Source organism: Nerophis lumbriciformis, linkage group LG05 (assembly GCF_033978685.3).
Source record: "Nerophis lumbriciformis linkage group LG05, RoL_Nlum_v2.1, whole genome shotgun sequence".
Classification (NCBI taxonomy): domain Eukaryota; kingdom Metazoa; phylum Chordata; class Actinopteri; order Syngnathiformes; family Syngnathidae; genus Nerophis; species Nerophis lumbriciformis.
The window spans coordinates 55,198,835-55,260,332 of NC_084552.2; the positions used below are offsets into that span (position 1 = coordinate 55,198,835).

Below are 61,498 nucleotides of genomic sequence, written 5' to 3' on the forward strand. Positions count from 1 at the left end.
CTGCAAACCAGTCAGCTGTTGCCGTATCCGTAATACGCCGATAGTTTACATTATTCACCCATTATGTTTGTATTTACACGATGAGTCGGGTGTGTTTTGACCTCTGCCGAACCCCTGAGGCCGACTCACCGAACCCCTAGGGTTCGATCGAACCCAGGTTAAGAACCACTGATCTAAAGTGTGTTTAGAGCAGTGGTTCTTAACCTTGTTGGAGGTACCGAACCCCACCAGTTTCATATGCACATTCACCGAACCCTTCTTTAGTGAAAAAAATGAATAATTTTTTTTCAAATTCAAGACAAAGTTGTATGTTTTTGGTAACACTTTAGTATGAGGAACATATTCTAAGTAACAAAGACTTAATTTAGAGTTATTTGGTTAGGGTTAGTGTTAGAGGGTTAGGGCCAGGGTTAGGGTTGTAATAAGGCCATGCCAAATAAGGCATTAATAAGTACTTAATAATGACTAGTTAAGAGCTAATATGTTACTAATTTGCATCTTAATAAGCAACTAATTAATGGTGAATATGTTCCCCATACTAAAGTGTTACCATGTTTTTTTTACTGGTGCACAAAATGAACCGCGCATGACCTTCACCTTGTTCACAGAACAAAACCAACACAGTGCATAAACTCACAACAAAATACACACCTGCAAACCAGTCAGCTGTTGCCGTATCCGTAATACGCCGATAGTTTACATTATTCACCCATTATGTTTGTATTTACACGATGAGTCGGGTGTGTTTTGACCTCCGCCGAACCCCTGAGGCCGACTCACCGAACCCCTAGGGTTCGATCGAACCGAGGTTAAGAACCACTGTTCTAAAGTGTGTTTAGAGCAGTGGTTCTTAACCTTGTTGGAGGTACCGAACCCCACCAGTTTCATATGCACATTCACCGAACCCTTCTTTAGTGAAAAAAAAATAATATTTTTTTTTCAAATTCAAGACAAAGTTGTATGTTTTTGGTAACACTTTAGTATGAGGAACATATTCTAAGTAACAAAGACTTAATTTATAGTTATTTGGTTAGGGTTAGTGTTAGAGGGTAAGGGCCAGGGTTAGAGGGTTAGGGTTATAATAAGGCCATGCCGAATAAGGCATTAATAAGTACTTAATAATGACTAGTTAAGAGCCAATATGTTACTAATTTGCATGTTAATAAGCAACTAATTAATGGTGAATATGTTCCCCATACTAAAGTGTTACCATGTTTTTTTTACTGGTGCACAAAATGAACCGCGCATGACCTTCACCTTGTTCACAGAACAAAACCAACACAGTGCATAAACTCACAACAAAATACACACCTGCAAACCAGTCAGCTGTTGCCGTATCCGTAATACGCCGATAGTTTACATTATTCACCCATTATGTTTGTATTTACACGATGAGTCGGGTGTGTTTTGACCTCCGCCGAACCCCTGAGGCCGACTCACCGAACCCCTAGGGTTCGATCGAACCGAGGTTAAGAACCACTGTTCTAAAGTGTGTTTAGAGCAGTGGTTCTTAACCTTGTTGGAGGTACCGAACCCCACCAGTTTCATATGCACATTCACCGAACCCTTCTTTAGTGAAAAAAATAAATAATTTTTTTTCAAATTCAAGACAAAGTTGTATGTTTTTGGTAACACTTTAGTATGAGGAACATATTCTAAGTAACAAAGACTTAATTTATAGTTATTTGGTTAGGGTTAGTGTTAGAGGGTTAGGGCCAGGGTTAGGGTTGTAATAAGGCCATGCCAAATAAGGCATTAATAAGTATTTAATAATGACTAGTTAAGAGCTAATATGTTACTAATTTGCATCTTAATAAGCAACTAATTAATGGTGAATATGTTCCCCATACTAAAGTGTTACCATGTTTTTTTTACTGGTGCACAAAATGAACCGCGCATGAACTTCACCTTGTTCACAGAACAAAACCAACACAGTGCATAAACTCACAACAAAATACACACCTGCAAACCAGTCAGCTGTTGCCGTATCCGTAATACGCCGATAGTTTACATTATTCACCCATTATGTTTGTATTTACACGATGAGTCGGGTGTGTTTTGACCTCCGCCGAACCCCTGAGGCCGACTCACCGAACCCCTAGGGTTCGATCGAACCGAGGTTAAGAACCACTGTTCTAAAGTGTGTTTAGAGCAGTGGTTCTTAACCTTGTTGGAGGTACCGAACCCCACCAGTTTCATATGCACATTCACCGAACCCTTCTTTAGTGAAAAAAATAAATAATTTTTTTTCAAATTCAAGACAAAGTTGTATGTTTTTGGTAACACTTTAGTATGAGGAACATATTCTAAGTAACAAAGACTTAATTTATAGTTATTTGGTTAGGGTTAGTGTTAGAGGGTTAGGGCCAGGGTTAGGGTTGTAATAAGGCCATGTCAAATAAGGCATTAATAAGTACTTAATAATGACTAGTTAAGAGCTAATATGTTACTAATTTGCATCTTAATAAGCAACTAATTAATGGTGAATATGTTCCCCATACTAAAGTGTTACCATGTTTTTTTTACTGGTGCACAAAATGAACCGCGCATGAACTTCACCTTGTTCACAGAACAAAACCAACACAGTGCATAAACTCACAACAAAATACACACCTGCAAACCAGTCAGCTGTTGCCGTATCCGTAATACGCTGATAGTTTACATTATTCACCCATTATGTTTGTATTTACACGATGAGTCGGGTGTGTTTTGACCTCCGCCGAACCCCTGAGGCCGACTCACCGAACCCCTGGGGTTCCATCGAACCCAGGTTAAGAACCCCTGATCTAAAGTGTGTTTAGAGCAGTGGTTCTTAACCTTGTTGGAGGTACCGAACCCCACCAGTTTCATATGCACATTCACCGAACCCTTCTTTAGTGAAAAAAAATAAATAATTTTTTTTCAAATTCAAGACAAAGTTGTATGTTTTTGGTAACACTTTAGTATGAGGAACATATTCTAAGTAACAAAGACTTAATTTATAGTTATTTGGTTAGGGTTAGTGTTAGAGGGTTAGGGCCAGGGTTAGGGTTGTAATAAGGCCATGCCAAATAAGGCATTAATAAGTACTTAATAATGACTAGTTAAGAGCTAATATGTTACTAATTTGCATCTTAATAAGCAACTAATTAATGGTGAATATGTTCCCCATACTAAAGTGTTACCATGTTTTTTTACTGGTGCACAGAATGAACCGCGCATGAACTTCACCTTGTTCAAAGAACAAAACCAACACAGTGCATAAACTCACAACAAAATACACACCTGCAAACCAGTCAGCTGTTGCCGTATCCGTAATACGCCGATAGTTTACATTATTCACCCATTATGTTTGTATTTACACGATGAGTCGGGTGTGTTTTGACCTCCGCCGAACCCCTGAGGCCGACTCACCGAACCCCTAGGGTTCGATCGAACCCAGGTTAAGAACCACTGATCTAAAGTGTGTTTAGAGCAGTGGTTCTTAACCTTGTTGGAGGTACCGAACCCCACCAGTTTCATATGCACATTCACCGAACCCTTCTTTAGTGAAAAAAAAATAATATTTTTTTTTCAAATTCAAGACAAAGTTGTATGTTTTTGGTAATACTTTAGTATGAGGAACATATTCTAAGTAACAAAGACTTAATTTATAGTTATTTGGTTAGGGTCAGGGTTAGAGGGTTAGGGTTATAATAAGGCCATGCCGAATAAGGCATTAATAAGTACTTAATAATGACTAGTTAAGAGCTAATATGTTACTAATTTGCATCTTAATAAGCAACTAATTAATGGTGAATATGTTCCCCATACTAAAGTGTTACCATGTTTTTTTTACTGGTGCACAAAATGAACCGCGCATGAACTTCACCTTGTTCACAGAACAAAACCAACACAGTGCATAAACTCACAACAAAATACACACCTGCAAACCAGTCAGCTGTTGCCGTATCCGTAATACGCCGATAGTTTACATTATTCACCCATTATGTTTGTATTTACACGATGAGTCGGGTGTGTTTTGACCTCCGCCGAACCCCTGAGGCCGACTCACCGAACCCCTAGGGTTCCATCGAACCCAGGTTAAGAACCACTGTTCTAAAGTGTGTTTAGAGCAGTGGTTCTTAACCTTGTTGGAGGTACCGAACCCCACCAGTTTCATATGCACATTCACCGAACCCTTCTTTAGTGAAAAAAATAAATAATTTTTTTTCAAATTCAAGACAAAGTTGTATGTTTTTGGTAACACTTTAGTATGAGGGACATATTCTAAGTAACAAAGACTTAATTTATAGTTATTTGGTTAGGGTTAGTGTTAGAGGGTTAGGGCCAGGGTTAGGGTTGTAATAAGGCCATGCCAAATAAGGCATTAATAAGTACTTAATAATGACTAGTTAAGAGCTAATATGTTACTAATTTGCATCTTAATAAGCAACTAATTAATGGTGAATATGTTCCCCATACTAAAGTGTTACCATGTTTTTTTTACTGGTGCACAAAATGAACCGCGCATGACCTTCACCTTGTTCACAGAACAAAACCAACACAGTGCATAAACTCACAACAAAATACACACCTGCAAACCAGTCAGCTGTTGCCGTATCCGTAATACGCCAATAGTTTACATTATTCACCCATTATGTTTGTATTTACACGATGAGTCGGGTGTGTTTTGACCTCCGCCAAACCCCTGAGGCCGACTCACAGAACCCCTAGGGTTCCATCGAACCCAGGTTAAGAACCACTGATCTAAAGTGTGTTTAGAGCAGTGGTTCTTAACCTTGTTGGAGGTACCGAACCCCACCAGTTTCATATGCACATTCACCGAACCCTTCTTTAGTGAAAAAAATAAATAATTTTTTTTCAAATTCAAGACAAAGTTGTATGTTTTTGGTAACACTTTAGTATGAGGAACATATTCTAAGTAACAAAGACTTAATTTATAGTTATTTGGTTAGGGTTAGTGTTAGAGGGTTAGGGTCAGGGTTAGAGGGTTAGGGTTATAATAAGGCCATGCCGAATAAGGCATTAATATGTACTTAATAATGACTAGTTAAGAGCCAATATGTTACTAATTTGCATGTTAATAAGCAACTAATTAATGGTGAATATGTTCCCCATACTAAAGTGTTACCATGTTTTTTTTACTGGTGCACAAAATAAACCGCGCATGAACTTCACCTTGTTCACAGAACAAAACCAACACAGTGCATAAACTCACAACAAAATACACACCTGCAAACCAGTCAGCTGTTGCCGTATCCGTAATACGCCGATAGTTTATATTATTCACCCATTATGTTTGTATTTACACGATGAGTCGGGTGTGTTTTGACCTCTGCCGAACCCCTGAGGCCGACTCACCGAACCCCTAGGGTTCCATCGAACCCAGGTTAAGAAACACTGTTCTAAAGTGTGTTTAGAGCAGTGGTTCTTAACCTTGTTGGAGGTACCGAACCCCACCAGTTTCATATGCACATTCACCGAACCCTTCTTTAGTGAAAAAAATAAATAATTTTTTTTCAAATTCAAGACAAAGTTGTATGTTTTTAGTAACACTTTAGTATGAGGAACTATTCTAAGTAACAAAAACTTAATTTATAGTTATTTGGTTAGGGTTAGTGTTAGAGGGTTAGGGCCAGGGTTAGGGTTGTAATAAGGCCATGCCAAATAAGGCATTAATAAGTACTTAATAATGACTAGTTAAGAGCTAATATGTTACTAATTTGCATCTTAATAAGCAACTAATTGCCACCCCAGCCCGTCACCTCTCACTGCTGGCAACGCCAGAGTGGAAGAGAGTCCAGCCCCTCTCGAGAGAACTGGTTCCAGAGCCCTTGCTGTGCGTCGAGGTGAGTCCGACTATATCCAACCGGAACTTCTCTACCTCGCGCACTAGCTCAGGCTCCTTCCCCCCCAGCGAGGTGACGTTCCACGTCCCAAGAGCTAGCTTCTGTAGCCGAGGATCGGACCGCCAAGTGCCCTGCCTTCGGCTACCGCCCAGCTCACATTGCACCCGACCTCTATGGCCCCTGCTATGGGTGGTGAGCCCATTGGAGGGGGGACCCACGTTGCCTCTTCGGGCTGTGCCCGGCCGGGCCCCATGGGGACAGGATATGTTCCCCATACTAAAGTGTTACCATGTTTTTTTTACTGGTGCACAAAATGAACCGCGCATGAACTTCACCTTGTTCACAGAACAAAACCAACACAGTGCATAAACTCACAACAAAATACACACCTGCAAACCAGTCAGCTGTTGCCGTATCCGTAATACGCCGATAGTTTACATTATTCACCCATTATGTTTGTATTTACACGATGAGTCGGGTGTGTTTTGACCTCCGCCGAACCCCTGAGGCCGACTCACCGAACCCCTAGGGTTCCATCGAACCCAGGTTAAGAACCACTGATCTAAAGTGTGTTTAGAGGGTTAAATTCCTCAGAAGCCAGTCCAGACAAGAATGTGTGTGTGTGTGTTGAAGGAGAACACCAATTATGACTGTTCATTGAAGACACTATGACAAGCGGAATAAAATATATATTTATTGTACTAATCCAATGGCTTCTTATGACGTCATCACGTCACCTTCCCCTCCCTCCCCCTGAGACCACCGTGGGCGCGAGGATGGTTACAGGAGGGGGAGGGGGTCGAGCGACGCACACACAAGTGAGGGGGGGAGAGATAGTGAGGAGGGGGCGGGGGGCTCGCGTGCCGACGTGAAGTAGAAGGGGGGAGAGAGAGGGAGGAAGACGACGCTACTAGCTATAAGCTAAAGCTAACTAGCTATGTTGTTGCTGCTGCTGGGTGTCTACTAGAGGGCCGCCCTGGACTCCCTATCCGCCCTGAGGTGCATTATGCCCGGCTGGAAGAAGAACATCCCGGCCTGTCTGCAACCGGACCAGGAAGGAGGTAACAACCGGACCTACCGAACCGCGAGCGTTCCCTACGTGTGGGTGTGTGTGCTCCGTACATGTGTGCGTGTGCGTGCGCGTGTGTACCGGCACAAACTGTGGCGCGCGCGCAGCGTTCCTCCGAGCCGCCGGTGCAGCTTGACGCGCACACGCGGGAAAGTTGAGGGCGAGCGCGCGTGTGCGAGCGCGTGCTGGCCTCGAGCTTAACTAACGTGACGTGAGGTGACGGCGCGTCACGTTAGCATAGTCAGCAGGTTAGCTAGCAGGCCGACCCCTCGCTGCCCTCCTGGCCGCGCTAGGAGCACCTCCCGGCGGCCCCCAGGACGCCAACGAGCCGGGCTCCAAGGACCGGCGTTTGGATGAAATGTGAGCGTGTGGCGCGGTGTGTGTGCCGTTACATGTGAGTTCAAACGTCACCATCCTTCAATGTAATATTAACGTCACTGCACATTACAATGACGCTTTACGTGCTGTCAGCAACACTATTAATATTGATGTCATTATCTACTCGAGAGGAAAGCAATTATGATAATTTATCTCAGGTGAGAGTCACTCATAATCATATTGAGGACTTTGATGACCACATTATCATCTTATGCTATACATTATATACATAATACATACAGGTAAAAGCCAGTAAATTAGAATATTTTGAAAAACTTGATTTATTTCAGTAATTGCATTCAAAAGGTGTAACTTGTACATTCTATTTATTCATTGCACACAGACTGATGCATTCAAATGTTTATTTCATTTAATTTTGATGATTTGAAGTGGCAACAAATGAAAATCCAAAATTCCGTGTGTCACAAAATTAGAATATTACTTAAGGCTAATACAAAAAAGGGATTTTTAGAAATGTTGGCCAACTGAAAAGTATGAAAATGAAAAATATGAGCATGTACAATACTCAATACTTGGTTGGAGCTCCTTTTGCCTCAATTACTGCGTTAATGCGGCGTGGCATGGAGTCGATGAGTTTCTGGCACTGCTCAGGTGTTATGAGAGCCCAGGTTGCTCTGATAGTGGCCTTCAACTCTTCTGCGTTTTTGGGTCTGGCATTCTGCATCTTCCTTTTCACAATACCCCACAGATTTTCTATGGGGCTAAGGTCAGGGGAGTTGGCGGGCCAATTTAGAACAGAAATACCATGGTCCGTAAACCAGGCACGGGTAGATTTTGCGCTGTGTGCAGGCGCAAAGTCCTGTTGGAACTTGAAATCTCCATCTCCATAGAGCAGGTCAGCAGCAGGAAGCATGAAGTGCTCTAAAACTTGCTGGTAGACGGCTGCGTTGACCCTGGATCTCAGGAAACAGAGTGGACCGACACCAGCAGATGACATGGCACCCCAAACCATCACTGATGGTGGAAACTTTACACTAGACTTCAGGCAACGTGGATCCTGTGCCTCTCCTGTCTTCCTCCAGACTCTGGGACCTCGATTTCCAAAGGAAATGCAAAATTTGCATGGTTGGGTGATGGTTTGGGGTGCCATGTCATCTGCTGGTGTCGGTCCACTCTGTTTCCTGAGATCCAGGGTCAACGCAGCCGTCTACCAGCAAGTTTTAGAGCACTTCATGCTTCCTGCTGCTGACCTGCTCTATGGAGATGGAGATTTCAAGTTCCAACAGGACTTGGCGCCTGCACACAGCGCAAAATCTACCCGTGCCTGGTTTACGGACCATGGTATTTCTGTTCTAAATTGGCCCGCCAACTCCCCTGACCTTAGCCCCATAGAAAATCTGTGGGGTATTGTGAAAAGGAAGATGCAGAATGCCAGACCCAAAAACGCAGAAGAGTTGAAGGCCACTATCAGAGCAACCTGGGCTCTCATAACACCTGAGCAGTGCCAGAAACTCATCGACTCCATGCCACGCCGCATTAACGCAGTAATTGAGGCAAAAGGAGCTCCAACCAAGTATTGAGTATTGTACATGCTCATATTTTTCATTTTCATACTTTTCAGTTGGCCAACATTTCTAAAAATCCCTTTTTTGTATTAGCCTTAAGTAATATTCTAATTTTGTGACACACGGAATTTTGGATTTTCATTTGTTGCCACTTCAAATCATCAAAATTAAATGAAATAAACATTTGAATGCATCAGTCTGTGTGCAATGAATAAATATAATGTACAAGTTACACCTTTTGAATGCAACTACTGAAATAAATCAAGTTTTTCAAAATATTCTAATTTACTGGCTTTTACCTGTATATATGCAAGTCAAAGACCAACCTTCGAAGATTTATACCTTTTTAGCTTGGCAGCAGAATAGTAAACGTGTCATCCTGTGACTACTGTCTTTTCTTATCATATACATTATTATATTGTGTGCTTGGAGGAGTTTGGTGTGGAAGATGGTCTCGGGTGCAACGCCGCTGACCCTTGGCCTTACCAATGGACACAGTGTTGAAAGTAAAAAGCTGCTCTCGCTGCAAAGTCATCATGGCGGGTTATTCATTATGGGATGGAAGTCACATCATGTCACGTCAGCACCTCTTAAAGGACAATGTGTGTGTGCGTGTGTGAGAGTGGTGGAAGTATTAACATTTCTACTATTGTAGACTTGTGTTATTCATTTGTTGCACCATAATACACACACACGTATATACACACACACACACAACTCTGTGTAGTGTCCAGGTGGACAGTGATGCTGCTGGCATCAAGCACACATTGTCATTTTCTGCCTGAACAAACCCAGCATGCATACACTACACACACACACGCGCACACACACAAACTCCTCTTTAGTGAACGTGTGTGTGTGCAGTTGTTGTGAGTGTGAAAGCTTGTTCACCTTCCACGTGGTGTGCCAAAGAGAGCGCGCTGGAGAGGTGCTGCACCTCTTCTGGCTTTGTCGCCTGGCAGCGGCCTCATGCATGTGCCGTGTATGTGTGTGTGTGTGTGCGTGCACGACCCTGCATGCCACGTTTGTGTGCGTCCATTAGGAATCAAGGTGGTCCATAAGAAGATGTCCAAAGTGTCCCTTGGGCTTCATCAAGTCATGGCTACCTGCCACTTATGGCCTATTTTACACAGAGATGACTAGAGTACGTGTCAGTGCATCTTGTCACAGCCACCAGCAGGGGGAGACAGCATTAAGCTGCTCTTTGTGTGTGTGTGGAGCGTAGAGAACACGATTAAACACACACTAAGCCGGGCGTCCAATAGCGTTACAGAGAGACATAAATGCAAATGAGGCCTCTTATGGTCATTTTTAGCAGCCGCCTCCCTCTCCAACATCAGTCAGTGTCATCCTGCAGCTCATCTTCTCTCTTAGTTGTACCTATATTGATGTATATATACTGTATGTATATATACAGTATATATACTCTCAATTACTATTTTTCTTTACACTCCATAATGTAAGTATACAATATAGAATATACTGTATGTACAGTTCTAGTAAGTATTGGTAGTCACCAACGAAAGATGATAGCTCCTCGTAGATTAAGTTCTACGACATTAAGTTCTACTAGATAAGATTCTACTATAGTTCTACTAGACAAAGTTCAACTAGCCAATGCGACACACGTTTCTAATAGATCAAGTTCTACTAAACAAGGTTGTACTAGGCCAGGGGTCGGCAACCCGCGGCTCCGGAGCCGCATGCGGCTCTTTGATCACTCTGATGCGGCTCAGCAGCTTACTTGCTGAACCCCCCAATTTTCCCGTGAGACTTCCGGATTTCAGTGCATCTAACTCTTCCGGGATACATTATACACCCCTGCTACCACCAAGGTAGCGGGGGTGTATAATGTATCCCGGAAGAGTTAGGGCTGCATGGGATTCTGGGTATTTGTCCTGTTGTGTTTATGTTGTGTTACGGTGCAGATGTTCTCCCGAAATGTGTTTGTCATTCTTGTTTGGTGTGGGTTCACAGTGTGGCGCATTATTAGTAAGAGTGTTAAAGTTTTTTTATACCACCACCGTCAGTGTAACCTGTGTGGTTGTTGAGGAAGTATGCCTTGTTGTCACCTATCTGAGCAAGTGGAAGCACCATATAACATGTGGCTGATCAGGCACGCTGGTGGTAGTGGGCGCTATATGCCGTACCATCACGGCACGCACGACGCTGACAAGCGCTATTCATTTAAAACCCGCGTGCCGAACCAGCTTAAAAATTCCATATAAAGGTGTGGGCAGCGTGTCTGAGACCCCTGGTTTATACATAGCACAAAGCAAAAAAAAAACTTTGTATGCAGTGTTATGTCATTCAAAATTTCAAAAATGTTTGCGGCTCCCATTGTTTTCTATAATTTGTGAAACTGGTCAAATTGGCTCTTTGACTGGTAAAGGTTGCCGACCCCTGTACTAGACCAAGTTGTACTAGACTAGGTTGTACTATATACAGTTTTACTAGAACATGTTATACCAGACCTAGCTGTACAGACCAAGTTGTATGCCTGCCCCACTATTTCAGAAGGACTGTACTAGACAAAGTTGTAGTAGACTAGGTTAAACTAAACCAATGTTCTACTAGACTAGGTCATACTTGACCAAGTTGTACGAGACTAAGTTTATGAGAATACCGGTAGGTTATACTTGGCCAAATTATATTAGACTGGGTTCTACTGGACAAAGTTGTGTTAGACTAGGTTATATTAGACCAAGTTATACCAGACTAGGTTATATTAGACCAAGTTATACTAGACTAGGTTATACTAGACCAAGTTATATTAGACTATGTTGTACAAAGTTTTTTTTTAGATCATGTTATACCAGATAATACTAGACCAAGTTATATTAAACTAGGTTGTATTAGACTAGGTTGACCTAGACTGTACTACTTTACTAGATTAAACTAGACCAAGTTCTACTACAATAGGTTATACTAGACCAAATTATATTTGATTAGGTTCTACTGGACAAAGTTATGTTAGACTAGGTTATACTAGACCAAGTTATATTAGACTAGCTTGTACTAGAAAAGGTATACTAGATTAGGTTATACTAGACTGAGTTGTACTAGACTAGGTTATACTAGACCAAGTTATACTACAGTAGGTTGTACTAGACCAAGTTTTATTAGAACAAGTTTTATTAGTTCATTTAAAGTATACCAGGTTTACTAGACTAGATAATACTAGACCAAGGTATATTAGACAAGGTTGTACAAGTCCAAGGTGTATTAGACTATTTATACTAGACTAGGTTGTACTCAATAAAGTTTTATTACATCATGTTATATTAGGTTCTACTGGACAAAGTTGTGTTAGACTAGGTTATACTAGACCAAGTTGTATTAGACTAGTTTGTACTGGACAAAGTTGTACTAGAGTAGGTTACAGTAGACTAAGTTCTTTTAGACTAGGTTATGTTAGACCAAATCATATTAGACTAGGTTGTACTAGAAAAAGTTTCACTATAGTAGGTTGTACTAGGCTGAGTTGTACTAGAATAGGTTATACTAGACCGAGTTATACTACAGTAGGTTCTACTAGACCAAATTATATTAGACTGGGTTATAATAATAATAATAATAATAATGGATTACATTTATATAGCGCTTTTCTATCTGATACTGGACAAAGTTGGGTTATATTAGACCAGGTTGTACTAAACAAAGTTGTACTAGAGTAGGTAACAAGACCAAATTATATTAGAGTAGGTTGCACTAGACCCCCCACCACCACTAACTAAACTATAAATAGTATAATCTGTTAATGTATTTGTTATAACTATACCTCTGCATAACATTGTAAGTTTATTACCATTAAAGGGAACAACACACCGGTCTTTCCTCGTCTCCCACCGTGGTTACAGTGCTACATACGCTTCGTCATATTCTGGTACGGCAAAAAAAGCATGCTCCGCAGGGTCACATGCGGCCCTACCTCCTAGAGATGCGCGGATAGGCAATTTATTTCATCCGCAACCGCGTCAGAAAGTCGTCAACCATCCGCCATCCACCCGATGTAACGTTTGATCAGAACTGTACCCGCCCGCCATCCGCCCGTTGTTATATATCTAATATTAATAAAAAAAAAAAAAAAAAGGGTGAAAACTACGCGAATTGCACCTTGTGCAGACAAGATTTTTCGATCGGACACGGAGGAATTAGCGATGTAAAAGACCACGTTGGGACAAAAAAACACAAGTCTAATGCCGTTGCTAGCGATACAAGTGGAAAACTTTCAACGTTTTTCGTCGCCCAAACAGATTCTTTGGATGTGATGAATGCCGAAGTTTTATTTACGGAGGCAATAATTGAGCATGGACTTCCAATCGCACTGGCTGATCACATGGGACAGTTAATAATGTAATGCAACCTTTAAAAATCATTACGCGGTGATCGCGATCCCAAAAATAAACTTTTCTTGCATGATAATGTCCAGAAAAATTTGCTTTATATTACTATAGAGTCCTTTTAACGAATGAGTTTGATGGTTTATCACAAACCTTAAATGAAATTCCATGGCCAACCGTCCTGCTCTCTATATCAACCAGGGTGAGCCCCACCCCTTTCGTGAGCGCACTGCGAAAGCGGACGAGGCGGGGTGTCGGTGCGGTGGGCGCGGTAGTGACCCTGGACGTGCGTCGGGCCCTTCTCGCGGATCGCCTCAGCTACGGCTCCCGGTGGGGCCCTCTCGGGGGAAGGGGCCTCGGTCCCGGACCCCGGCGAGGCGTCCCTTCTCCGCTCCGTAAAAGTGTCCATCTCTTTTCTTTTTTTTTCTTCTGTTGTGGCATATGCAGCAGGTGCCTGCTCGTTTTTCGTATGTGGGTAACAACATTTAACTATGTATATATATTTCCGAATTGGTTTAACTGCCACCCGCAAAAAAAATAAAAAATAAATAAAAATATCTAATTAATCCGCCCGACCCGACCCGCGAGTGGATAAAATCTTATTGTTTTTAATTTCATCCGCCCGATCCGCGGATAATCCGCGGACTCCGCGGTTGTGTCCGCAAACCGCGCATCTCTACTACCTCCCTATTTGAGAAGGACTGTACTCGACCAAGTTCTACCAGACAAGGTTGTACTTGACAAAGTTGTATTAGACTAGGATTTACTAGACCAAGCTGTACTAGACAACAGTCAATCAGGTGTGTCACTGTGCGTGCCCGAAGAAGAACATTATAGCCAAGAAGTGTCCTGACAGCGTAGAGGTCAGAGGTCATTACTTTCACACACCGTCTGACCAACTGTCAATCATGGTGTGTCAGTGCCACAGGTGAAAGGTCACAGTTATATACAGAGAGTGTGTGTGTGTGTGTGTGTGTCATGCAGTCAGCTGTTGGTTTGAGCAGGTGAACACTTTCTTTTAGAAGCTAGAAAACAGACTCTGGTTGAAAGCCGACTTCCTTTCCTAGTTTCCTTATTGACTTTACCTCTCTCTATTTACTGGAATGACGACTTTGTATGTATGTGTGTGTGAGTGCGAGAGACAATAGAGGGGCAAGTGGGATTTACGAGGAAAGGAATCATAGGTGCAAAGGATGCAAGTAAGGAGACATAAAAGACAGGACGGAAGGAAAAAAGGAAGGAAAAGTCTTGTATGCTGACTCTTCATGTGCATATTTCCCACACGCACACACTTTCACACACAACGTGTGATGGAGGAGTGGTGAGTGTGTGTGCTGCGAGTGCCGTGATTGGCTGAGTTGGTGAGATGCGCCAGGAGCTGAGAGGAGGAGGAGGAGGAGGCGAGGGAGGCTGCAGAGAGTGTGTGTTTGCATGTGTGTGTGTAAGAGAGAGAGCAGCACTCAAAGAAGAAACGTGAGCTCACTTTCTTTGTGTAGAATGACGCTTGTTGTTAGCTCCCGTTGCTACTAGCCGTGCCGTCGGCCCGCTTGTGCTGATGGAGCGCTTTCTGGCTCTGCTGCGCCTGCTGGGGAGGAGGCGCGGGGGGAGGCGGTACCGGGCGGAGGAAGACTACCAGGAAGGCTACGAGGACGTTTACTTGTACACTAGCAAGTACAACACACGCCTTCCGAGTGAGTTAGCCACACACACATGGACCGTGTGTGTCTGACTGTGACGTTGTTGTGTATTAGACGAGCAGGTATGCAGGTGAGGGGGTCACCAGGTGTTTTGTTCCTAATAACAAGTGTGGATGGAATGTTAACAACTACCTTTGAAGCCTGACACACCGTTTGCTAGTCAGCTACACAACACTCACACACACACACACACACACACACACTACCGTGGTCGTGTGAAACTTTGTTCGTCACTGTTGTGAACGCTTCTTGTTTAATATAACACTACTGGTCAGGTAAGCGGTCACCCGTGTTGAACCTCTTTTAGATTTTGAGGACCAAACTGCTCCCAAGCATGCCTTACAGAACCAGTCGCAAAGGTGGCTGTGTGTGTGTGTGTGTGTGTGTGTGTGTGTGTGTGTGTGTGTGTGTGTGTGAGTGAGGTCTCTAGTCTCTTCAGCTTTTTTGTACTTGTCAGCAAGTCGTGTCTTCTCAGCCAAGGACTGTTGGCCTGTACACTCAAGTGTGTGTGTGTGTGTGTGTGTGTGTGTGTGTGTGTGTAAGTGTGTGTGTGTGTGTGTGCGCGCGCGCTACATTTATATGTTTGACGGGTGTGCCGAGCTAAAACTGACTGAACTTGAGCAGACTTCCTTTTAGTTGGAGAAAAATATGTTCATTTCTTCGTTATTGTCGGTCTCAATAAAACACTTTGTGGTACACTTTATTGCCAAATTTATTTGTCCACCTGCCTTGACTCACATATGAACTTGAAGTGCCATCCCATTCCTAACCCATAGGGTTCGATATGATGTCCAGTCCACCTTTTGCAGCTATTACAGCTTCAACTCTTCTGGGAAGGCTGTCCACAAGGTTGTGAAGTGTGCTTATAGGAATTTTCGACCATTGTTCTAAAAGCGCACTCGTGAGGTCACACACTGATGTCGAGAAGGCCTGGCTCTCAGTCTCCGTTCTAATTGTGAAGTGAAGTGAATTATATTTATATAGCGCTTTTCTCTCGTGACTCAAAGCGCTTTACATAGTGAAACCCAATATCTAAGTTACATTTAAACCAGTGTGGGTGGCACTGGGAGCAGGTGGGTAAAGTGTCTTGCCCAAGGACACAACGGCAGTAACTAGGATGGCGGAAGTAGGAATCGAACCTGCAACCCTCAAGTTGCTGGCACGGCCACTCTACCAACCGAGCTATGCCGCCCCAAATTCATCCCAAAGGTGTGCTATCGGGTTCAGGTCAGGACTCTGTGCAGGCCAGTCAAGCTCATCCACACCAGACTCTGTCATCCATGTCTTTATGGACCTTGCTTTGTGCACTGGTGCACAGTCATGTTGGAAGAGGAAGGGGCCCGCTCCAAATTGTTCCCACAAGGTTGGGAGCATGGAATTGTCCAAAATGTTTTGGTATCCTGGAGCATTCAAAGTTCCTTTCACTGGAACTAAGGGGCCAAGCCCAACTCCTGCGAAACAATCCCACACCCCCATGAAGCTCTCTGCGTACTGTACGTGGGCCAATTGGAAGGTCACATGAAGTTTGGAGCTCTGTAGCAACTGACTGTGCAGAAAGTCTGCGACCTCTTTGCACTATGCGCTTCAGCATCCGCTGACCCCTCTCTGTCAGTTTACGTGGCCTACCACTTTGTGGCTGAGTTGCTGTTGTTCCCAAACTCTTCCATTTTCTTATAACAAAGCCGACTGGATTTGTTGCACAGGTGGCATTCTATGACAGTTCCACGCTGGAAATCACTGAGCTCCTGAGAGCGGCCCATTCTTTCACAAATGTTTGTAGAAACAGTCTCCATGCCTAAGTCCTTGGTTTTATACACCTGTGGCAGGTGTATATGTCTTATACACCTGCCAAGTGATTAGGACACCTGTTTCTGATCATTTGGATGGGTGGCCAAATACTTTTGGCAATATAGTGTAGTTTATTTCTACACCTAAAAGGAGTCCTATTATGCAACACCAACTTTTCTAACCTGATGGTACCTGCTTGTGTGTAGTCAGTTTCAGTTCATTTCGAACATGCGTACAATACAATTACAATGTAATACATAAAATATTTCCAGTTGTTCCAGTACAGAATTTCTGAAAAGTAGTAGAAAGAAACAGAGCTTATTTAATCCCACCCCTTTTTGTATCATTGCAGTTTTATCCCATTGGTTTGTTCTCTATTTGTAACACAACAGTGAATAACTAAATGAGTAAATACATTAATATACAATAAGTAAATGAACAAATATGAAGTACATAAATTAATATTCGACATATAAACATATACCGTATTTTCCGCACTATAAGGCGCACCTAAAAACCACAATTTTTCTCAAAAGCTGACAGTGCGCCTAATAACCCGGTGCGCTTTATTACGATTCATTTTCATAAAGTTTCGGTCTCGCAACTTCGGTAAACAGCCGCCATCTTTTTTCCCGGTAGAACAGGAAGCGCTTCTTCTTCTACGCAAGCAACCGCCAAGGAAAGCACTCGCCCCCATAGAACAGGAAGCGCTTCACCCGCCCCCATAGAACAGGAAGCGCTTCACCCGCCCCCGGAAGAAGAAGAAAAAACGCGCGGATATCACCGTACGTTTCATTTCCTGTTTACATCTGTAAAGACCACAAAATGGCTCCTACAAAACGATCCGTTTCATAAAAAGACGCAATCTCTCCATCCGCACACGGATTACTACCGTATTTCACAGCAACTGAACCGCACTGTGGAACGGGAGCACGTACGGTGAATATTCGCTCCACAGGGAATGAGAAGTCATCCTTCACTGTGGTTCTAGCTTGCCATGCTAACTTCCACCCATCCAAAAGAGACCTTTCCAGCCGGCGTCATCATAAAAGCTAACTCGAAGGGATGGATGGATGAAGAAAAGATGAGCGAGTGGTTAAGGGAAGTTTACGCGAAGCGGCCGGGTGGCTTTTTTCACGCTGCTCCGTCCATGTTGATATATGACTCTATGCGCGCCCACATCACAGATGGTGTCAAAAAACAAGTGAAGCACACAAATACAACACTCGCCGTCATTCCGGGTGGATTAACCAAAGAACTCCAACCGCTGGATATTGGTGTCAACAGGGCATTCAAATCACGACTGCGAACTGCGTGGGAAAAATGGATGACCGAAGGCGAACACACCTTCACTAAGACGGGCAGACAACGCCGGACAACATACGCCAACATCTGCCAGTGGATTGTAAATGCCTGGGCAGATATTTCTGTCACAACTGTGGTCCGAGCTTTCCGGAAGGCAGGATTCACAGAACTGCTGCACAACAACAGCGACACTGAATCCGATGATTTCGAAGAGACGGAGCCCGCCATTTTGGAAGCCACGCTAGCGCAACTTTTCAATTCGGACACCGAAGACGAAGAATTCGAAGGATTTACCGGTACGAATGAAGAATAACTTCAGAAAGTGAGCGCTATGTTTATTTTGTGTGTTGTGTGTTGTGACATTAACGTTCGAGCAACATTACCGGTATGTTGCTATTGCTCTACACCATTTTGAATTTTACTATGTTTGTGATTGCACATTTGTACATTTTGGGACAGAGTTGTTAGAACGCTGGTTTTCAATATATTATTAAAGTTTGACTGAACTATCTGACTGTTTTTTTGACATTCACTTTAGCGCAGCGTTTTTTTGACATTCACTTTAGCGCAGCGTAGGCGCGGCTTTTAGTCCGGGGCGGCTTATTGGTGGACAAAATTATGAAATATGTAATTCATAGAAGGTGCGGCTAATAATCCGGTGCGCCTTATAGTGCGGAAAATACGGTACACACTAATTTAAAGTTCTCATAAATAAATAGTTAAGTACTTTATGGTTCACCTAGGAGATGAATGAGATTATCTAATTTTGTGTACTTTGTACACTTGTAGTTTGAACAGTTTCTTAAAATGAATCATATTAGTGCTTTGTTTAATTTATTTGCTTAATCCATTCCAAAATTTAATTCCACATACTTATATGTCAAAGGTCTTATTACAGGTTTTATTACAGGGAGACAGATGGATTTTTTAAAATTCATTCTAAATATTAAATAAATTCAATCAAAAGTCAGCTTACAATGGAGCCTATGGGAGCCGTTCAATTCTGCCTGTAGAACTCTTAAAAAACACATTCAAACACCTCCATTAGGGTTTTATAAACATGATGTAAGTATATATATAATGTAGCAACAGGCATATTTATAATAACATTTAATATTTACATATTTTGATCATTTTAATCATATTTCTACACAATAACTCAAGATATGGTAACACGAGCGAGCAGTAGAGAATATGGAGTGTTTTTTTGTCCAAAACATATTTTGCTTTATCCGTTACCTAATCAGTGGCCTAGTGGTTAGAGTGTCCGCCCTGAGATCGGTAGGTTGTGAGTTCAAACCCCGGCCGAGTCATACCAAAGACTATAAAAATGGGACCCATTACCTCCCTGCTTGGCACTCAGCATCAAGGGTTGGAATTGGGGGTTAAATCACCAAAATGATTCCCGGGCGCGGCCACCGCTGCTGCCCACTGCTCCCCTCACCTCCCAGGGGGTGATCAAGGGTGATGGGTCAAATGCAGAGAATAATCTCGCCACACCTAGTGTGTGTGTGACAATCATTGGTACTTTAACTTTTTAACTTTTTACTGACATGTTTCTTTCTACTTTATGTTGTATATTTTTTACGTGAGATTTCCAGTTTATTATATCGTCTGTTATTCCACCCACAAATGTGTTTTCTTTTACTCTTTGTTTGACTTTGAAAAGAGCATTATTTTAGTTTTACTGAGATTCAAGGGCAGTCTGTTTTTGTCAAACCATCTTTTTAATTTGGTAATTTCTTCTATTACCGGTACTATTTGTATTAGCTTCTGTGCGTTCTGTCCTGAACAAAACGCAGTCAGGTCATCCGCAAATAATACTAACTTTAAGTCTTTTGTAACTTTACAAATGACGTTAATATAAAGATTGAACAATGCTGGTCCCAGTATTGTTCCCTGAGGTATGCCAAAAGATGTATTCAGCTCTATAGAAGTGTGTTTTCCTGTCTTCACGGATTGCTTCCTGTTGGTTAAGTAGCTTTTTACCCAGTTTAAGACTGTCGCCATATTGTTCTAATTTGTTTATTAAGATATTATGAATAATTTTGTCAAATACTGTTGTTTGATCAATAAACACTGCAGCAGCACACTTTTTACCATCTATTGCGTTGGTAATCTCTTTCGTTTTTTCGATTAATGCCATTGATGTTGAAATGTTGGCTCTGTATGGGATCTGCGTAAGTCCTGAACATGTGAAATCAATAGTGGTGTAACGGTATGTGTATTTGTATTGAACCGTTTCGTACGGGGGTTTTGGTTAGGTTCGGAGGTGTACCGAACGAGTTTCCACACGAACATATGAAGTAGCCGCCTAAGCTAAAGTCTTACTTAACAAGCTGCTCAGCTTTCTGCCTCTTGTCTTCGTCAGTACTCTACACAGCACCCAGCATTGTCCCACCCACACAACCATCTGATTGGTTACACGCAGAGCGGTAACAGCCAATCAGCAGTGCGTATTCAGAGCGCATGTACCGTATTTTCCGCACCATAAGGCGCCCTGGGTTATAAGCCGCGCCTTCAATGAACGGCATATTTCAAAACTTTGTCCACCTATAAGCCGCCTAGGTTGTAAGCCGCATCTAACTGCGCTAAAGGAATGTCAAAAAAACAGTCAAATAGGTCAGTCAAACTTTAATAATATATTAAAACCAGCGTGATGTGGGCGCGCATGGAATCGTATATCAACATGGACGAAGCTGCGTGAAAAAAGCCACCCGGCCTCTTCGCGTAAACTTAAACTTACCTTAACCACTCGCTCAGCTTTTCTTCATCCATCCCTTCGAGTTAGCTTTTATGATGACGCCGGCTGGAAAGGTCTCTTTTGGCAAGGTCTTCCTTTTGAATATCACCATGGGTGGAAGTTTCTGGCCATTAGCATGGCAAGCTAGAACCACAGTGAAGGATGACTTCTCATTCCCTGTGGTGCGAATATTCACCGTACGTGCTCCCGTTGTATCCACAGTGCGGTTCACAGGAATATCAGTTGCTGTGAAATAGTAATCCGTGTGCGGATGGAGAGATTGCGTCTTTTCATGAACCGGATCCCTGTCGTTTAGTAGGAGCCATTTTGTGGCCTTTACAGATGTAAACACACAAAGGAAATGAAACGTACGGTAATATCCGCGCGCTTTTTCTTCTTCTACGCGGGCGGGTGGTTGCTTACAGTAGAAGAAGAAGCGCTTCCTGTTCTATGGGGGCGGGTGCTTACCTTGGCGGTTGCTTGCGTAGAAGAAGAAGCGCTTCCTGTTCTACCGGGAAAAAAGATGGCGGCTGTTTACCGTAGTTACGAGACCGAAACTTTATGAAAATTAATCTTAATATGTATCCATATATGAAGCGCACCGGGTTATAAGGCGCACTGTCAGCTTTTGAGAAAATTTGTGGTTTTTAGGTGCGCCTTATAGTGCGGAAAATACGGTAGTCAGTGCTTTGCGTTTAGCAGGTAAGCATCAGGCAGCGGACTCTCCCCAAATTATAATAAACACCTCCCAGTCAACTACTAGTAACATCACTATTAGCCCGTTGACGTTCTAGAAATATAAAAGGCAGCTTAGCTCGCTCGCAGTCCTGGCTTGAGGTGAAGGCTAATTCGCTCTTAGCGTAACGTTAGCTCATTTTGCGGTGTGTGTGTGCGTGTGTGTGTGTTATGGACAGCAAAGCCCTGTCTGTCTGTTATTTCACTTTACCTTTTTCTGTGTTGATTGAGCTGTGTTGAAGCAGCAAAAAAGGACATTATGTTAAATGAAGAGTTTCTGTCTCTGATAGTTGATATAGTAATATAACTGCATCATTAAGCCTACATGAACTCCATGGTGTTCAGGGATGAATAGTCTCTCCTATTGCTATTGTTCTATTTTTTCAGCTATAGTTACATTAATCATTAGTAAAGGAGCAGCCTAGTTTTGAATGGCAGGGTGCCTGCTATCATAAAAATATAACATTTACATAATAAAAATCAACGACAGGCTTCCCAAATGCTGTAATAAATTAACCATGATGAGTTGACTTGAAACTGTTTAATGTTGCACTTTTTATATGTAGAAGAAAAGTTTTGTCATTTTATTTAATCTGAGCAACAACTTGAGGCAGTTTAATGTTGGCAGAATTATTATAGTGTTCCCAATGTTAAAAGGATAAAGCCATTATTTACAAATTTGGTAAATAAATAACCAAAAAAATTATGTTTTGTTGTTTTCTGACTGTATCCAAAATGAACCGAACCGTGACCTCTAAACCAAGGTACGTACCGAACCGAAGTTTTTGTGTACCGTTACACCCCTAGAAATCAAACCTGTGACATTTGTCAGACCTGTGATGTCTGCGGATATGTCTATATGATAAAGGCTTAACCAAAGGTTTTTGCGTTAGTCCGCCATTTTATTTAATGTTTGAGCATTTGTAGTCAGAACGACAAAATGCCCATCGTACAACAGAACACCGAAAATGCCCTGTTGTTTGTTCTAACTCGCACAAGTCACTACACAAACTTTCAGCCTCATCTGAAGTAAGAAAGTGCCTTACTTTTAACTTGTATGATTATTGGCAATGCACCTTCAATTAGGACAAAGTCTTTCTTCAAGTGGGCAAAGCACTTTAAAGAGTCCTGCTTCAGAAATCTGCACCAGTATAAAGATGGATTTTCCCAAAAACTATGTTTAATGACGTCCTCGATGACTACTATTTGTGGGAGACAATTAAACCGTAAGTAATAACAGCAGGTTAAAAATGTCTTAAAGATACATTAGCAATGTTAGGTTGGTTTGTTGTGTAGCTAACTTAGCCTTATAATGTAAGACAAGTGCTTCACTGTCCTCCGGCAAAATAAAGAATGATTTTCCTAAAAACTACTTTTAATTGGATCAGTGCCTACTGTGTTTGGCAATGGACAAGTAAATCATATAATCTGTTATTACGTTTGCAATGTCGCACTTAGCGCAGTTGATAGCCTATAGCCTTTGTTGTTTATAACTCGAAGCAGCCATGCAGCGGAGTTATTTACATGATATAGTATAGAAAAGCCTTTCATTGTCAATATACACATGTATACATCCAGGATCTAGCATTACAAAGTTGCAGACTCTGTAGAAGTATAACCTTAGTCAGCGTATAGTTTCAGACTTGTACGTCAGCGTGGTTTTGTTCCTCGCTTTTCGTCCGACAATTAAACACAGTAAGCCGCTGGCCTCTCTAAATCATCTTGGACGTTGTGTTGTGGTGAAAGTCACTCCAAACAGATTGCTTGTGGTGGTCACCGATGTCCATAGGGCACAACAAAAGCAAGAAAGCAAAAAAAAACAACATAATATGTCTGCCGGGCGGGGGCGAATGCTTACTGACCACAAGGGGGCGTGGTGAGGAGAGGTTCATTTGCATCAAACAATTTCGCCTCTTAAAAGTGTGAAAAACAATGGCAGCACATTTTTTTGCCAAAGAACCACCATTACAAGTTATGTAGACCACAATAAAGTGTATAAATGTAGGAAAAAAATCATGACATGACCCCTTTAAAGGGGAACATTATCACCAGACCTATGTAAGCGTCAATATATACCTTGATGTTGCAGAAAAAAGACCATATATTTTTTTAACCAATTTCCGAACTCCTATTGGGTGAATTTGGGCGAATTAAACGCCTTTCTATTATTCGCTCTCGGAGCGATGACGTCACGTTGTGACGTCACATCGGGAAGCAATCCGCCATTTTCTCAAACACAGAGTCAAATCAGCTCTGTTATTTTCCGTTTTTTCGACTGTTTTCCGTACCTTGGAGACATCATGCCTCGTCGGTGTGTTGTCGGAGGGTGTAACAACACGAACAGGGATGGATTCAAGTTGCACCAGTGGCCCAAAGATGCAAAAGTGGCAAGAAATTGGATGTTTGTTCCGCACACTTTACCGACGAAAGCTATGCTACGACAGAGATGGCAAGAATGTGTGGATATCCTGCGACACTCAAAGCAGATGCAGTTCCAACGATAAAGTCAAAGAAATCTGCCGCCAGACCCCCATTGAATCTGCCGGAGTGTGTGAGCAATTCAGGGACAAAGGACCTCGGTAGCACGGCAAGCAATGGCGGCAGTTTGTTCCCGCAGACGAGCGAGCTAAACCCCCTGGATGTCTTGGCTCACACCGTCCCTTATGCCACCGAAGATGATCAAGAGAAGAATATCGACCCTAGCTTCCCTGGCCTGCTGACATCAACTCCAAAACTGGACAGATCAGCTTTCAGGAAAAGAGTGCGGATGAGGGTATGTCTACAGAATATATTAATTGATGAAAACTGGGCTGTCTGCACTCTCAAAGTGCATGTTGTTGCCAAATGTATTTCATATGCTGTAAACCTAGTTCATAGTTGTTAGTTTCCTTTAAAGCCAAACAAACACATACCAATCGTTGGTTAGAAGGCGATCGCCGAATTCGTCCTCGCTTTCTTCCGTGTCGCTGGCTGTCGTGTCGTTTTCGTCGTTTTCGCTTGCATACGGTTCAAACCGATATGGCTGAATAGCTTCAGTTTCTTCTTCAATTTCGTTTTCGCTACCTGCCTCCACACTACAACCATCCGTTTCAATACATGCGTAATCTGTTGAATCGCTTAAGCCGCTGAAATCCGAGTCTAAATCCGAGCTAATGTCGCTATAGCTTGCTGTTCTATGCGCCATGTTTGTTTGTGTTGGCATCACTGTGTGACGTCACAGGAAAATGGACGGGTGTATATAACGATGGTTAAAATCAGGCACTTTGAAGCTTTTTTTAGGGATATTGCGTGATGGGTAAAATTTTGAAAAAAACTTCGAAAAATAAAATAAGCCACTGGGAACTGATTTTTAATGGTTTTAACCCTTCTGAAATTGTAATAATGTTCCCCTTTAAAAAGAAAACCGTGTGCAGCTGTCAAGACACATTCCCAGTTAAACAAACACATTTGAATACAATGCAGTGTATTGATGTAAAGTTGTATACTCCTGTAGTAAATATTAATACAGCAATCATTTTTTTGGACATGCTTTGTGTAAAAGGTGTTACTTTGAATCCTCAGGCAACGCCCGTCCAGAGCTGTCACACATGTACATGACGTGGGTCCACGTTAAAAACGTCAGGGCGCACACATTTTGCATATTAATGAGGCAGAATGATATCAGGGCCACGCGGCTAACTGACACCATGTTTGTACACGCAGTATCTAATTTGCTTATTGGCTTAAAATGGAGCACCTGCTCACAAACACAATGAGCATGATGGAGGTGTGTGTGTTCGTGTGTGTGAAGCACAATAAGATCACGCCTTTAATCACCGTGTCTTATTTGGTCACATGATCTCATCCGCTTGTTGGCATTCAAGACCGCAAGCACACAAGTGCACACACACACCCACACACACACACACACACACAGATGAGTTAGTGTCTTTTCATTATTAGAACATGAAGTGTACTTGGTTGAACTGTCCTAAAAACTCCAAATATGTCTAACCTTGGTCAAAGAGGTCAAAGGTCAAAGTCATAGCAATGCTTATTAGGTCACATGAGAGGTCAAAGGGCACCCTGACACGATGCATTTAAGTCTGTTCCTTGTAATCACTAGTCATTAGGGAAACATCCACTTCCTGTTCGCTGCCCTCTTATTAGCACTGTGTGTGTGTGTGTGTGTGTGTGTGTGTGTGTGTGTGAGACACAAGTCCACACTGGTCATGTGGAGGTGCCTCGTAGTCTTCTTCAGCTTGAGAAGAGAGTCATTACTTTGTTTTTAGACTTCATTTCAAGCTTTACTCCAGTCTGCCCATTTAGCTAAGCTGTGTGTGTGTGTGTGTGTGTGTGTGTGTGTGTGTGTGTGTGTGTGTGCGCGCCTGCACTGACTTCTTTCATGTCTAAAAATCGCTCTTTGTATGTTGCAGGGTCGCTTGCTCCCTTCAATTATTCATCAGCTTGTTTCCATGGCAACAGCTGCAGCCATGCGTGTGTGTGACAGCGGGAGGCGGGGCTTGATCAGCTCATTATACTGAATTGTGACATGCGGCGAGGAAATAGATGACATGACTGACATGTACACTGCACATGTTAGCATTAGCGTTAGCTTGGCCTTTTTCCCGTGCTTGTAGAAGGCGTCACACTCGCCTACGTTGCTGTAGTTTTGGACACTTCCAGAAACTTTCCTGTCATTTTCCTCTTCAACGGTTCCTTCCCTGTAAAACCAGTCAGCGTTAAATTATACAATTAGTGTCACCTTGTGAGGCAGGGTCTCCGGCAGGGGGCGTGGGTACATGTGTCACCAGCAGGAGGCAGCAAAAGCACGCTCAGATTACAATATGATAGGAACAATTGGTGTTTATGGGAGAGTGAGAGTGAAATTAATCCTGTTCAATCTGCAGCTGGAACACTGACCTACATGTTGGGCTAGACCACACCCCCTTTTTGCAGCATCAGCCAATCACAACACAGCTTTGTGTATAATGACAACATCACTCTATGTGGTCAACGCTAATGAGCGTTCTGGGACAGATTTAAAGGGGCCAATGAATATGTCTTGGAAATAATTAACTTTATCCATTGAGGGCGCTCTTGTGCAGGTTCAGGTTCAAGCCCCCCTGATGATTATTTTATTTTACTCATCCATCCTCCATCACATAAACAAGCCCTCCTCTTCCTCGTCATCCCACACACTGCCCCTCCCCCTCCTGCTCTGCTGCCTCATTTCATGGCTGCGCTTCACATCTGCAGCGCTCCTCCTTTTCTCCCCCCCCCTCCTACTCTTCTCCTACCCGCCCCCCACCGCCAGCGAGCGTCTGCATGATGGCTCCTGTGTGAGGAGGCGCTCAGCTCACAGCACAACAAGGGAGCGGGAGGACCTCGTCGTTTTTTTGGACGCAGCTGGGGCGGGCGGGGGGCTGGGGGGCGACGCCGAGCTTGGGCTTCATCATGATCGCCGTGTCGTTCAAATGCCGCTGTCAGATCCTGCGCAGGGTGAATAAAGGTAGAGTGACACAGATGGAGATAGAGAGGAATGGCTGCTTGGTCCAACATCATTGACTGTAAACTGATTGACAGCATCACTCTGTGTGTGTGTGTGTGTGTGTGTGTGTGTGTGTGTGCGAATGGATCAATGGAGTGCACGGCGGCGGGACGAGAGAGCTTCCGAGTGGGAGAGAGACAGCGTCTGAATGCAATATTCATGTTGTGAGCTAACGACTGCTAGCTTCATGTGAACAGCCACACTGCATACTTCATGTACTGTATGTACACAGTCCATGTACTGAATGTACACAGTGTCAGGTTCTACTCTTATAGTCGTCTTCAGTTAGTACTTGCGTGATCTTTTCTTCACTCAGTGGTTCTGGCCATCTGTCGTCATAGTTTGTGAGCGGGATGAAGCTTCCTCAGTCACGTATTACCAACAAACTCAATCCGTGTTTGTGTTTTTTTAACATAAGACTCATCAATGTTTGTTTTTTCAACACAAACCTCAGCCATTGGATGCTGTCCTACATCTGGAGGAGGAAGAAGACAAGCTTTGATCTCCTTCAGGCGCTGCTGTGTATCTTATTTTTTTTCCCCTCCCTCTGAGCGGCGCCACAGGAAGCGGGTCACGATCAATGTGGCGAGCAGAATGCTTAAACCGCGTGCTTGTGTGTTGCAGATGACGGTCCGTACACCAAACACTCGGCGGGCTCGAGACCTTCGGATGGAGCGCTGGCCATCAGGAGGCAGAGTATACCGGGTAACACTAACGTGATGCAGCGGTGAAAGCGCACAATTGGGAGGAGCCAACTGTCTTGCTTTGATCGCATGACTTTTAGACGAGTTCAGGGGGTGCACGGTGGTGGAGCTGATGAAGAAGGAGGGCACCACGCTCGGACTGACCGTCTCTGGCGGCATCGACAAAGATGGCAAGCCACGGGTATCGAACCTACGGCAGGGAGGAATCGCCTCCAGGTATGCAGCTGCTGCTGTCCTCATGTCCACCTTTTGCATGCTTGCCAACCTTCCCGGATTTTTCGGGAGACTCCCGAAATTCAGCGCCTCTCCCGAGAACCTCCCGGGACAAATTTTCTCCCGAAAATCTCCTGAAATTCAGGCGGACCTGGAGGCCACGCCCCCTCCAGCTCCATGCGGACCTTACAATGTTGTTGTAATATATTGAGTTGGAGGCAATAAACAGGCGAGGGGATGAAGTACGTCTCTTTACTGTAGACTTCAGAACTGACTCACACACTTGACGTCAGGTGCGCAACACCACGTAAATCGTTGGCCAACCAAAAAGTAACCCCAGTACGCTATAGCCAACATTCACCAGGAGATGGCAACAGACAAACATAGATCACTCTATTACATTCCTCCCCTTTTAGAATTGTAGAAAGTTACTCAAAAGAAATAAACAACCCAACCAAAAAATGCAGCAGCTCAATTAAAAAACTGTACTTAAGCCACATTCTTCTTTTTTTTTTGGACTGAACTCTTAACCCTCATTTGTAAACAATAACATGCTTATTATACAAACAGTATTTGTACATCTTTAACACAGATTTTTATACTGTCTTCAGAGATTCCGTTTTTTTGGTGGTACTCGAAACCTTTCTGGGTACCTGCGGATCACTGGTGGGGTTTTTGTTGTGGGTGATCTGGGTTCTGATGATGGCAACTCAGCAGCCCTTGAATCTGGTTCAATGTTTAGACTAGTTTGTGTCTGACTCACTGATGGTCCTGGTGATGGAACTGAAACACCACTGTCCAGTTGTACTGATGGCACATTTTCTGCAACTGGTGGAGACTAGATAACTGGCAGTCTCTCCATGTTTTCTCGCCATGGTAACATGTGATCCACATGCACTGTGCGCTGTCTCTGTCCCTCTTGATATATATATATATATATATATATATATATATGTATGTGTGGGGAAAAAAAATCACAAGACTATTTCATCTCTACAGGCCTGTTTCATGAGGGGGGTACCCTCAATCGTCAGGAGATTTTAATGGGAGCATTCGCATACCATGGTTTATATAGGGCACAGAGTGGGTACAGGCTGGCCTAGGGGCGTGGTGATTGGTTCATGTGTTACCTAGGAGGTGTTTCCGTCTATGGCGGCATGTTGTTACAATTTCGCTGCGCTTGTTGAGGGATGACAGGTCTGGACGGTAGATAATAAACAGTTTCTCTTTCAAGCATAGGTTGCATCTTTTATTACCACTATTGTAAGGTGTGCTGGATGCAAGAATTTGCCATGTTATTGAATATTCAACATTATTGTCTTTGAGGTCCCAAATGTGTTTGCTGAGTTCTGTGGTATTTCGCAGGTTTTTGTTCCTGAAAGAAGCCTTGTGGTTGTTCCATCTGGTTTTGAATTCACCCTCGGTTAATCCTACATATGTGTCGGATGTGTTAATGTCCTTGCGTATTACCTTAGATTGGTAGACAACTGATGTTTGTAAGCATCCCCCGTTGAGGGGGCAATCAGGTTTCTTTCGACAGTTACATGCTTTGTTGGTTTTGGAGTCGTTCTGACTGGGGGTCGATGGCTCATTTGCAATTGTTTTGTTGTGGTTTGAGATGATTTGTCATATATTGTTCATGCAGCTGTAGCTCAATTTGATGTTGTTCTTGTTGAATACTTTTCTTAGGTTGTTGTCTTTGGGAAAGTGTTTGTCAATCAGGTTGAGGAATTTGTGTCCAATGTTCGTTGAGACGTTTTTGCTGTATGGGGGGTTGTACCAGATGATGCCGTTTCGTTTTCTGTTCTTTTTTGGCTGGTTTCCTGGCGTGGGTTCATAGACGGAAACACCTCCTAGGTAACACATGAACCAATCACCACGCCCCTAAGCCAGCCTGTACCCACCCACTCTGTGCCCTATATAAACCATGGTATGCGAATGCTCCCATTAAAATCTCCTGACGATTGAGGGTACCCCCCCTCATGAAACAGGCCTGTAGAGATGAAATAGTCTTGTGATTTTTTTTTCCCCACACATACATATATTGCGCTCTACTACGGTATCGAGCACTATTTTTTGGATAACCTTATTAAGACATATATATATATATATATATCAATCTAAGTATTTCTTATATATATATATATATATATATATATATATATAAGAAAATACTTCACTTTCAGTGAATTCTAGCTATATATATATATATATATATACACAGTATATATATATATATATACACACGCCCCCGCCCCACCCCGACCACGCCCCCCAACCCCCACCTCCCGAAATCGGAGGTCTCAAGGTTGGCAAGTATGACCTTTTGACAAACATATTTTTATTTTTTTAGGAGCGACCAGCTCAACGTTGGTGACTACATCCGCGCAGTGAACGGCATCAACTTGGCCAAGTTCCGTCATGACGAGATCATCAGTTTGCTAAAGAACGTGGGCGAGCGCGTGGTGCTGGAGGTGGAGTACGAGCTGCCGCCCGTCTGTGCGTGACGCCGCCCATCCTAGCACGCGCAGGACACGTGGCGTTGGCGTGAGAGTGACGTGTTGTTCGTGTGTGCACTTGCAGGCGTGCAGGGGTCAGGGGTCATGTTCAAGACCGTGGAGGTGACGCTGCACAAAGATGGAAACAGCTTCGGCTTCATCATCAGAGGTGTGTGCGTGCGTGCGTGCGTGGCAAAACGACATGACATGGTATGACTTCCTGTCATGTAGGCGGAGCCACTGAAGACAGGAACAAGTCCCGGCCCATCGTCATAACAACCATTCGCCCAGGCGGGTCCGCAGACAGGTGAGCCACCTTGATCGTGTGTTCACGTACCGTGGACCCTCTCACTCGGCCCTCTTTCTCCCTCCGCAGGGAGGGAACCATCAAGCCGGGCGATCGCTTGCTGAGCATCGATGGGATCCGTCTCCATGGCAACACGCTGTCAGAGGCCATGAATATCCTTAAGCAGTGCGGTCAGGAAGCCACGCTGCTCTTAGAGTACGACGTGTCCGTCATGGGTGAGAAGATGACGCATCACCTGTGACATCCACATGGGAGCTATCGCCTGACCTTTAACCTTCTGTCAAGACTCGGTCGCCACGGCGTCCGGCCCACTGCTGGTGGAGGTTGCCAAGGCGACGGGCTCCAGTCTGGGCGTGGCTCTGTCCACCTCCATGTTCTGCAGCAAGCAGGTCATCGTTATTGACAAAGTCAAACCGGCCAGCATAGCTGACAGGTGCCTGACCTCTGACCTCTCACCTACCACATATCACACTGGCGCTTATATGTCCTGGTGTGTGTGTGTGCGTGCGTGTGTGTGTGTGGGCAGGTGCGGCGCTCTCCATGCAGGAGATCACATTTTGTCCGTGGATGGAAAGTCAATGGAGTTCTGTTCTTTGGCTGAAGCGACTCAGCTGCTCTCCGCTTCCTGTCAGACCGTGCGCATGGAGATCCTGCCTCAGCACCAGGCCCGGCCTGCCCTCAGCGCACCACAGCAAGGTACAAACACAAAGTCTAACAGGCCCTGAACGCACAGCAGCAAGGTGTAAACACAGAGTCTAACTAACCCTAAAAGTACCGCAGCAAGATACAAAAACAGAGTCTAACTGGCATTGAATGCACCGCAGCAAGGTATAAACACGGAGTCTAACTGGTCCTGAACGCACTGCAGCAAGGTACAAACACAGAGTCTAACTGGCCCCGAACACACCACAATTAGGTACAAATACGAAGTCTAACTGGTCCTGAACGCACTGCAGCAAGGTACAAACACAGAGTCTAACTGGCCCTGAACACATCACAATTAGGTACAAATACGAAGTCTAACTGGCCCTGAACGCACCGCAGCAAGGTGCAAACATGAAGCCTAACTGGCTCTGAACGCAGCGCATCAAGGCACAAACACAAAGTCTAACTGGCCTTCAATGCACCGCAGCAAGGTACAAACACTGAGTCTAACTGGCCCTGAAGGCACCGGAACAAAGTACAAACCCCGTTTCCATATGAGTTGGGAAATTGTGTTAGATGTAAATATAAACGGAATACAATGATTTGCGAATCCTTTTCAACCCATATTCAATTGAATGCACTACAAAGACAAGATATTTGATGTACAAACTCATAAACTAAATTTTTTTTTTGCAAATAATAATTAACTTAGAATTTCATGGCTGCAACACGTGCCAAAGTAGTTGGGAAAGGGCATGTTCACCACTGTGTTACATGGCCTTTCCTTTTAACAACACTCAGTAAACGTTTGGGAACTGAGGAGACACATTTTTTAAGCTTCTCAGGTGGAATTCTTTCCCATTCTTGCTTGATGTACAGCTTAAGTTGTTCAACAGTCCGGGGGTCTCAGTTGTGGTATTTTAGGCTTCATAATGCGCCACACATTTTCAATGGGAGACAGGTCTGGACTACAGGCAGGCCAGTCTAGTACCCGCACTCTTTTACTATGAAGCCACGTTGATGTAACACGTGGCTTGGCATTGTCTTGCTGAAATAAGCAGCGGCGTCCATGATAACGTTGCTTGGATGGCAACATATGTTGCTCCAAAACCTGTATGTACCTTTCAGCATTAATGGCGCCTTCACAGATGTGTAAGTTACCCATGTCTTGGGCACTAATACACCCCCATACCATCACAGATGCTGGCTTTTCAACTTTGCGCCTATAACAATCCGGATGGTTCTTTTCCTCTTTGGTCCGGAGAACACGACGTCCACAGTTTCCAAAAACAATTTGAAATGTGGACTCGTCAGACCACAGAACACTTTTCCACTTTGTATCAGTCCATCTTCGATGAGCTCAGGCCCAGCGAAGCCGACGGTGTTTCTGGGTGTTGTTGATAAACGGTTTTCGCCTTTCATAGGAGAGTTTTAACTTGCACTTACAGATGTAGCGACCAACTGTAGTTACTGACAGTGGATTTCTGAAGTGTTCCTGAGCCCATGTGGTGATATCCTTTACAAACTGATGTCGCTGGTTGATGCGTACAGCCTGAGGGATCGAAGGTCACGGGCTTAGCTGCTTACGTGCAGTGATTTCTCCAGATTCTTTGAACCCTTTGATGATATTACGGACCGTAGATGGTGAAATCCCTAAATTCCTTGCAATAGCTGGTTGAGAAAGGTTTTTCTTAAACTGTTCAACAACTTGCTCACGCATTTGTTGACAAAGTGGTGACCCTCGCCCCATCCTTGTTTGTGAATGACTGTGCATTTCATGGAATCTACTTTTATACCCAATCATGGCACCCACCTGTTCCCAATTTGCCTGCACACCTGTGGGATGTTCCAAATAAATGTTTGATGAGCATTCCTTAACTTTATCAGTATTTATTGCCACCTTTCCCAACTTCTTTGTCATGTGTTGCTGGCATCAAATTCTAAAGTTAATGATTATTTGCAAAAAAAAAATGTTTATCAGTTTGAACATCAAATATGTTGTCTTTGTAGCATATTCAACTGAATATGGGTTGAAAATTATTTGCAAATCATTGTATTCCGTTTATATTTACATCTAACACAATTTCCCAACTCATATGGAAACGGGGTTTGTACAAACATTGGGCCTAACTGGCCCTGAAGGCACCGCAGCAAGGTACAAAGTTTTATTTTGAAATTAAACTGGATAATTTATGTGTGTTTGTGCATGACTTCCTGTCCAACACAAGCAGATGTTGGCAAAATTGAACCGCCGTGTCGTGGCGACCGACTGATATAGAAGCTCTGTGTATGTTTAGCGCAGGGATGCTAAACGGCGGAAACGGACAAATTGACTTGAATAAAAATTATTTCACTGCTGCTACGCATCCAGTGGAAAGCCGGGGTAACTGGACTTGAATGCACCGCAGTAAGGTACAAACACAGAGTCTAACTGGCCATGAATGCACCGCAGTAAGGTACAAACACAGAGTCTTATTTCACTGCTGCTACGCATCCAGTGGAAAACCGGGCTAACTGGACTTGAATGCACCGCACTAAGGTACAAACACAGAGTCTAACTGGCCCTGAATGCACCGCAGTAAGGTACAAACACAGAGTCTAACTGGCCCTGAATGCACCGCAGTAAGGTACAAACACAGAGTCTTATTTCACTGCTGCTACGCATCCAGTGGAAAGCCGGGGTAACTGGACTTGAATGCACCGCAGTAAGGTACAAACACAGAGTCTAACTGGCCATGAATGCACCGCAGTAAGGTACAAACACAGAGTCTTATTTCACTGCTGCTACGCACCCAGTGGAAAACCGGGCTAACTGGACTTGAATGCACCGCACTAAGGTACAAACACAGAGTCTAACTGGCCATGAATGCACCGCAGTAAGGTACAAACACAGAGTCTAACTGGCCCTGAATGCACCGCAGTAAGGTACAAACACAGAGTCTAACTGGCCCTGAATGCACTGCAGCAACGCCATCAACAACCAACCTCTGACCTTTCCTGCTGTCTTGACCTTAAACACCCTCCTGCATGTGTGTTCAGTAAAGGTGCAGCGTTCTCCCCGCCCCCTCCCCTGGGAGACCGGTGGCTCCGCCCCCGTCCTCCCACCTTACCACTACAACACATACCACCCTGACCAGTCAGGTGCCAGATCCCAGAACCGGCACGCAAACAACTCCTGTACGTGTGCCTCTTTCTCTTTACAGGAGTGTGTGTGTGTGTGCGTGCCTGTGTGTGCGAGAAAGATGCTGACCTTCCCGTCTTTCCACAATGCAGCGCTCAGCCACTCGTTCTCGCCGGGTTCCATGTCGGCCTACAGTCTCTCGTCCCTCAACATGAGCACCCTGCCCAGGAGCGCGTATCCCACAAGTCCACGGGGCACGCTGATGAGGAAGAAGCAGAAGAAGAAGGACTTTAAGAGTTCCTGTGAGTCTCATACCATGATGAGATGATGACATGGCCACTATGGCGAGATGATACTCATGCGTGCTCTCTCAGTGTCTTTGGCGTCCAGCACTGTGGGTCTTGCCGGTCAGGTGGTGCACACGGAAACCACGGAGGTGGCGTTGCTAGGCGACGGCATCATGGGCTTTGGCCTTCAGCTGCAAGGCGGAGTCTTCGCCACCGAGACGCTGTCTTCGCCGCCACTCATCGCCTACATCGACCCCGACAGTCCCGCTGAGAGGTAACCACTCGGCACATACACCAGGTTTACTAACAGCTAATGTTGTATTTGTGTGGAGGTGTGGCATCCTGCAGATTGGAGACAGGATCTTGTCCATAAATGGGGTTCCAACTGAAGACTCCACTTTGGAAGAAACCAATCAGCTGCTCAGAGACTCCTCCATCACAGCACAACTCACCCTGGAGATCGAGTTTGATGTGGCTGGTAAGCACGCACGCACACATACAGTACACAGGCTGGGGTTTACGTGCGTTTTGAGGTGTCCGGCTTTGTTTATTTCAGAGTCGGTCATTCCGTCCTCGGGAACATTTCACGTGAAGCTTCCAAAGAAACCAGGAGTGGAGTTGGGAATCACCATCAGCTGTGAGTCCACACTGTGAATAGAAGAATGACGTGAACATGACATCCTGTTTGTGTTGTTGTGTCGCTGCAGCGCCGTCCAACAGGAAATCGGGTGACCCTCTGATCATTTCGGACATCAAAAAGGGCAGCGTGGCTCACAGGTGAGGAGACCACACGCTGACAATGAGAAGCTCAACCTAATCTTTGGCTGCTCTGGTCCAGGACGGGGACGCTGGAGTTGGGAGACAAGCTGCTGGCCATCGATAACATCCGCGTAGAGAACTGCTCCATGGAGGAGGCCGTCCACATCTTGCAGCAGTGTGAGGAGCTGGTGAAGCTGAAGATCCGTAAAGATGAAGACAACTCAGGTAGCGCTGACGGCAGCGTCCCTCTTTAGCGCGCACACATGAATGACCACGAGTGGTGCGCACGTTTCAGACGAGCAAGAAGTGTCAGGCAGCATCATCTACACGGTGGAGCTGCAACGCTACGGCGGTCCGCTAGGAATCACCATCTCAGGCACCGAGGAGCCTTTTGACCCCATCATCATCTCCTCACTCAGCAAGGGGGGGCTGGCAGAGAGGTTGACATTCACATAACTTGATAACTATGTGTAAATAGTCCATAATGGCACCTGCGTGAAGTTGGCCCACCCACTCCTCGCCAAACTATGTTGAAATAGTCTCAGTGGTTTGCGCTGTTGAAGTGGTTGATTGTGCTGTTTTCGTTTGAGTTATTAAGAGTTATTAAATATTATTTTATAGGTCAATACAAGGTAAGCCATATTTGTTCTCTTTACTATATAATATAATAATATGTTAATAACATAAAAACAATACCATTAGACAAGAATGACTTAAAAACTAATATTTAGAGGGAAGATTTTTGCAGCACAAATGTAGCACAAACTATTCGGACAAGTTTGAGGAGATTTTGACAAAGTGAGGTGCAGGGTGGTTATGAATAATAAAATATTAATAACATAAAAATTATAAAAGTTAATAACTTGGAAACTATATTGTTAGACCAAAACATTTTGCAACACAAACAAATAAGACAACAGGACATAAGGGAGATTCTGACATGATTGGAGGGCTGGTTATGAATAATAATACATTATTACTAGGGATGTCCGATAATGGCTTTTTGCCGATATTCCGATATTGTCCAACTCTTTAATTACCGATACCGATATCAACCGATACCGATATATACAGTCGTGGAATTAACACATTATTATGCCTAATTTGGACAACCAGGTAGGGTGAAGATTAGGTACTTTTAAAAAATGTTTATAAAATTAAATAAGATAAATAAATTAAAAACATTTTCTTGAATAAAAAAGAAAGTAAAACAATATAAAAACAGTTACATAGAAACTAGTAATTAATGAAAATTAGTAAAATTAACTGTTAAAGGTTAGTACTATAAGTGGACCAGCAGCACGCACAATCATGTGTGCTTACGGACTGTATCCCTTGCAGACTGTATTGATATATATTGATATATAATGTAGGAACCAGAATATTAATAACAGAAAGAAACAACCCTTTTGTGTGAAAGAGTGTAAATGGGGGAGGGAGGTTTTTTGGGTTGGTGCACTAATTGTAAATGTATCTTGTGTTTTTTATGTTGATTTAATTAAAAAAAAAAAACACAAAAAAAACGATACCGAATAATAAAAAAAACGATACCGATAATTTCCGATATTACATTTTAACGCATTTATCATCTCAAATTATTACAATTAAACCGTAACGATACAAATGAAAATTTCTGCTGCTTAAAGGATTGAGATGGGTTTGCAGAGCTTTTGAGAAGGTGGAGGTGCTGGTTATGAATCATAATTCGTTAATAACTTATGAACTATAATAGTTAGACCAAGGGTGTGGAAAATTACGGCCCGTCGACGTAATCAATTTGGCCCGTGAGACGTCATGAGTTTAATAAAGAATTTTACACTTGGGTAGATTGCATTCACTTTAACAATCTGACAAATGTGAAGCTGCGATTGTGTCACCATCTAGATGACATGGGGAGAAATTATCTGACCCAATACAAACAACCTTCCCTAGTAATGGTGCAAAAAAAGACAAATTCAACCAACAGAAAATGTAAACAGACATGGTCACACATAACACAATCTACTCACTAAACTTTGTGGACATTATATAAAATGTCCATGCACCATTAAAAAAGGAATCAAAATTACACCAATTTTAAGTCCATTACAAAGCATGATAGGAAAATGCAAAACACTCTCCACACTTATCAATGTTTGGCGCATTTTAGCTGCCTGATATTTCTGGTTGATTACAAAACTTTAAGTAGGTTGTCAGGAAAGTAAACAAGTCAAACTTTCACATACTCTACTCTATATTATAAATATTTGGGGTTTTGGAACCAGCCACTGGACTAAATCTGACCAATCTGTCAGTCTATGAGCACAAACTGTTGAAGCCTACTCGGATGAGCGGCGAAACGTCTTCTAAGACAAACCAAACAGTCCAATTGCGATTGATTGAATGCCCTGAGATGAACAATGACCTGGATGAATGAGAACATTCATGGATAAATGAATGATTAATATCATATGTACACATATACATGCACAGGCTATATACGTTACATGCAAGTCGGCTTTCGGCCCTCGACCATACTTTGTTAGCCCAATATGGCCCCCAAGTCAAAAAGTTTGGACAACCCAGAATTACACTAAAACGTTTTGCGACACAAACCAGCGCAAACGAACGGGACACGTTTAGGGAGATTTTGACATTGTTGGAGAGCTAGTTATGAATAATAACACGTTAATACCATAAAAAACTAAAAACCCTAACAGCACAAACAAAAATTTCTGCAGCACAAACAATTCATACTGGTTTTGGGAGATTTTGAGAAGGTGGGGGGGTGGTTATGAACCATAATTTGTTAATAACTTAAGAACTATATTAGTTAGACCAGGGGTAGGGAACCAATAGCTCTAGAGCCAGATGTGGCTCTTTTGATGACTGCATCTGGCTCTCAGATAAATCTTAGCTGAAATTTGCGTAACATGATAAGTAATGAATAATTACTCTGTGTTAAAAATAACCACGTATCAACCAGACGACAAAGCCATCAGCAAAACCATGCAGCACCAGAAGTCGCATTAATGGTAAGAAGTATTTTATTTATTATTAGTTATTTTCAGAATAACAATGTTATTAAAAAGAATACGAGACTTATCATACTCTAAACATATTGGTCTTTCTTAAAAATGCACGCATTTAGTTGTATTCAGTGTTAAAAAATATTATACGGCTCTCACGGAAATACATTTTAAAATATTTGGCTTTCATGTGTCATGTCTGTGTGATCATGTTTTTGTTTTGGTCATGTTCGGTTTTGTTTTTGGACTTTTTGTGCACTTTTGTTTTGGCACCACGCCAAGACCCGCCACGCCAAGTTCCACGGCAGGCTCCAGTACCCGCATTTATGCTTCTGCACACTCTCCACACCCTTATGACCCTTGCTGCTCTTTTTTCATGCCGGTTCCATGCCAAGTAAGTTTTTGTTTATTAAGCCACAGTTAGTGTTTTTTGTTGTTCATAGTTTCTGCCTTTGTGCAAGTATTTGTTTTCATAGCCAAGTCGTTTCTCCGCCACTGTGCGCACTTTTCGTTTGTACTTTTTTGTAGTTATAGTGTTTAAATAAATAATGTATTCACCTTCACGCCACATCTGGTCCAATTCACTCGCACCTCGGGAGAACAAACCAAGCCATGGTCCCAGTCGTGACAGGAGAAAACTAATGGTTGCTATGGTGACAAAACAAAAGTGCACAAAAAGTCCAAAAACAAAACCGAACATGACCAAAACAAAAACATGATCACACAGACATGACATCATGGCTCTCTCAGCCAAAAAGTTTCCCGACCCCTGAGTTAGATCAAAGGTTTCTGCAGTACAAACAAATGAGACAAGTTTGAGGAGATTTTGACAGAGTTGAGGACTGTTTATACATAACACGTTAATTACATGTTAGTAACAAAAAAATACATAAAGCGTTAATAACTTAAACTATGCTAGTTTAAGCACAAACGAATGGGACATCTTTAGGGAGATTTTGACATTGTTGAAGAGCTGGTTAGGAATAATAACACGCGAATACCATAAAAAACATAAAACATCAATAACTTAAAAACTGTAATTGTACAAACACAAAATGTCTGCAGCACAAACGATTTAGACTAGTTTGGGAGGATTTTGAGAGGGTGTGTGTGTGGAGGGGCGGGGGGCTGGTTGTGAATCATCATCATAAAAGTTTTTAACGATATCCTCCTGTCCACTGATTCTGGTAAATATGTTGTCCTGGTGCTTTTAGATCTGTCTGCTGCGTTCGACACCGTCGACCACGCCACCTTAATCACTCGTCTTGAGAACTGTGTGGGCATTAAGGGCGTCGCCCTCAACTGGTTCCGGTCGTACCTAACCGACAGGAGTTTTTGTGTAAAAGTAGACAGTTTTATGTCGTCCACAGCTCCTTTACCACATGGGGTCCCCCAGGGCTCAATCCTTGCCCCAATTTTATTTGCGCTTTACCTTCTCCCCCTTGGTTCTATTTTTAGGAAGTACAGTATTGCATTTCATTTTTATGCCGATGATTGCCAGATTTATTTTCCCATGGCACAAAATAACACGGTTCAACGTCTTATTGACTGCCTGCACGACATCAAAGTCTGGCTTTCAGCTAACTTCCTGAGCCTAAATGAAGATAAAACAGAAGTTATGTTGTTCGGTCCAAGTCGCTCTCCCTCCCCCAACGTTGACCTCGGCACTCTGACCCCGTATCTCAGCGACTCTGTCACAAACCTGGGGGTAAAGTTTGACTCAGATTTTAAATTCGAAAAACAAATCAGCAGCGTCGTTCAAAAAAGCTTTTATCAATTACGCCAAATAGCGAAAGTGAAACCGCTTCTATCAAGACATGATCTTGAGAAATTAATCCACGCTTTTATCTCGACTCGTCTTGATTATTGTAATGCCCTGTATGTTGGCATTAGCCAGGCCTCCCTCGCCCGCCTGCAGCTCGTGCAGAACTCTGCTGCTCGTCTGCTAACACAGACCCGCAGACGTGAGCACATCACCCCTATTTTAGCGTCCCTTCACTGGCTCCCTGTGCGTTACCGAATACATTTTAAACTCCTTTTATTTGTTTTTAAATGTCTAAACAACCTCGCGCCAACCTATCTCTCCGACCTCCTTCAGCCTTACTGCCCCACCCGATCCTTAAGATCAGCCGATCAGCTGCTGTTGACGGTCCCTGACACAAGGCTGAAGCTTAGAGGTGACAGAGCTTTCGCCGTTGCTGCTCCCAAGCTCTGGAACGACCTACCCCTGAGTGTTAGACAAGCCTCCTCTCTTCCTGTTTTTAAATCTCTCTTAAAAACATACTTTTATTCCATGGCTTTTAACACTGAGTGATATCCATCCTGCAATGGCGCCCCATAATACACCTGCTGTGATCCTGTTTTTATGTTTTTATTCATTCTATTTTAATTATTTATTTTTTATCGTGTTCTGTTTGTGTTTTGTTGTGTTTGCTCGGTACTCGTTTTATCTTTTAACCTGCTCATTGTACAGCACTTTGGCTACCCCTGTGGTCAATTTTAAATGTGCTCTATAAATAAAGTTGATTTGATTTGATTTGATTTGTTAATAACTTAAGAACTATTTTAGTTAGACCAAAACTTTTTAAAGCGCCAACAAATGAAACAAGTTTGAGGAGATTTTGACATGGTTGTGGACTGTTTATGAATAATTACATGTTAGTAACATAAAACGTTAATAACTTGAAAACTATGATAGTTAAACCAGCACAAACAGATGCGTTTTGTGAGGGGTGGCGGGCCAACTTCACACATGTCATTGTGGAGGATGATGTAGGGAATGTCACCCCCTGTTGGTGACACTAGTGAGCGCGGTCAGCTGTCAATCAATAGTGATCAAATGTTCGCTTTGTTTTCGTTCAGGACGGGCGCGATCCACGTGGGCGATCGTATCTTGGCCATCAACAGCAGCAGCCTGAAGGGCAAACCTCTGAGCGAGGCCATTAGTCTGCTGCAGCAGGCGGGAGAGACGGTCACGCTCAAGATCAAGAAGCAGGGCGAGCGTACGTGCTCGCTCGCGGCCGTCACACGACCCGGGGAGGCTGACGCACATGTTACCGTCTGCCCTGTGTTCGCAGTGTCCAGTCCCAAGTCCTGCGTGATTGGCTCGGTGACGGGGGCGGGGCCTAACCAGGAGAACCACGATGAGGATGAGGAGGAGCCTGTTGTCATGGTAGCACCCCCTTCCAGTCAGAGGTTGTTCAACACGCTGCCGTCCGTAGACAGCGCCGTGGAGTCCTGGGATGGATCCAACATGGATGGCCCGGGTAGGCACATGACCTGTGACCTTTGCACGCTCAGGCGACACACATGCTGACTTTTGTTCCACATGTAGCTGCGCCATTCCAGTCGTCGCCTTTCACCTTCCACGAGTGGCGCAACGCCAAGATCAGCAACAGCCAATCACCCGCCTCCTCCCGCCAGAGAGCCAATCCACTGTCAGACCTCGGCCTCAACGATGACTGGGATCAGGCCGCACTCGGAGGGTGAGCGCGGCCTTTTTTAACAAAAACACTCCAAACATTTTACCATTGGGCTATGAGCAGTAACAATATAGCATGTTAGCATTCCTAATCTACGCCAATGACACTTGTTAGCAACGAGCAAAGAGCAGTCTACAGTGTAGCATGTGAGCTTTTCTAGTCCACACCAATGACACTTGTTTACACCGAGCTAAGCGCAGGGTTAGCATTCTTCAACCACATTAATGGCACTTAACATCGAGCTAGGAGCAGTCACAGTGTAGCATGTTAGCATTCTTTAACTACTGTCCGCCCTGAGATCGGTAGGTTGTGAGTTCAAACCCCGGCCGAGTCATACCAAAGACTATAAAAATGGGACCCATTACCTCCCTGCTTGGCACTCAGCATCAAGGGTTGGGATTGGGGGGTTAAATCACCAAAAATGATTCCCGGGCACGGCCACCGCTGCTGCTCACTGCTCTCCTCACCTCCCAGGGGGTGATCAAGGGTGATGGGTCAAATGCAGAGAATAATTTCGCCACACCTAATGTGTGTGTGACAATCATTGGTACTTTAACTTTAACTTTACATCACTGACACATGTTAGCATTGAGCTAAGAGCAGTCACAGTGTAGCATGTTAGCATTCTTTAACCACATCACTGACACTTGTTAGCATTGAGCTAAGAGCAGTTCCAATCGAGCATGTTAGCATTTTTAATCCACATCAGTGAAAGTTGTTAGCATCGAGCTAAGAGCAGTTCCAGTCTAGCATGTTAGCATTCTTTAACCACATCAGTGACACTTGTTAGCATCCAGCTAAGAGCAGTCACAGTGTAGCATGTTAGCATTCCTAATCCACATCAATGAAACTTGTTAGCATCAAGCTAGGTGCAGTCACGATGTAGCATGTTAACATTCTTTAACCACATCAATGACTTTGTTCGCATCAAGCTAGGAGCAGTTCCAATCTAGCATGTTAGCATTCTTTACCCACATCACTGACACTTGTTAGCATCGAGCTAAGAGCAGTCACAGTGTAGCATGTTAGCATTCATAATCCACATCAATGAAACTTCTTAGCATCAAGCTAGGTGCAGTCACAGTGTAGCATGTTAGCATTCCTAATCCACATCAATGAAACTTGTTAGCATCAAGCTAGGTGCAGTCACAATGTAGCATGTTAACATTCTTTAACCACATCAATGACCTTGTTCGCATCAAGCTAAGAGCAGTCACAGTCTAGCATGTTAGCATTCTTTAACCACATCAATGACACTTGTTAGCATCCAGCTAAGAGCAGTCACAGTGTAGCATGTTAGCATTCCTAATCCACATCAATGAAACTTGTTAGCATCAAGCTAGGTGCAGTCACAATGTAGCATGTTAGCATTCTTTAATTACATTAATGGCATTTGTTAGTATCGAGCTAAGAGCAGTTCCAATCTAGCATGTTAGCATTTTTAACCACATCAATGACACTTGTTAGCATCCAGCTAAGAGCAGTCACACTGTAACATGTTAGCATTCCTAATCCACATCAATGAAACTTGTTAGCATCAAGCTAGGTGCAGTCACAATGTAGCATGTTAGCATTCTTTAACTACATTAATGGCATTTGTTAGCATCGAGCTAAGAGCAGTTCCAATCTAGCATGTTAGCATTCTTTAACCACATCAATGACCTTGTTCGCATCCAGCTAGGAGCAGTTCCAATCTAGCATGTTAGCATTCTTTAACCACATCAATGACACTTGTTAGCATCGAGCTAAGAGCAGTCACAATGTAGCATGTTAGCATTCCTAATCCACATCAATGACACTTGTTAGCATTGAGCTAGGTGCAGTAACAAGAGTGTGTCTGTGCCTGCAGAACCTGTAATGTCGCCAGTGGTCTTATTTCTGACAGCAGGTATCACTCTGACCTTTGAACTTTAACCACCTCACCCGGTGACCGGTGACCCTTTTTTGTCCACTCGTCTCTTCACGCTCTTCTCCAGCATGTCTGCTCCGACTTCCTCTTGTGTGTGTGTGTGTGTGTGTGTGTGTGTGTGTGTGTGTGTGTGTGTGTGTGTGTGTGTGTGTGTGTGTAAAATAATCCTTCACTGACCTCTGACTTCTGCTCCAGGTTCATTGTGGGCCATGATGGGACTGAACCCGACCAGGAAGAGAACTTCTGGTCTCAGGCCCTGGAGGATCTGGAGACGTGTGGTCAGAGTGGAATCCTCAGAGAACTGGAGGTGTGCGCGCACACACACACACACACACACACACACACACACACACACACACACACACACACACACACACACACACACACACACACACACACACACACTATTGTATGTGTTACCTTCTTGAGACCTCCGAATAATGCCTATAATAAAAGTCATAATTTTACTCAACGCAAGTCAAAATTTTACAAGAAAAACTGAATATTTGTGCAATATTATGATAAAAGTTGGAATTTTACTCGAAAAAATTCACAATTTTATAAGAAAACTTACAAATGTTGGCAATATTATAATAATAATCGGAATGTTACTTGGCAAAATTATGACAAAAGTCATCATTTTACTCAAAAATGTCACTATTTCACAAGAACAACAACAAAAATTGGCATATTGTGATAAAATTTAGAATTTTTGTCATGTCTTTTGATCATGTTTTGTTTGGCTATGTTCTGTTTGGTTTTTGGACTCTTTTTAGTTTCTGTTTACGCTCCCTTGTTTTTGTCACCATGGCGACCCATTAGTTTTCACCTGATGCATTTGGACTCACGCACCTGTTTTCATTCATGAAGAGACTATTTAAGCCTGTCATTGTCTGTTGGTCGTTCTGGCGTCACCACTCCGTTTGTCATCACTCTGCTCATGCCATAGTTCATGCTGTCATAGTTCATGCTGCTCTTTTTTGCCACGTGAGTTTTTGTTTATTCGTGTCACAGTAAGTGTTTTTGTTTCTTGCCTCATAGTCTGCCTAAGTTCTAGTTTTTGTTTCCTTAGTCAAGTTGTGTCTCCGCCTTGTGCGTGCCTTTTGTTTGTTCTTTTCATAGTAATAATTAAAACATGTATTTACCTTCACGCCATGACCGGTCCAGTTCCTTTGCATTCCGGGAGAACAAACCACACCATAATCCACGTCGTGACAATTTTATATGACAAATGTCACCATTTTGCATTAAAATGTAATAATTTTACATAAAATTTTTTTATAATTTTACGAGAAAATATTGCAATATTACAGAAACAGAAAGAATATGAGAAATTGTTCCCAATTTTATAAGAAAAAAGTTGACACATTGTGAAAAAAAGACTGATTTTAGTTAAAAAAAATTTTTTTTTAAATGTTTTGGTTTTTAATCTTCATTATTTACTTCAAGTTATTACAGTATGTCTCTATATACATTTTTATTTGTTTTTTTAAAATTAATTTTGGCCAAAGGGGGCGCATTTCAATTTCTCACACAGACTTGTTATTACATATGTTGGCTAGAGGGGGAGCACTTCAGATTTTTACACACACTTGTTATTTCATATGTTGACCAGAGGGGGAGCACTTTTAAAATTGTCACACAGTCAATTTGAAAAATCCTTCCTTTTTGGGACCACCCTCATTTTGAGAAATTTCACCCACAGGGGTGCAAATGAGACATTCTCTATTAGATGCAATGGTTTTCCGTATTGGGACCATGATTTATGTCCTCACTTGTTCACTGGTCCTCATATGGAAGGTACTTTTCCTTGTTGATGTCTCAAGAAGGGTAGAAATACAAGAACACACACACACACGTGTCAAAGGAGAAGGGGCGGGGCTTTGTCATAACTTTGACAAAAACAAAAGATTGAGAGCTGATTGTTTTACAGGAGTGTGAAAAGGAGGCGGAGCTCGTCACTGGGGTATCGTTTTCTCCTGTGTGTCTTTGAACGCCACTCACTGAATTAGTCGAACTAACATGAAATTAACTTTTTGACTAACACGTTGAGGCACGTTAGCGTGTGTGACGCCTGATTAGCTGAGAGCTTCCATCAGAAAGTGTGCTGACGGTGACGTGAACACACCATGTGACCATGTCTCGACGTCTCTGATTGGCTCTCTCCAGGCAACCATCATGTCAGGCTCCTCCCTGAGTCTCAACCAGGACCCCACGCCCCTGCGCAGCACGCTCGGACGCCAGGCGAGCTTCCAGGAGCGCAGCAGCACCCGACCACTGGTGACCCCGCGCTCAAACACTTTGCCCTCTGACCCCCAGCGCCGAGCCTTCGCCATGAAGAAGATGAGACAGGAAGTCAATGACATTCTCAACCAGAACCCAGTAGAACTTCACAAAGTTGGTGTCATGTGTTCAGAAGCGTGTCACATGGTGCGCATCACATGTTCACACTACGTGTGTGTGTGTGTGTGTGTGTGTGTGTGTGTGTGTGTGTGTGTGTGTGTGTGTGTGTGTGTGTGTGTGTGTGTGGGTCTCAGCTGACTGTGGAGAAGTCTTCTGACTCGGAGGACTTTGGCTTCAGCGTGTCAGACGGCGTGTTGGACCGCGGCGTGTACGTCAACAACATCCGAGCGGGCGGTCCGGCGGAGCGCGGCGGCCTGCAAGCGTACGACCGCTTGCTGCAGGTAAGGAGAGCTCAGAGGTCAGAGGTCAGCGTGTGCCTCCCAACGTGTGTTTGCGTGCAGATCAACCACGTCCGCACAAGAGACTTCGACTGCTGCCTCGTGGTGCCGCTCATCGCCGAATCGCCAAACCACTTGGAGCTGGTCATCAGCCGAAACCCCGCCTCCTCCACCAACCCGCTGACCAATCACACGGAAGGACGCTCCTGTCAGACGGAATCATCCGAGCTGCGCGCGGACACCGAGAACGTTGACGCTCCCATCAAGTGGAAGAAGCCGGGGGAGAGTCTGGGGGCGGGGCTAGTCACCAACACTTCCTTTTAGTGGTGTTACTGGAACCACCGGACCCCGCCCCCTAGACCCCCCCCCCCCAACCCCCCACGGTGCTACACAAACTCTCCATTGCAGTGAACGTTGAGCTCTGAAAGCACACTGATGGAGCAGCCACCTCCTGGTCTGTACACCCGGAAGCTGAGTTACGAGAGAAGCACAGCTGTGGTTGCCATGGAGACCACACACACACTCCGGTCAGTCTAAAGACCTAATGAACGCTCCTGGAGGGAAAAGTAATATTATGACAAAGACACTAAGAAGTTCTCAAATATTTTTTTTTACAATTACACGTGACTTGACTGGCCACACTGTGTGTGTGTGTGTATGTGTGTGTGTGTGTGTGTGTGTGTGTGTGTGTGCACTTGTCGTCTTTGGCCAGAGAACCCTCTCCCCCATTCCCTTAGCCAATAGACAGGCAGGATGACAGACAGATTCATCTGATTGGCTGGAACCAATCATTCAAAAGATGCCTGATTCTGATTGGTTCTCTTCCCCAGGTTAACCAATCAGCTTCCAGGAAGCAGCCAAGCATGACCCCGCCCCCCCCCCCTCCAGTAGCTGTGATCTATTATGCTAATCAATTGGTGTGTTTTTGATTGACTGTTGTCACTTTTCTGTTTGTTTGTTACCATGACGACTGGACCTCAAACTGTGTACAATAGATTAAAAAAAAAAAAGGTTCAGTCCGTCATCATCGAGCCATAAAACCATTTTACATTAATGTATATATATATATATATACATATATATATATATATATATAAAAAAAAAAATCCTGTTAAACAGGGAACTTGTGAAGCGTGCGTGCGTCAACGTTTGACGATAACGTTCAAAGCCACCAATCAGAAACCTCCTTGAAACCACTCGCTGCTCTGATTGGTCGACTTATTTGAACTTGGACAGATGTTAACTGAAGCACAGACTGGTGGCCATCATGCTAGCCAGGAGCTGGCAGACACGAGCACAGGGCCAACTTAGCACAAAGCTAATATCAGCTGTTGTCACCCCGTGAAAAGAAGCGCAGCTAACATTATGAATACACTGCAGGCTAACAGCATACGTTAATGATAATATATCAGTTATTAACATTTATTATGACACTATTAATTCACAAAAAAGAGAGAAAGGCTAACAGCGAACCCGCTTGAAATCAGGGGAATGAGTCTGATGTTGAGGGGCGTGGCTTCAGAATGCGCGTGATCAAGCCATACACACTGTGTTCGTACGCACACTGTGCTGCGTACGTGCGTGCACGTGTTTGCGTGCGCAAGCAACATCGCAGGGATTTGCACTTGGCCTCCACCACACTCCCTACACACGTGCACGCGCACGCACACGCATTGGACTGCCATTGGAACTAAAGAGTCCATTCCCATGTAGCTTCACCAACCAAACCGTATTTTCTTTAAGGAACAAGGATGTTGTAAAGTATTTTTCTACTAATTTAATACTTTGGTAGCATGATGTTCCTGCTGTTTGTCCTGTCTCCACTTTCTTTGTATGGACGACTACTGAGCAACAATAAAGACCCACTATAGTAGTACTAGTCTTGGTTTGATCAACCACTCACTTTATTTCACATGCTACTATTACTAGGATAACTACTCACTTGATTTCACCTACAACTATTAGTAGTACTAGTATTACTAGGACAACTACTCACTTTCTTTCACATACTTCTATTAGTACTACCGTAATATTATTAAGACAACTAATTACGTCCCTGGCACTCAGCATCAAGGGTTGGAATTGGGGGTTAAATCACCAAAAATGATTCCCGGGCGCAGCACCGCTGCTGCCCACTGCTCCCCTCACCTCCCAGGGGGTGATCAAGGGGATGGGTCAAATGCAGAGGACAAATTTCACCACACCTAGTGTGTGCGTGACAATCATTGGGACTTTAACTTTAACTTTAACTCACTTTATTTCACCTACTACTGTAACTTAGTAGTACTAGTATTACTACAACTGCATGACTTATTTAATTAGTTCACCTACTATTATTAGTAGTACTAGTATTACTAGGACAACTACTCACTTTATTTCACCTTACTATTAGTAGTACTAGTATTATTAAGACAACTACTCACTTTATTTCACCCACTACTGTAACTTAGTAGTACTAGTATTACTACAACTGCAGGACTTATTTAATTAGTTCACCTACTACTATTAGTAGTACTAGTATTACTAGGACAACTACTCACTTTATTTCACCTACTACTATTAGTGCTAGTATTACTAGGACAACTACTCACTTTATTTCACCTACTACTATTAGTAGTACTAGTATTATTAGGACAACTACTCACTTTATTTCACCTACTACTATTAGTAGTACTAGTATTACTACGACAATAGCTCACTTTATTTCACCCACTACTATTAGTAGTACTAGTATTATTAGGACAACTACTCACTTTATTTCACCTACTACTATTCGTAGTACTAGTATTACTAGGACAACTACTCACTTTAGCTCACCTACTGCTATTAGTAGTACTAGTATTATGAGGACAACTACTCACTTTAACTCACCTACTACTGTAACTTAGTAGTACTAGTATTACTACAACTGCACAACTTATTTAATTAGTTCACCTACTACTATTAGTAGCACTAGTATTACTAGGACACTTACTTTATTTCACCTACTACTATTAGTAGTACTAGTATTACTAGGACAACTACTCACTTTATTTCACCTTACTATTAGTAGTACTAGTATTATTAAGACAACTACTCACTTTATTTCACCTACTACTGTAACTTAGTAGTACTAGTATTACTACGACTGCACGACTTATTTAATTAGTTCACCTACTACTATTACTAGGACAACTACTCACTTTATTTCACCTACTACTATTAGTACTAGTATTACTAGGACAACTACTCACTTTATTTCACCTACTACTATTAGTAGTACTAGTATTACTACGACAATAGCTCACTTTATTTCACCCACTACTATTAGTAGTACTAGTATTATTAGGACAACTACTCACTTTATTTCACCTACTACTATTCGTAGTACTAGTATTACTAGGACAACTACTCACTTTAGCTCACCTACTGCTATTAGTAGTACTAGGACAACGACTCACTTTATTTCACCTACTATTAGTAGTACTAGTATTACTAGGACAACTACTCACTTTATTTCACCTACTACTGTTAGTAGTACTAGTATTACGAGGACAACTACTCACTTTAACTCACCTACTACTGTAACTTAGTAGTACTAGTATTACTACAACTGCACAACTTATTTAATTAGTTTATTAGTAGCACTAGTATTACTAGGACACTTACTCACTTTATTTCATCTACTACTATTAGTAGTACTAGTATTATTAAGACAACTACTCACTTTATTTCACCTACTACTATTAGTACTAGTATTACTACGACTGCACGACTTATTTAATTAGTTCACCTACTACTATTAGTAGTACTAGTCATACAAGGACAACTACTCACTTTATTTCACCTACTACTATTAGTCAGAGGTGGGACCAAGTCATTGTTTTGCAAGTCACAAGTAAGTCTCAAGTCTTTGCCCTCAAGTCCGAGTCAAGTCCCGAGTCAAGACAGGCAAGCCCCGAGTCAAGTCCAAAGTCAAGACTGGAAAGTCTCAAGTCAAGTTTTAAGTCCTGCATTTTGAGTTTCGAGTCCTTTCAAGTCCTTTTAACCACAGACTAATATATTAACACAGATTGTGTATGCTTTTCAAATGCTGTATTTATTTATTAAAACAAGTGCATTTTAAATTGCAGGAAAGAAAATTGTGCTGACATTGCACTTTATAATAGCACTATTAACCAGTCATTTTAAACATTAACTCATTCCTTTACAGAACAAACACATTGAAAAATAAAGTGCAAATGTACTTATTTGTACAAAAGTGTTAACATTGAAAAAACATGACATATACGTGAACATAACAAAAAAGTTGTACTTTTTATATGTCAGGGCCCTATGCTGCATTGCATTTGCAAAAGACCAAATTAGCCAAGAGTCTGTCAGTCATTTGTGCACGATGGGGGCGTAGTATGATGCCACCATGGCTGAAAACTCGCTCCACTGGAGCACTGGAGGCAGGCACTGCCAAGACTGTCATGGCCACTCGGAACAGTGAAGGAAGAGTCTTCATGTTCAATGCCCAGAACAAAAGGGGGGAGAGAGTTGTTTTGGGTTGGTGCACTACTTGTAAGTGTATCTTGTGTTTTTTATGTTGATTTAATTAAAAAAAAAAAAAAAAAAAAAAAAAAAAATTCTTGTGCGGCCCGATACCAATCGATCCACGGACCAGTACCGGGCCGCGGCCCGGTGGTTGGGGACCACTGAGGTAAACAACCAACAGTATGTCAGAAAGCTAGCTAAAACGGTACACATATTCATAATATAGTATACATTTTAACTGACCTTTATTTTACTATTTTTGTCTTTTTTTTAGGTGGCTAAAATACGCGGTGCTGCTGACCGCCGTCTAACGTTACGTGTGATATATTGACTAACGTAACCCTGCTTAAAAAAATCACTGAACAAAAAGTATGAATAAGGTAGTGAACTGCAACAGATTCCCGTGTTTGCAATAACGTTATAACGTTAGCAGTGAGTTTACAGCCTCACTGATTTAACTACACAGCAAATAAAAGTCACGTTACTTAGCCAATAAACGTTATCTTACATTCAAAACTTACCGTTCTTTGTGCAACTTCAAATGCCGGACAAAGTTGGAAGTTGTTGCCTCTCCATCAGTAATTTTGGAACCGCATGTGTTGCATACTGCAAACCGTTTTGTGTTGACCACCTCGTAATTTTTATACCCAAACGAAATTATTTTAGGCATCATTTTTTGTTCACTGGCGTGTGGTTTGGACATGTCTTCTTCCTTGGTTGTCCTGCAATTTGATTGGATGAATGCTGTGTGATGAAAACAAAGTAGATCTAATTTGATTGGCTGTTGTACTGAGACCACACCAGCTGACACACGCAACGCTGATAGACAAGTACACAATGAAAAATACGGAGCGCTCCCGAATAACTTTTTCATCTTTGGGTTTTGGGGAAAGTAGCAAGTCATGTCAAGTCATGTCAATTCAAAAGGCTCAAGTCCAAGTGAAGTCACAAGTCATTGATGTTAAAGTCTAAGTCGAGTTGCAAGTCTTTTTACATTTTGTCAAGTCGAGTCTAAAGTCATCAAATTCATGACTCGAGTCTGACTCGAGTCCAAGTCATGTGACTCGAGTCCACACCTCTGCTATTAGTAGTACTAGTATTACTACAACAATATCAATCAATCAATCAATCAATGTTTATTTATATAGCCCTAAATCACAAGTGTCTCAAAGGGCTGCACAAGCCACAACGACATCCTCGGTATAGCCCACATAAGGGCAAGGAAAAACTCACCCCAGTGGGACGTCGATGTGAATGACTATGAGAAACCTTGGAGAGGACCGCATATGTGGGTAACCCCCCCCTCTAGGGAGACCGAATGCAATGGATGTCGAGTGGGTCCAACATAATATTGTGAGAGTCCAGTCCATAGTGGATCCAGCATAACAGTAAGAGTCCAGTCCACAGTGGGGTCAGCAGGAAACCATCCCGAGCGGACACGGGTCAGCTCACTTTATTTACATATGTTATTAGCCCTTCACATTAGTTATTTAAGCATCTGTTGATATTTTTAGTTAATCGGTAATAATTATTGTTTACATCGAACAAAGACAGCACAGTCTACCAATTCAAATTCCTTGTGTGTTTAACAACACTAGCCAATAAAAGTGATTCTGATAGAACAGGGGTCACCAACCTTTTTGAAACCAAGAGCTACTTCTTGGGTACTGATTAATGCGAAGGGCTAGCAGTTTGATACACACTTAAATAAATTGCCAGAAATAGCCAATTTGCTCAATTTACCTTTAATTCTATGTTATTATTAGTAATTAATGATATTTATCTTTTACGGAAGGTTTTTTTGTAGAGAATAAATGATGAAAAAAACACTTAATTGAACGGTTTAAAAGAGGAGAAAACACGAAAAAAATTAAAATTAAATTTTGAATTCAATTTCCACTCTTTAAAATTCAAAATTCAACCGAAAAAAAGAAGAGAAAAACTAGCTAATTTGAATCTTTTTGAAAAATTAAAAAAATAATTTATGGAACATCATTAGTAATTTTACCTGATTAATATTAATTTTAGAATTTTGATGACATGTTTTAAAATCCAATCTGCACTTTGTTAGAATATATAACAAATTGGACCAAGCTATATTGGGGCGGCAAGGCGTAGTGGGTAGAGCAACCGTGCCAGAAACCTGAGGGTTGCAGGTTCGCTCCCCGCCTCTTACCATCCAAAAATCGCTGCCGTTGTGTCCTTGGGCGGGACACTTCACCCTTTGCCCCCGGTGCCACTCACACCGGTGAATTGAATGATGAATGATAGGTGGTGGTCGGAGGGGCCGTTGGCGCAAATTGCAGCCACGCTTCCGTCAGTCTACCCCAGGGCAGCTGTGGCTATGAAAGTAGCTTACCACCACCAGGTGTGAATGAATGATGGGTTCTACATGTAAAGCGACTTTGGGTACTTAGAAAAGCGCTATATAAATCCCAGGTATTATTATTATTATTATTATATTTCTTTTTTTTTATTTATTTTTTTTATGTCCTGTCCAGCTTCTCAGGCAAATCATATAGTTGATGTAGATGCCCATGTCGGCTGTTCAGATTTACTTTACAAAAGAGAAGTGTAGGATACTTCTCTTGTTGCCTTATTTGTATTTGACTTTATTAAATGTATTTATATTATCATTTAGTGCAGCCGGGCCGGAGCAGGAGGGGATAGAAAGAGAGAGAAAAAGAAGACAGAGGGGGAAATTGTGGGGACAAGAGGGGGATTAGACAGAGAGACAAAAACAACAACAGCAAACAACAACAACAACAACAATAGAGCAACATCAGCAAATATGACATGTACAAATATGATGGTAAAAGTAATAGCAAATAAGCAGTTAGCGAAAAATAAAAAATAATACAGAAATAACAATGAGCATTATTACACTACAAATGGATCAATACAAATACCAATAGAAATAGCGCTATTGATAATGAACAATACCAATAATTTACCTTTATTATCAACAATACAGTTGTTTAAATGCAACAATACATATACGTAATGATAACTTGAGATACGAAAGAATGCAGAAAAATGGAGGGGGAGAAAGAGAAGCAACCTACATTAACCTTGTAGATTGTTATAGTCACAATAGGTTAAGCTTTGTCAGTGTGCCATGTGTTACACCCAGTTTACCCTAGGGCAACAACGTTAATATATGTTTGATGAAACGTGATTATGTGCATGAGTGTAAGTATGCATATGTACTTGTATATGTACAGAATGTGTATATGTGTTTGTACAATGAATGTATATATTATATATTATTATATTTCTAACAAAAACAAATCATTATTTCTTCTAGATTTTCCAGAACAAAAACTTTAAAAGAAATTCAAAAGACTTTGAAAAAAGATTTATATTTGATTCTACAGATTTTCTAGATTTGCCAGAATACTTTTTTTGAATTTTAATCATAATAAGTTTGAAGAAATATTTCACAAATATTCTTCGTCGAAAAAACAGAAGCTAAAATGAAGAATTAAATTAAAATGTATTTATTATTCTTTACAATAAAAAAAAAAAATTTACTTGAACATTGATTTAAATTGTCAGGAAAGAATTTAAAAGGTAACAAGGTATATGTGTTTAAAAAATCCTAAAATCATTTTTAAGGTTGTAGTTTTTTTTCTAAAATTGTCTTTCTGAAAGTTATAAGAAGCAAAGTAAAAAAAAGAAATGAATTTATTTAAACAAGTAAAGACCAAGTCTTTAAAATATTTTCTTGGATTTTCAAATTCTATTTGAGTTTTGTCTCTTAGAATTAAAAATGTCGAGCAAAGCTAGACCAGCTTGCTAGTAAATAAATACAATTTGAAAAATAGAGGCAGCTCACTGCTAAGTGCTGCTATTTGAGCTATTTTTTAGAACAGGCCAGCGGGCGACTCATCTGGTCCTTACGGGCGACCTGGTGCCCGCGGGCACTGCGTTGGTGACCCCTGTGATAGAAGCATTAGAAGCGGCAAAAAAACACACGCACACACAGAAAGTGACGTACCCGGACATGACGTAGCTTCCACTCTGCTTCCGGTGTTTGGTAGCTTCTCTGCTAGCTTGCTTCTCCATCGCTTTCTTTACAATATTGTTCTGCAAGCGACTCTCCGACGGAAACCTTCCCCGACGCGGTCGCTGGATAGACGGCAGGAAAGATGTCCACGGCCCTGGAGAGCTACATTAACCGTATCCTCCTCCAGCTAACTAGCATGCTAGCTTTAACCACTGTTCCGTTTGAATGAATGTTAGCATGTAGCTTTTAGCAGCTAGCCTACGGAGCTAAACTCAAACAAACCAGTGTGTATAAAACACACACACACATATATATATATGTATATATATATTATATATATATATATAAAAGATAAGACGCCGTAGCTTCACCTTCTTCTATATGCGTGTCACGTGACTGAAAGTTAACCGCCAGCTTGTTGCCTTGACCTTTGATCCCCCCCAGGCACGGTGGCCATAGTGACGTCAGACGGCAGAATGATCGTGGTTAGTTCAATGTGTGTTGTTTTTTTTAAAAACCACAGTTGACCGTGAGGAATAAACGTTGTGTGTTCCACAGGGCACGCTGAAGGGCTTCGACCAGACCATCAACTTGATCCTGGATGAGAGTCATGAGCGCGTGTTCAGTTCCGGTCAGGGTGTGGAGCAGGTGGTCCTGGGACTTTACATCGTCAGGGGTGACAACGTGTGAGTGACCTTTCGCCTCGCTTCCTTCTGCTTTTTCACTTGTCATTTATCATGTCATCTTCGTGCGCGCGTCAGGGCTGTGATCGGCGAGATCGACGAGGAGACGGACTCCACGTTGGATTTAGGAAACATCAGAGCTGAGCCGCTAAACTCCGTCGTCCACTGACCTTTCATCTCGTATATCCTTGTATTTGTTGTTTTTTAAAAAGAATAAAAGATGATTTCTTGTTTTGTATGCTTGTATTGTTGTGATGTTTGGTAATAAATTGTTTAAATGTTCATGTATGTAGTTTTGCTGTGAATTATAATTCAGCGGTCGCAGAGGCAAAAACTCAGACATGGGAGGAGTTCGGTGAGGCCATGGAAAACGACTTCCGGACGGCTTCGAAGCAATTCTGGACCACCATCCGCCGCCTCAGGAAGGGAAAGCAGTGCACTATCAACACCGTGTATGGCGAGGATGGTGTTCTGCTGACCTCGACTGCGGATGTTGTGGATCGGTGGAGGGAATACTTCGAAGACCTCCTCAATCCCACCAACACGTCTTCCTATGAGGAAGCAGTGCCTGGGGAGTCTGTGGTGGGCTCTCCTATTTCTGGGGCTGAGGTTGCTGAGGTAGTTAAAAAGCTCCTCGGTGGCAAGGCCCCGGGGGTAGATGAGATCCGCCTGGAGTTTCTTAAGGCTCTGGATGCTGTGGGGCTGTCTTGGTTGACAAGACTCTGCAGCATCGCGTGGACATCGGGGGCGGTACCACTGGATTGGCAGACCGGGGTGGTGGTTCCTTTCTTTAAGAAGGGGAACCGAAGGGTGTGTTCTAACTCGTGGGATCACACTCCTCAGCCTTCCCGGTAAGGTCTATTCAGGTGTACTGGAGAGGAGGCTACGCCGGATAGTCGAACCTCGGATTCAGGAGGAACAGTGTGGTTTTCGTCCTGGTCGTGGAACTGTGGACCAGCTCTATACTCTCGGCAGGGTCCTTGAGGGTGCATGGGAGTTTGCCCAACCAGTCTACATGTGTTTTGTGGACTTGGAGAAGGCATTCGACCGTGTCCCTCGGGAAGTCCTGTGGGGAGTGCTCAGAGAGTACGGGGTATCGGACTGTCTGATTGTGGCAGTCCGCTCCCTTTATGATCAGTGCCAGAGCTTGGTCCGCATTGCCGGTAGTAAGTCGGACACGTTACCAGTGAGGGTTGGACTCCGCCAAGGCTGCCCTTTGTCACCGATTCTGTTCATAACTTTTATGGACAGAATTTCTAGGCGCAGTCATGGCGTTGAGGGGATCTGGTTTGGTGGCTGCAGGATTAGGTCTCTGCTTTTTGCAGATGATGTGGTCCTGATGGCTTCATCTGGCCAGGATCTTCAGCTCTCACTGGATCGGTTCGCAGCCGAGTGTGAAGCGACTGGGATGAGAATCAGCACCTCCAAGTCCGAGTCCATGGTTCTCGCCCGGAAAAGGGTGGAGTGCCATCTCCGGGTTGGGGAGGAGATCTTGCCCCAAGTGGAGGAGTTCAAGTACCTCGGAGTCTTGTTCACGAGTGAGGGAAGAGTGGATCGTGAGATCAACAGGCGGATCGGTGCGGCGTCTTCAGTAATGCGGACGCTGTATCGATCCGTTGTGGTGAAGAAGGAGCTGAGCCGGAAGGCAAAGCTCTCAATTTACCGGTCGATCTACGTTCCCATCCTCACCTATGGTCATGAGCTTTGGGTTATGACCGAAAGGACAAGATCACGGGTACAAGCGGCCGAAATGAGTTTCCTCCGCCGGGTGGCGGGGCTCTCCCTTAGAGATAGGGTGAGAAGCTCTGTCATCCGGGAGGAGCTCAAAGTAAAGCCGCTGCTCCTCCACATCGAGAGGAGCCAGATGAGGTGGTTCGGGCATCTGGTCAGGATGCCACCCGAACGCCTCCCTAGGGAGGTGTTTAGGGCACGTCCGACCGGTAGGAGGCCGCGGGGAAGACCCAGGACACGTTGGGAAGACTATGTCTCCCGGCTGGCCTGGGAATGCCTCGGGGTCCCACAGGAAGAGCTGGACGAAGTGGCTGGGGAGAGGGAAGTCTGGGCTTCCCTGCTTAGGCTGATGCCCCCGCGACCCGACCTCTGATAAGCGGAAGAAGACGGATGGATGGATATAATGCAGATGACAACATAGCATATAGTGTTGTTCGCCATACGGGTATTTTTAAATACTAGTGTGGAGGGGGGCGTGGCCTGCGGACCTGCAGTGAAACGGGGTGTGCCAGGACTGGCTTTAAGATCAGCGACAGGTGCGTAGATGGCCCACCTAGGCCTGATTATCTAATCACCTGTCGCTCTGTTAAAAGGCAGCAGCCGGGGAGGAGAGAAGTGTTGGAGTTGGAGCAAGAGCGAGAGAGAGAGACAGACAGACACAAAACAATTGCTGAAAAGCAAGACAATTTATTGCAAAATAAAACTATATTGTGAACCTGATCCAGCTCTCATGTCAGTGCTTGGTGGTCCGAGGAACCCGGAGGTTCCACAACTAGTTTGCATTGCATTATTATTACACTATTGGCCGATGGGAATACGAAGGTCCTGAGTAGTCCAGATTTCAATCCCGGGCTCGGGATCTTTCTGTGTGGAGTTTGCATGTTCTCCCCGTGACTGCGTGGGTACTCCGGCTTCCTCCCATCTCCAAAAACATGCACCTGGGGATAGGTTGATTGGCAACACTAAATTGGCCCTAGTCCAGTGGTTCTTAACCTGGGTTCGATCGAACCCTAGGGGTTCGGTGAGTCGGCCTCAGGGGTTCGGCGGAGGTCAAGACACACCCGACTCATCGTGTAAATACAAACTTCTCCTTATCGGCGTATTACGGATACGGCAACAGCTGACTGATTTGCAGGTGTGTAATTTGTTGTGAGTTTATGCACTGTTGGTTTTGTTCTTTGAACAAGGTAATGTTCATGCACGGTTCATTTTATGCACCAGTAAAAAAACATGGTAACACTTTAGTATGGGGAACATAATCACCATTAATTAGTTGCTTATTAACATGCAAATTAGTAACATAATGGCTCTTGACTAGTCATTATTAAGTACTTATTAATGCCTTATTCGGCATGGCCTTATTATCACCCTAACCCTCTAACCCTGACCCTAACCCTAACCAAATAACTCTAAATTAAGTCTTTATTACTTAGAACAGTAGTTCTCAACCTTTTTTCAGTGATGTACCCCCTGTGAATTTTTTTTTAATTCAAGTACCCCCTATTCAGAGCAAAGCATTTTTGGTTGAAAAAAAGAGATAAAGAAGTAAAATACAGCACTATGTCATCAGTTTCTGATTTATTAAATTGTATAACTGTGCAAAATATTGCTCATTTGTAGTGGTCTTTCTTGAACTATTTGGAAAAAAAGATAGTTTTTTATTAGAGATGTCCGATAATATCGGCCTGCTAATATTATCGGCCGATAAATGCGTTAAAATGTAATATCGGAAATTATCGGCATAGTTTTTTTAAATTATCGGGATCGTTTTTTAATTTATTTTTAATTTATTTATTTTTTTAAATTAAATCAACATCAAAAAACACAAGATACACTAACAATTAGTGTACTAACCCAAAAAACCTCCCTCCCACACTCATTCACACAAAAGGGTTGTTTCTTTCTGTTATTAATATTCTGGTTCCTACATTACATATCAATATACATCAATACAGTCGTGCTGTATGGTCTACTAATAGTACTAACCTTTAACAGTTAATGAAAATTAGTTAAATTAATTACTAGTTTCTTTGTAACTGTTTTTATACTGTTTTACTTTCTTTTTTATTCAAGAAAATGTTTTTAATTTATTTATCTTATTTTATTAATTTTTTTAAAAAGTACCTTACCTTCACCATACCTGGTTGTCCAAATTAGGCATAATAATGTGTTAATTCCACGACTGTATATATCGGTTGATATCGGTATCGGTAATTAAAGAGTGGACAATATCGGAATATCGGATATCGGCAAAAAGCCATTATCGGACATCCCTAGTTTTTATTTATATTTATAAAGGATTTTTGAATTGTTGCTATTTTTAGAATATTTAAAAAAAAATCTCACGTACTCCCAGGGGTACGCGTACCCCCATTTGAGAACCACTGACTTAGAATATGTTCCCCTAGTGTCCAAATAACTCTAAATTAAGTCTTTGTTACTTAGCATATGTTCCCCATACTAAAGTGTTACCAAAAACATATAACTTTGTCTTGAATTTGAAAAAAAAAACAATTTTATTTTTCACTAAAGAAGGGTTCGGTGAATGCGCATATGAAACTGGTGGGGTTCGCTACGTCCAAAAAGATTAAGAACCACTGGATTAGAGTGTCCGCCCTGACATCAGTAGGTCATGAGTTCAAACCCTGGCCGAGTCATACCAAAGTCTATAAAAATGGGACCCGTTACCGTTACCAGATGCATCACAACGATCGCTTTTCCCTTCAACAACAGTACTACAAATCACGGCAGACTTTATGACACAAATACTACTTTGGGACAAATGGTGATCCAGAAACTTATATTTTTGAGCCTGAATATAAGGAGGGTAATCTACAAGTTTTAGAAACTGTGTGCTAAACCGATCCAGAAAGTAGCAGTATTGCTGACTGTTTATTATGACCGTAATCAAACAATCACTTACTGTACAATGTCTGCTCTCACTGGGATGCTGATGGGATGTTTATATCTCCCCGTTTAGATGAATTCATCACAATACACCTGATTGTCTTTCTCGCCATCTTCGGATCTAAGTTGGATGTCAAAGTTGACAAACTTCTCGGTTTATGTCCACAACCTTCTACTATCCAGGTGAGAGGCATGATTTATAATCTAAAATTAACTTTCACCAACTCAGAGGCGATGCAGCAGCTCAATATGTCAATATGGCAGCATCAGCTCTTTGTGCGCTGCTTAAAGTAGTTCATTAACGTTCAATATGAAACGACGTGGTCGCATAGTGATGCGGATGTGGTTCTCCCAAGGATGCAGACGGCTTCGGACACAGCTTGCAGGTAGGAAAATGATTTATTGAAAATATAAATCGTACGGGGATCAAACAAAAGACGTGCAAATAGCAAAAGGCAAAAACAAAAGGACTAGCGTGGGAGCTAGCAGGAAAAAATAGCATAGCATGAAATCTAAGTAGTCGTTAACAGTTGTATGGGAACAAACTAGGAAGCCAGACCGAGTGAGGCCAGAGCAAAGACTAAATAGCCCTCTGATTAGCGCCCGGGCAACAGGTGCGCGTCCCGAACACTAACCAGAGGCAGGTGCGTACAATCTGCCGTCATGGCAACAGAAACAAACTAAACTCAAGGTGCTGAAAACACGTGACACAAACATAAACAAACTCTGATCCGGGCAGCGGATCGTAACACAATATCGCTAATACTTGGTTAATATTTACATCACGAGATGTAAATGGAGTACTGTTGGTGGTTTTTGATGTTTTTTTTTTAGAGTACTACCATTATCTATATTGTTAACCACCTGGCACTTGCAGTATTTTACGACTTAGAATGCATAGAAAAAAAGAAAAACACGTGTTCTTGCCTTACATTAGGATTGTGAATGATAGGAAAAACAGCGCAAAGAAAATAATTATTTCGGAGGAAAAGCTTTATTTGACACGATGCATATTTAATTGCAACACAAGATAAATCATCCACGTTAAAAATGTCACATTGTTTTTTTGTGTGTTTTTGTTTTAAAAAGTG

General features: G+C 42.9%; 3 protein-coding genes and 1 long non-coding RNA gene across 8 annotated transcripts in view; 2 read left to right on the forward strand and 2 right to left on the reverse strand.

Moving 5' to 3' along the window:
• The first annotated feature begins 7,261 nt into the window (after window positions 1–7,261).
• On the forward strand, window positions 7,262–48,432 carry grip1 (glutamate receptor interacting protein 1). Of its 5 annotated transcripts, none has more exons than XM_061959747.1 (25): window positions 7,262–7,294; window positions 27,570–27,650; window positions 27,730–27,865; window positions 30,216–30,361; window positions 30,446–30,529; window positions 30,592–30,667; window positions 30,737–30,882; window positions 30,953–31,100; window positions 31,194–31,363; window positions 34,352–34,489; window positions 34,586–34,735; window positions 34,808–34,994; window positions 35,053–35,198; window positions 35,277–35,357; window positions 35,428–35,497; window positions 35,559–35,704; window positions 35,775–35,919; window positions 41,350–41,489; window positions 41,565–41,753; window positions 41,822–41,972; window positions 43,819–43,857; window positions 44,074–44,185; window positions 46,048–46,275; window positions 46,416–46,562; window positions 46,623–48,432. In XM_061959747.1, the coding sequence occupies exons 3-25, from the start codon at window positions 27,762–27,764 to the stop codon at window positions 46,881–46,883; spliced, it is 3,204 nt and encodes a 1,067-aa protein (XP_061815731.1). In that variant the 5' UTR covers window positions 7,262–7,294; window positions 27,570–27,650; window positions 27,730–27,761; the 3' UTR covers window positions 46,884–48,432. The 5 variants fall into 5 exon arrangements, with proteins under 5 accessions (XP_061815731.1, XP_061815729.1, XP_061815732.1 ...); XM_061959745.1 differs by lacking the exon at window positions 7,262–7,294 and adding an exon at window positions 14,238–14,838; XM_061959749.1 differs by lacking the exon at window positions 7,262–7,294 and adding an exon at window positions 26,820–26,906.
• LOC133606142 (uncharacterized) lies at window positions 30,224–35,356 on the reverse strand. The gene is made up of 3 exons (XR_009815215.1): window positions 35,173–35,356; window positions 34,563–35,062; window positions 30,224–31,043 (listed from the first exon to the last, which is right to left on the reverse strand). It is a non-coding gene; the product is annotated as an uncharacterized lncRNA (long non-coding RNA).
• Window positions 48,433–55,058: 6,626 nt separating the features above from the next.
• lsm8 (LSM8 homolog, U6 small nuclear RNA associated) lies at window positions 55,059–56,005 on the forward strand. The gene is made up of 4 exons (XM_061958939.1): window positions 55,059–55,259; window positions 55,531–55,571; window positions 55,645–55,772; window positions 55,848–56,005. The coding sequence occupies exons 1-4, from the start codon at window positions 55,229–55,231 to the stop codon at window positions 55,936–55,938; spliced, it is 291 nt and encodes a 96-aa protein (XP_061814923.1). The 5' UTR covers window positions 55,059–55,228; the 3' UTR covers window positions 55,939–56,005.
• Window positions 56,006–61,382: 5,377 nt separating this feature from the next.
• Window positions 61,383–61,498, reverse strand: part of LOC133606995 (mucin-6) — a 75,654-nt gene continuing 75,538 nt past the window's right edge. The window contains exon 43 of the mRNA XM_061961499.1: window positions 61,383–61,498. This exon is cut by the window's right edge and continues 153 nt beyond it. Within this exon, the coding sequence (XP_061817483.1) occupies window positions 61,489–61,498 (10 nt within the window). The 3' untranslated portion in view covers window positions 61,383–61,488.

Bases quoted from the DNA above. Each gene is read 5' to 3' on its own strand.
- lsm8 (XM_061958939.1), top strand. From the start codon at position 55,229: ATGTCCACGGCCCTGGAGAGCTACATTAACC. The intron at 55,260-55,530 runs GTATCCTCCTCC...GATCCCCCCCAG, and splicing joins CCTGGAGAGCTACATTAACC to GCACGGTGGCCATAGTGACG. The intron at 55,773-55,847 runs GTGAGTGACCTT...TGCGCGCGTCAG, and splicing joins ATCGTCAGGGGTGACAACGT to GGCTGTGATCGGCGAGATCG.
- grip1 (XM_061959745.1), top strand. From the start codon at position 14,703: ATGGAGCGCTTTCTGGCTCTGCTGCGCCTGCTGGGGAGGAGGCGCGGG. The intron at 30,530-30,591 runs GTGTGTGCGTGC...CCTGTCATGTAG, and splicing joins CTTCGGCTTCATCATCAGAG to GCGGAGCCACTGAAGACAGG. The intron at 35,358-35,427 runs GTGAGTCCACAC...GTGTCGCTGCAG, and splicing joins GTTGGGAATCACCATCAGCT to CGCCGTCCAACAGGAAATCG.